The following is a 62,483-nucleotide window of genomic DNA, read 5'->3' on the forward strand; positions in this document are numbered from 1 at the left end:
GGGATTTACGGCTTATGTTCCGGTTGCTCCCTGGGTACGGGAATTCCATTGCCTCAATGGCCTCCCCATAAACCCTCAGTGGTTTCAGGTTCTTCGTCTTCATCAGCATCTCTGGAGAAGGAGGGCAGGTCTGGTCAGACAGCACTAGGCACTGGTGATGCTCAGGCCTGTCCCTCCCTTCCCCTCACTCATCATCCCATCTCCACTGGTCCTCTCCCTGCAGTGCAGGGTTCTCTGTAAGGAACAGCCCCACTTTCTGCCCCTCCACACCACGTGTTCTCCCTCCCACCAATACAAGCCACTTCAGGGGCATAAAAGATGGTAGTTACCAGCAACAACATCAACAGACTTGTTGGATGGGCCACAGTACAAGATGCACTTTCTCCTGTCATGCTTTTCCTCTTCCAAGCATGGTGTTTTGTCCTTCTCAACACTCTCCTCATTCAGTTTATGGAACCAGTAGACAATGTGAGTTCCAACAACCGTCTTCCCTGTGCCTAGAAAAAAACAGAAGCATGCTGAGAACATTTTAACCACAACACTCATGCTCTGGATCAGCATCCAGATGATCAGCTATGAAATAAAATCAAGAGTGGAGGGGACTGCCTTGCACAACTGTGGGTGATGCCAACCCACGTTCCCTTCTCCTGGCTCAGTGAGAGTCCTATGGAAAGCAGCAGATCAGCTCTCACCTGCCATTCATACCACAGAGGTGTGTTCTGCTGTCCCCCCTTACCTGGTGGGCCTTGGATGAGCGTGAAGGGTTTTCTCAAAGCATCCAGAACAGCCTGGGTCTGACTCATGTTAAGTTTCCAGGTGCTGCCAGGGATATCAAAGGATTTTTGCTGCAGGAATCTGGATTTTGTCACTGTTACAGCAAAGAGCCAAAGAAAACAAATGTAAAGAAGGTTACTGAGGGCAGCACAGAAGAAATTCAGCAAGAGGGTGCTGCAGGTACCTAGTGATGGTGGTCCATTACAAGACCACCTAGAAGTAATCCTTGTCCCTTGCCAAGATACTCTGCCCATGAACCCCCTCTGTGAATCCTGGGGATGACAATCTCAGCCATGCCAGCCATCAGCAGGGCATCCCAAATTACACAGCAGCTCCTCTGATCCCCTTGTCAGGGAAACCTCCTGGTGTGGGAGCATCACCCCTAAGGCAAGGGACCACAGAAACTGCCAGGGCACCTGCCTGTCCAGAAGCAAGTAGCCACAAGGTAAGAAAGATTAATATTTGCACCTACCTTTTTGAGGAGGTTCGTGGCCAAGGGCGATGCTTTTAGCAAGCTCAGAGGCATATTTGAGCCTCCAAAGTGCTTTTTCTTTGCGTCTGACAGACAGGGAAAAATAAGAATGAATGGAATGTAGCATAAACCAGCAAAAGTTGTAATACAGCTTTGCACAACTGCCTTACTTATTCTTTCTCTCTACTTTGTTGTTGCATTAACTCCTTCCACAAAAATAACTTAAACTTATTTTGCTCCTCTGGATCTGGGACCATTTCTCAACTGACTGAACAGCTGAGCCTGCAAAGATGTTGAGAGCAAGGAGCACAACTCCTGCCCTAACTCTGTTTTATTACGGCCCACCCCCTTTTACTGGATTAGCTTCCAATTTTTCCTAAAATTCATGATGCAAAAGGAAGCACATTCTGCCCTGAGAATGCTACAGTACTGGGGGTGCATGGCAGCCTGTGCTGTGTACAAGGAAGGGCAAACTAGACAACAGCTCTGATTTTAAAAAGAGCAGAACTTGCTTTGCAGCACAACAAAGGAGAATGATTTGGAAATCAGGGAGCTCTTCTGCTAAGCAAACCCCACTCCAGGGCTTCACTCGACCTTTTATAACACATATTGCAGCAAGCCAGTAACATAACAAGTGGGTGCTCAGGGAAATTTCAGCACTTTCTCCCACCTTCCCATTCTCGGCGACAATCAGAAGAGCATGAGACCCTCTGGAGAACAGACCTGAGGAGTGCTGCCACACCCCCCAAAGACCCACAGCCCAACAGTATGGCAGTCAGAGTAAGGGTAAGGGCAGGTTTTTCAGAGGACCAGCCACAGCAGTGAGGAAGGCCCTTGGGGGTGCAGCAGAAGGGTCCTGTGGGAAGCCAGGTTAATGAGAGCACACTGCTGAGCCCACTTACATGTCTGGCAGCATCTTTGGAATGAGCTCCACCGTGAACCTGGCAGACTCCTGTGAGATCTCTACAGGGATGTTCTCCATAGACATATAGTGGATGTAAAAGTTCATAGTCTGCTGACCAGACCTGTCTGACTTCTCGTCATCGTTGAACTCCTCCGTGACTCCGTGAGCCACCCAGGTGTAGGTATTGGGATCAACCACAAGTTTGTTCTCTGGTTCGCCATTGTCAAGCAAAGACAGGTTCTGGAGGCCATGGCTAAGGCATTCCTCATCACTCTGGAGGCTCTTGGGAAGCTTCAGCCCACCTAAACGAATGCACAGGTAACAGTGGAAGAAGTCCACTTCAATGGAGCACTCCTCCAACCACTTCTTGTTCAGCACAAAGCTCCCTTGCAGCTGTCCTTTGCTTGTCCTTTGCTTTGCCCACTTTATTTTAATATCACAGAGGACAATCGAGTCGTTCTCAGCCACGGCACACACTGCAGACTCCATGGCACTCATGGGCATCCACACCTTGTTGTACTCGGTCGTGCTCTTGTACCTGTCCTTGGACTGCAGCGTGGCGTAGGCCGAGAAGCAGTCGATCGGCTTCTCCGTGTGCTGCAGGCAGACCTCAAACCCCGCTGTCACACACCACAGCTGCACGAAGGGCACCAGGAAGCCCTGGCTGACATCAGTGGTGAGCTGGAACCGCAGCGCGTCACCGGCGCTCAGCTCTAGGGACAGCTCCATGTAGTGGGAGCAGGAGCTCTTCCGCACCCAGCCTATGTGCCGCTGGTACAGCTCCTTGCTCTGCCGCAGCAGGGACGCAGCCCTGTCAAACTCCTCGTTCCTGATGGCCGTGAGCACGTCTTGCCACATCTGGGTGCGGAACAGGGTGACACTCTGGTCACAGAGGGGTCCTTCCCGCAGGCTCTGCTCCTTTGTCTCTGCAGAGTACATCCTTCTCTTCCAGGTCAGCCTGATGCTGTTCCGCTGCTGGATGAACACAGGCTGCTCTATCAGCTGAAGGGACCTGTAGCTAATTCTCTGCGGATCCGGAAGACTCTCGTTGTTCAGGGGAAACAGGGCTTTAAAAAACCTGCTCATCTTTTCAATATCCACCACAAAAGCAATCTTCTGCAGGACTTGGTCCTTCAGCTGGCTGGCCATCTGCAGGGAGTGGGCTCTCTTCTCATATGTCATGGCCTGGGTATTCTTCCTGTTGAAGTCATGACAGAGAAACTCGATGTCATCCACAGAATAGATGAGGGGCTTCTTGTGGAGCACGGAATGAAGGTGCCGCTGGACCACGACATCCATGTACCGGCGGATGGGAGAGGAGGCCCAGGTGTAGGAGTCTACATGCAGGGAGTAGTGGCCTGCCTTCGACTGGACAGTGGAGTTGGAGCGACAGAAGTAGGAGCGGCTGAGCATTCTCCTGAACTCCAGGGTCACGGGGGCCAGCTTTGGGTGGATGTCATCAGTGACAACGAGGTCGAGCATCTTTTGGAAGTCATGGGCATTAGCAGCTAGCTGCAGGTGCTTCCAGATGGGGCCCAGAAGACTGAACTCCACATTTTTAGGGGAGTCTTGTCCAGGAGGCATTTCTCCCAGATGATGCAGGAGATGGATGGACAAAGGAATGATGTGGCTGTACTTGTTTTTCATGTGTGACAGCTGTGTAAGACTTGGCTCACACTGACACCGGAGAGGAGTGACATTTCTGGTCACCTCCTGGTTGGTGAGGAACTCAGCCACAAAACTATTGAACATGATCATTAACTCCTCTATCATCTGATGGGACCCTCTGTTACCTGGGGAACTTTCCTCATCCAGCCGGTCATAGAAACAGTCCTCCTGCAGCCGAAACTTCCGATGGATCCTGGAGAAGTGATAAGCCACAGCTATGCAGTCCTCCAGGGTATCAAAACGAAGGGCCTTTGCTGCTCCCCTGTAGCAGTTCTTAATGCAGAGCTCTGCCTCCTCATAGGACAGCTGCCTGTCCGAGCGGATCACGGAGATGGTGAAGACTCCCTTTAACATCTGATCAGTCTCCTTTTCTATGGTGACCAACAAGGAGATCACCCGTCGATCTTTCTGCGGCAGGAGGCTGCAGACGTCTTGGCTGATTTTGGGTGGGAACATGCACAGAGGCTCCTGCTTGGGAGCATAGTAGGTGACACCCCGCTTCTTTGCTTCCAGGTCCAAGGCACTGCCTTTGGGAATGATGCCAGCCACGTCTGCAATGTGGATCCCAATCTCATAGTGACGCCCCAGATCCCTAACGCTGATAGCATCGTCCAAATCCCTGGCACCTTGGGGGTCAATAGTGAAGGTCATATAACTCCGACAGTCCTTCAGAGTTTCCTTGGTGAGGTTTATTTTGTTGTTGGAGGTGTACTTGGCTGCCTCTCGGGTGACAGCAGCTGGGTATTTGTTCTCCAAACCATACTCCAAGGCAAGGATCTTTAAGCCTTCTTCCAAAGTCAGTGCTGCCTGTAGGATCTCTGTTATTATCCCCAAAGGGTAATAAAACCCTTCCCGCCAGGAGATGACCTGGACACAGAAGAACTGGCACCTCCTTGTCTCCTGGTTGATCTTCTCACAGCTGACCACTCTGTACTTTCCATTGACAAACCTGCGGATGGGAATGACATTGGGTTTCTCCTTCAACCCCGGGACGAATATTTTGGTGACAGTGGGATCAATGGGTATCATCACACGGGGATCAAACTCATCCATCATGCAGATGAAGGTCCGTTCTCTCTCACCACGCTTCAGGATGCCCACCACCCTCCCCTGTGGGCGGTGGCTGCTGCTGTCGCCTGTGCTGTTCTGCAGGATTTCCACCAGCACCTCGTCCCCAGTGAAGGCTGTCCCGCAGTTAACTCTGCCTTTGATCTGGATGTTCATGGCAGGGGAGTCATTGAGGGTGAAGGCAGAAGCTCTGTCGAACCCCTCTTTGATCAGCTCACACCTCTTGTACATTTTGGGGTGCATGTGCAGGTACTGCTGCATCATCTGAGAAGAGAAGCTGACATACTCCCACTTGTCTTTCCACTGGTTTGAAGCCTCGGACTTCACATTCAGCAGCCCTTCCTCAGATACTGTCACCAGCACGTTCTTGCTCTCATCTAAGAGCTCCTGGAGGATGGGATCATCAGCATTCATGCTCTCGCCCTCAGAGCTTGAGGAATCTGTGTCGCTGTCCTCCTCATTACCCTCTGGGCTCCTGCTCCAGCTGTCCTTGTCACATGCAGCCTGTTTGATCTGAGCCATTGTCAGGTTCTCTGGGAAGATGCTCCCCTTGTCGATGCACTGCTGGATGAACCGTTTCCACACTTTGCTGCACTGGCCATGGGAGCACAAGGCCACGGCGTCCCCCACCGCAACCACCAGTGACTGAGCCCGGGTCATGATGGTGTTGAGCACTCTGGCCTCGTTGAAGAACTCGAGGTGGTGGGAGGCTGAAACGCGCAGGCTCTTGCTGGTGTGGACCGTGCTGATGATGATGACCCGAAACTCACGCCCTGCACCAGAGGGGACAAGGGAGAAGTCACTCACAAGAACCCGACAGGGAAGACCCTGCCTGGCTGCCACTGTGTTACATGGCCATGGACTGATGTAACCTCGCTTGGTTGAAACATGGGAGTCACCTGACGTGAGTAAAGCAGCTCTTGGGGATTGTGAGATTCTCTGTGTGTGAACCAGGATGGGCATCCCAAGGCACCACCACCCACACACCAGAGAGGGAAGGACAGCGTGGAGATGGGATAAAGGCAGAGCACTGGAGCAGTGCAGCCATGAGCACCCATGGAGTAGCCCAGCGTGCCCAGTGCCACCAGCAGCCCCTCCTTGCAAACACGGGTAGAGTTTGCTGTGAATCCCAAATTCCCTGAGGAACTGAGGGTCTTGCAGGAACAAGAGCAGTGATCATTTGCAAGGACCCCTCTCCCCCTCAGGAAGAGCTCTGCTGGTCACACAACAAATAACAACCAACAAGAGGCATCCTAGTGATGTCAGAGCTGGGAAGAGGCTGCAAAGAAAGGGTGTGGAGATCACAAACTCCCCCTGGGGTCAGTTATTCTCACCACGAGGAGTCCCAGCTGCGCAATAAAAAAAAAAGATAACGAAAACACGGATGAGTCATAAACTAAGTCCTTGAGGACAAAACCAGCCTTATCCCTCTCTTGTGATCCAGAGCAGGAGACTCCTCCTCTAGTGAGCTGTTCTGTGATTGGTACCCACAGGCCATCCTGGTTTCAATTCCCTTCGGTCACTGCCTCCCTCGCTGGTACTTAGGGCTTCACATGATTCACACATACTCAAGTCTCTGGGATGGCACTTACAGGGTTTTTACCCTCCTACAAAGCAGCAGGCATGTATTTGAAATGAGTTGATGGGTGCAGATTTAATTCAGTGTGAAATCTTATTCACTCAGGAAAAGACAAAATCAAAGAACTACCAACCAGAAGGGGATGGAAATCAGCCAAAGGACTTCCAGGCACTCTCTCCTACTTGGTGTTACATGGACTGCGGTGGTGGCAGAGACACGGAGAGGGCAGGGGAGCTCTGCCTGGCAGCACCTCCCAGAGAGGTATTTTTCCACAATAACAGCCAATATTTTGCATTTTAAAAAGAAGGAAAATGTAAAGATGTTGGAAACTCCTCTGCTAACACCCGAGTGTCTCTTGCCCCTGTCTGTTACGCAGTGGCTGTAGTTGCTATGGACCCTCTTGTCCACCAGCATGACTGCAAAAGCTGTGTATGACTCTCACACAAAAGATCCCAAAATGCAGCCAGGCATGAGGGACTGTGGCACAAGACACAAACCTGGCAAATTTTCGTAGTTTTCCACCACCACATCTTGTAGCTGCTTTTTCCTCAGCTCCTGTCTTGTTGCGGAAACCTGGTAAGAAAGAAGCACAACTGAACTCAGCTCAGAAACACCCCCCACCAAACACCAGGGTTCCTCATCCTGCCCAGCTGCAGGTTGCCCAAATTACTTGACAGCAGCCACACATCCGGGCTGACTTCAGCCAGAGCTCCCAGTGCCCTGTCATTAACCTGCCTAGAAGATGCTGATAGAAGTGTTTAACTAAGCCATTCCACCATCTCTGCTCCAACCACCCAGGACATGCTACCTAAATGGAGACTGCCTCAAAAAAACACTGAAGGCACGTGAGACCCCAGATTTCCTATTTTTAATTGCACGAATAATCATAAATAGATTAAAAGGTCTTTCTTAGGGAGTGTTTAGTCAGCAGTGCAGGCATAGCCCCCTCAGGTGGAATGCAGGATTCCCCATCGCACCTGCATCCCATGGGAGACCACACAGATCTTCTTCAGATCCCGGACACCCCACTCATCTGGCCACCTCTGATAGATCTCCTTCACTTTCTCAATCACTTGTATTATCTCAGAGACATTTTGCCAAGAAATCATGGAAATATCCCTTTCAGCCACGCCAGACACGTGGCAGAACACGAGGGGATACATTTCGGGATGGGGCGGGATGTTCCCGCTGGCTTGGATAGCATTGCCATTGCCGATGTAGAAGTGCTTGGAGACAAACTCAATGATGCCGGCAGTGGAACGATAATTCTCATTGAAGATGATCCTGCTCTTCTTGGCCACCTCATGCTTCTCCCTCTGGTAGAACTGAAAGAGCCGGTTCAAGAGGGTGTGATCAGCAGATTGCCCACCCCCAACAGAGAACAGCTTTGGGGTTATCTGCATGTGGTCCCCAGCCAGGACAATGCGGGTCTCAAAAGTGGCATAGGAGAGCGGAACCAAAGCTTCACACTCCAGCATCTGCGCGGCCTCGTCGATCATGATGTGGGTGAAGTAGCCTGGGGGGACCCTCAGGTTCTTGGATAGCATGGAGGTGGTGATAATGATGTGGTGCTTGTCGATCTCGGCCTGCGTGGGGTGGCGGAACGAGCGCTGGTCCGGTGAGAGGCAGCAGTACATCTGGGTGATGGGGTCCATCATGTTGACGGACCGGTCGGTGGAGATGATCCGCAGGGGAACAGCCCATGGATGCCCCATGGTCACGTAGTTGTGAAAATACTCCCGGATGTAAATGTCAGCAGCGCTGGGAGGGGAAAAAATAGAAAAGCATCAAGGAATTGTTGGTGCTGTTCCTAAATTCTGTGGTACAAAGTTCTCTCTCATCATTCCCCAACACACATCACAAAGGAACCAGTGTCTACGCAGCCACCAATTCCCAGACTCTTTCCAGAGTATGGTTTAAAACAGGAATTGGTACTTGAGACTAGGACATCTCTTGACACTCTTATGGAAAAATGTGATGTGCCCAATAAAACCTGTGGCCCTGATGCTGTCCGGGGCCAAGTGAGAAGGAGCTCTCCTCTGACGGCAAAGCACCCCCATCCCCAGGTGAGACAAGACCTGCAAGAGAAGCTTCTGTGCAAGCAAACAGCCTGGAACAGGCTAGGATTAGCAGTCACCATCTATTATGCATTAAAAACTGAGGCAGTAACAGCCTTCAGGATTGGATGTGGACACTCTTTTCAGCATAACTGCTCTAATTTTAACAGTCTTGGCCTGGTTTCTCTGAAGGCAGGTCCAATGGCATTCAGACCAGATCTGCATTTCCCCCAAACTCTCCCTGGAAAAGTCAATAGATTGGCATGTGCACAGAGCCCAACAGTCTTAAGGGCAACTAGAGCACAGTATTATCCCAGTATGGTCGGGCAGCAGCTGTCTATGTCTTGCAACACACAGTAAAGGCTGGAAAAAACTGTCTCTCCAGCCCCATTCCCATTTTCTAATGGGGCAGGAATATGTTAAGTGTTCAAGGCCACACTGGACAGGGCTTGGAGCAACTTTGTCTAGCAGAAGGGTTTGGAACAAGCTGTAATGTCCTTTCCAACCCATGTCATTCAGGGATTCTATGATTCTGCATTGCCTCTTCCACAAAGACTTCCACCCATGACAGGCTTTTTCCTAGCAGGAACTAGAGCAGTTTAAGACAAATTCAATAAAAACTTATTTATTTAAACAAGCAATTGAAGTGCACACTGAGAAAAGGGCAGCTCAGCTCTGGCTCATACACCTTGGCTCCCCTTCATCCCCTCAGCAAGCAATGCACCAGCTTGCCCACAGTTCTTGTTGCCTCTTCCCTGCTAACCTGTTTGTGTGAGTGCAGATCAGCACCCGTGTGTTGGGCTGCTTGAGGATCTCCAAGGTGGCCATGGCCAAGGTGAACGTTTTCCCTGTGCCAAAAGGCCCATAGATGAGCAGAGGTGGGACCTGCCGCTTGGTGGTCCGCTGGCCCGTGATGAAGGAGATGGCTTGTTTCTGCTTGCTATTTCCTTTCTGTGGGGACCCAGGAGAGTATGGGATGGAGCAACTGGCGACATCTGGCAGGACCAGCTTCTCATCCAACAGGCAGTCCACAGCCTGGTGCCACTGCCGGAACAGCAGCTGGTCGATTTGGAACTGGATCTCCACCTTGTGGGAGGTGTTTGCCTTGAAGTTCAGCTCCGAGCAACACCTCCTTGGTATCTGTAGCCAGAGGGTCTTCTCCGTGGTGGCTTTATGCTCCACAAAAACTTCATAAACCCGATTGTCCACAGGTGGGTCAAGCGCCAGGAAGGCGGTGGGCACAGACCTGCTCAGCAGGTACCCCTCATCCGTGTCCGGCGAGAGATTGTAAGGGGTAGGCACTTCAGCAAACAGCTCCCCAGAGAGAGCAAACTTCACCCCCATGGAGAAGCTCTGCAGCATGGGGGCCAGCGAGATGAGCACACGCAGGTTGAGTCTGAAAGGAGGAAACACCCGAATGAAGAGCAGAGAAAGGATCTGTCAGTTCCTGAGCCCTCCCCCGCGGAGAGGGGATTGCCACCAATACCCAGAGAGGGTCTGCCAGCCCCCCCAAGCACATACAGACAGAAACCACGCTCTAGCTAATCCACAGCCACAGGATGAGACCCAGCAAGCCATCCTTCTTGGCAAGTTTCCAATTTTCTGGGAAGGCACCACAAGACCCAACCCAGAATGGACAGAAGACCCCAGGAGCAGCACGGTCCCAAGGGTTAGCAATAGGCTTGTGGTGCCCAGTGAGGGGGAACCCCAAAAGGGTTCACACCTTGCACTTACTTGGCAATCAGAGCCTGCTCAGCTTCTTCCTCACGGAAGAGGAAGCTGTGCATTCTCTCCCGATAGTTGAGCCGGGTGATGGGAACGACTGCACTACTCTCACTTTGGTAATCCAGTGCCAGAGCAGGAGGTTTGTACTTGGCCAGCAGATCCACATCTTCACCAGTCTTTGGCACACTGGGAACGATGATCCGGTTACCCCGATTCCACCGCACAAAGTTGACGGGGCGGGTGCTCTCCCTGGTGCTGGGGACGTGCAGGGGGGTCTCCTGCCGGCCCACCTTCACCTTGATCTTCTGCATGAGGACGGGGCGCTTGCCGAAGTCGAAGACCACCCACTGCTCGAAGATGCCCAGGGTGCAGCACTCCATGCTGACCTCCACCAGCGCAGTGTGGGGCGAGGAGGACAGGGTGGCCACGTGCTCCCCACAAATGTACTGGAGGCCCCGAGAAAGCCCATTCCCCGAGAAGTAGAAGTTGACTCCAGGCTCCCGCTTCAGCAGGGCCACGTGCTGCAGATGCATCTGCCATTGAGGAGAAGACAGGGACACAGTGAGGGCAACCCATGGGAAGAGCCCAGCAGCTGGTGAGGTGTTCTAGCAGAATTTCCCAGAAAAAGCTGCTAGAGGAACCAAACACTATGTCAGCCTCACCACAGCTTATTCCTCATACAACCCCACAGCAATTACTTTAGGGTCTCAGAGAACCTCAGGTTTCAGTTTAATATCAACCAGTGTGCAGGAAATAGGTAATCTGCTTGGAGAGGACAGGTTTTGCCCCCAACATCCACAAAATCCTGGGCAGGAAAGCAGCTGAATGCTGTTATTTGTGATGATGCAGGGGAGGTGTTGAGAGCAGTTAGGTCTGCCGCAGGACCACTGCACAAGACAGGAGACACAGTGGCTGCACCCCCTACACAGAGCCTCAGTGCAGGAATCACCTGAGCAGCTCCTGAACACCCAACACACGTCCTCATTTAAACATGCCCAAATCCCCATCCTTCTCCCCCTTGCAGAAATAATAACTAAAAAAACCCCAACCAAACAAAAGCCTCCAAGGGACTGAGCTTACCTGAGAGTGGACCTTGAACCTCCATTGGTATTTCTTCTTCCTGTCCTCCAGCTGCACGTGCAGAGGCTGCTCACATGCAACCTGGACACCCTCGATGTGCTCAGCCATCTGTGGGGAGGCATGAGAGGAGAGGGACTGAAAGCAGCGTCCCAGGGACATACCTCAGAGACATCTTGGCCATCTTCCTCCTTGCCATTACGCTACGTCTTCCCAAGAGGGATCCAGAGTACATCCTCATAATCCATCCTCACCCACCGCTGCGCTGGGTCCCCATGCAGCAGCCTTGGGAAGCCAGAGGACCCACGGCACAGCTCGGGTACCCTGAGCAGGGTCTCAGGTTGCTGTCTCCAAAGAGATGAAGGAAGGAGGACGCCACATCCCTTTTTGCATCCCCATTAGGAAGGTGAGCAGTGGGCTCCATTCCCAAGCTCTCACACCAGAGGATCCCTGTGATGTGCTGCACCAAAGTGCTCCCACCCTGTGCCCACCACTCACAATTAACACCTCGTTGGAGCACATCCGATACTCAGCAATGAGCCTGTCCTGGTAGGACAAGAGCCCATCTTTCAGGGCTTGCTTCTTTTTCTTCATGGAAACCTTCACCCTCTGGATCCACTCCTGCAGTTCCTCTTTGGAATGAGCCTTGGTGCAGCTGTTGCCCATTTCACACACATCCGCTCTGTCGGGAGAGAGGTGTTCCAGGTGCCACCTGTGCCCGGTGGCATGGGGATCCTCAGGGAGCCAGCAGCTCCCTGCTGCCCCGGCCCTCTTCCCTGTTGGATGCCTTACCTGCTGCACAGTGAGAACTTGGTCAGCCCGAGCGGCGGTGCGCGGTGGACCCACTGCATGGAGCTGTCGGCCGAGAGCATCTGCACGTGCTCAATGGAGGAGCAGTGGTTCTCAAAGCTCTCCTGCGAGCTGACGGTCACCAGGCAGATGCGGCAGTAGAAGTGCACAGGCGCGGGCACCGCCGGCTCGCCATTGGTGCTGCCGGTGCCCACAGGTGGCAGCAGGTCGGAGCGCTGCAATCCCTGCTCCCTCTCGGCCTCCCAGACGGCCATCTCCACATCACTGTGGGCGTAGTGGCAGCGCTGCAGGCCGTGCCTGCAGTGCCGGCCCTGGGACATGAACCAGCAGTAGCTGAGGGTCTCCATAAACTTGGGGCAGGGCCGGATGGCCGTGTACTGCTGCTTCTTCTGGCTGTCCAGCACCACGTGCACCAGGAGCGGGTCCCAGGTGTGGTGGGATGTGCAGAGCTGCCCGTGGCCGCCCACCGTGATGCGCTGGGGGCAGCCGAAAAAGCAACGCTTGCAGATGTCCTGGAAGCACCCCCCGAACTCGTTGATGATCTCACTGGCAGCACTGGCCATGGTGTGGGGGGCAGTGGCAGGGTGGCCCCCCAGCTGCGCCTGCAGCACCGCCGCCTTCAGCCAGCGCCGCTCCAGCTGGTGCTCCCTCTCGAAGTTCCAGACCATGGCCTCCTCCGCGCTCCAGGCGAAGGTGCACTGGTTCTTGTGCCTGCTGCAGCCCAGCCCCACCACGTAGTACCTGCAGACAGCGTAGCGCGCCGGGTTGGGGAAGCCGGGCCGCCGGGACACTTTCCTCCATGCCGTGCTCCAGCGGCTGCGGCAGCGCGCCAGCAGGATCTCATACATGCAGTTGTGCTCCACCTCCCGCGGGTGGTAGGTGATCTCGTTCTCCTTCACGCTGCACTTGGAGCAGACCAGGAGCAGCTCCAGCTGCTGCTGGAGGCTGCTCAGTGGCACCTTCGGGCCGTTGGCTGTCGGCATCTTTGGCGGCGGCTTGAGCAGAGCAAAATTAACAGTGGGAAGATCTTAGATGGCGATGCCGTGGGGAGGAGGTGCCATGGAGCGAGTGGCCTTGTCCTAGCTCAATGCATACCTGCTGGCCATCGGTGCAAGCTCATGAAGCCTGACAAAGGAACAAGAAACAAGCGACTTAGCAGGAAACATCAGACAATCCCTGGCTGGGTGCACGCGGAGGCACCGGCACAGCCAGGAACCTCACCCAGGCACCCTCAGCCTCGGCACCCAAGTGCCCCCACCCTCTCCCTCTGCTCTGTTGCCCCACCAGCCCAGGACCCAGGGGACTGTGTCACACAGGAATCAGGCTGCTGAGTGGTGCTGGCTCACAGCAGGGCTCAGCCTGATCCCCGATGTCTCCATAGACCATCAGCATTTACCATCTAATGTGCCAAAGCAGTGACTGCTCCAGAGGGCCCAGCACGGTCCCCACAGTGACCACTGAGCTCCACTGGACCACAGCCACATGATCCAACTTCCTCTTCCTGCTGCCAGCACCTCCCCCACCTTGAGTCCCTCCTGCCAACTTTCTCTTTCTTTATCCTGTTTTCTTCCCTGAGTTGGCCAGGCAGCCCCACGCCGAGTGAGAGGAACCCAGCTCCAGCCCCTCAGCCCATCTGCCCCATAGCACAAAAGATTAATTGGAATTAATTAATGAAGCAACCACCCTCTTTGCTCCTGGGATGCAGCACCCAAGGCCAGGAGATGGGCATGCTGCAACAGGGGCCTGCCGGCATCTCTCCAGCTGACATCTCGGTAAACATCCGGCTGGAAGAGCTCGGCCCTGCCGGATGTGGCGAGGAAGGCAACTCACGGCTCACTGCCCTCTCCAGCCACCAGCTCCAGCATTTGCCATCAGTTTCCTGGGTAACCAGGGGCCAGGAGCATCCCTGGGAATGATGCTGCAGGGTTTGGTGGCTGGGCCACATGGTCAGGGTGAAGGGAACATGCCGGGGCATATCTGCGGGCAGGGTGTGCTGCCAAGAAAAGCCACCGGCCGTGTGCCGAGCACCCAACTTGGGCTCCTGGCCAGCAGCCACCACAGACTGGCTCTCTAGCAATACCAGGGAAGAGTGGGACTTACAGCTGAGGTTCAGTGGACAATGGAGTAGGAAGACAAACCTTGCATTGCTTCTGCACTTCTAATTAAGAATCCTTTCCTCTCTTCTGGGATAAACAGGGTGCCGGGCAAAGTGGGCAGGGGCTGATGAGGCTCCTGCTCCAGCTGGAGCTCTGGACAACAAACACCGAGCTGCAAGTGTCCAGAGCATCACCCACATTCCCAGCACATACTAAGAGAGCTCCTCACCTCCCATCCCAGTGTCACAGCACCCACCCACTGCCAAGCCTTGAAGGAATCATCTAATCCTACTTCTCTGTGTGCATCAGGTCAGACACGTGCTCAGTGGATAAACACCCGCTCACTTTATCTCTCAAGGCCTGGCAGCGAGCCTGGCGCTGGGGAGAGCCGCAGGTTTCCATTTCGGGAAGCTGTGGGATTCCGTGGCAGACTCCCACGGCAGCGCTGGATTGATTGGGGTCACTGTGCCACACCACGAGCTCTGCACCCAGAGGTAAATCACCCCGACTCAGCTCTGTGCCTTCACTTCCAAACCTTTACTTGAAGCACTCAGCGCAGGCTCACAGTGAAAGAAGAGCAGTGACCCAGAGCTGGCTGGGACCAGTGGAGAGCCAGGGTATTCCTATCCTCTGGCTGTAACAAGGCCATGGTCATTGGAATAAAACTTTCTGCAGTCCAGGGGTCAGGAGCTCTTTGTTTGTTCTGGTTCTACCACAAAAAAAGAAAAATTGGAGCCACAGCTGAGGTTCTGGCGCTGCCTGATTGCTGACTGATGCAGATAAAATGCTTTGCACTGAAATGAAATAATTTCGTAAAAATTGAAAATAAGCACCTATAAAGAGAGGAGGGGGAATGGAACAATCTGTCTCATGTCCAAGGGCATCAAGGGCTGCTCCTCTGATTCTCAGCAAGACAGGAAAGGCAGCACGGTGCTGGTGGCAGCTGCAGACCCCCTGGAGCTGCTCCCATCAAACTGCTCCAGGCTGTGAGTACCAGAAAAACCCCCATACACTGGGAACCAGGCAGAAGTTTGGGAAGACACAGCCTGCTCCGAGGGCTTGACTGCGGGAGGGAAAAACCCTGCACCTTTTGGGGGTCAAAATCCCTCCTGTGTGAGCCTGGGGAGACTGTTCGCTAGAAAGGAGCATTCCCACTCGGTTTCCCCGGGAGATCTGGGATCGACTGGAGCTAATGGGAACCCCAGGGCAGAGGGAAGGTCCCTCGCGACCGCAGCTTCAGCTTTCCCCGGGACTTTGGCACAGGGCAGGGGGGACATGGAGGGCGACGGCGGCAGAGCGGGGCCGGTGGAGCCAGGCTGTTCCCGAATCTCCACAGTGGGAACGCCCGGAGCGGGACCGAGGTCACGCTCAGCCGCCGAGAGCCCTTTCAGCTCCTTTGAAGCTGCCGAGGGCAGCACGTTGCCAGTGGAACTGACATCTGCAGTTTCGGGAACACTTTGGTATCCCTCCGACAGCAGTTCCACCTTCCTTCCTCTGGAAGTCTCCGCCTCCGGCCGAGCCCTCCTGTGAAAGGCACTCAAGCTCAGGGTTTGTGCGACGTCTGTGCAACACCGCAACTGGTGAAAACTCCAGTATCCCTCAGTTATACCCACGGGAGAGGAAGAAACCTGATCGCTGGCACTCGGCTCGGTGCAGAGGCAGCCGAACTTCCCGCTGCCGGCACCTCCACAGCCGCAGAGCTCATGGGAGACGCGGTCCTGCAGCACCGCCGGCACCGACCCACCCGGTTAAACGCTTAAGAACTGCCCATAAGGACCGTGCAGGACAGCCAGGTTGCCACTGGAATTCACGCCTAGGCAGGGCATCCCAGCTGGAAAAAGCTAAGAGGGAATATTCCACCTTTAAAGGGGTCAATTCCCCTACTGTTTATTTCTTTTTTAAGAAGGCGTTTGATTTTGAGCAAACTGCCAGAACATGCTCTGGGTCTGGAGGTGGGAGGGAAGAGGAAGGGGAAATGCAAACCCCGGTCAAAGTCTCTGCACAGCACTAGTGCTGACGCCAAATTAAAGCTTTTTTCTCTCTACAGCAGCCTTATACTAGAGGAAAAAGGAAAAAAAAAGAAAAAAAAAAGAAAAAACTAAGGGAACCTTTGCAATCCAAGCTTGGGTGGAGAGAAGACGCAAGGCATGAGGTAGCTCGGGGAGGTGTGCCACAAGACAGCTGTCCCACTGGAAATAAAACTGATGTCAACAGGCAAAATCCAAATGCCTCAGGAAAGGTAAGAGTGGATGGGGAGCAGTATTTGCCAGCAAGCCACAGACCATGATTTACAAGCTGAATATTGTATATTTTAAGAAAAACAACCTTTTTTACACCGATCCTGAAAAGCTCAGCCTGGCATTTAAAGCCACTCACATCCTGCTGATGGGTGACAAGCCACTGTGACAGAGGCTGGTTTATTGTACCCCCAGCCCCATCTGGGCGAGTTCTGCTTTCTCCCAGGAACCAACACAGCCCCACACACCTTCTGCTCAGCTCTGGTCCAGCCTTGCCACAAAGCAAACCCAAATAGAGCACACCATGGCTTTGCCGGTGGCATTTCCTCCATGCTCAGGAAGATGCTTTGGGTCAGGGCCAGGCCACGTTGTGTCCAAGCATCGTCCCTGGCAGGCTCCTTGCAGGGCAGTGCTGCTGCCAGAGATAATCACATTTCCCTGGAAATGGCGAGTGGAAGCACGGCTGTGGTAGAGAAATGCTCATCGTGCCCCTGCATCCTGATGCTCTGCACCCATCCTACCCCACCAGGAGGAAGGTGGCCGGTCCCTGAGCTCTTGGCTTGGTTAATTATTGACAGAATATTAGGCAACGCGCTACGCTGGAGTAAGCCAAGTGCCCCTCGATCAGAGCAAGTGACGTGGATCAGAGTGCTGGGAGAAGGATGGGGACAGGGGACCATGTGCCTCGGGGGGCTGCAGCCCCACACCCCGGTCATCGGACCCAGACAAGCACTGGCCCTTGGAAGTTTCTGCCTCAACTACAAGCAGCATTCAGAGCAACAGTGCAAGACCTTCTCAGCATCGCCAGCACCCCACGAGCGATCAGTGCAGCCGGGCTGGCCGGGAGGGTTTGGAAACGGTGTAAGAGGAGCTGCCTGGCAGATGCTGGCCAGTCCCACCCCATCACCCGCAGTCCTCCTGCCTGTACCGAAACCGCACCCCTCTGGAATCTCCCTCCAGTGCAAAAACAGCCTCCAAAGTTCTTGGCGTCCCCCTTTCCGAGCCTTTTTCGAACAGACAGCTCACTCCACATCGCACCCAAAAGCCGGCACTACCAGCCGTGACAGCCGCGACACCACTGCCCGAGCGTGTGTGCAGGCACGGACCCTCCAGTTTGTGCAGAGCCCCGAGACACGTGGACCCCCAGATGCTGCACTTGCTTTCATCCAACTGTAAGAAGTTCACCGGGAGCTCTCGGATCCCATCCCCAGAGTTCAGAGGCGGCAGCAGGGTTAGAAAATCGCTGTCGGGGATCGCTCACCGAAGGCAGCGCTGTGCACCCCCGGGGTTCTCCCCACCCTCCAAACACGGCTTTGCACCTCAAAACCTGCACCCTGGCTATGACCCCCCCTCTCCCGAACACATCCCAGCCCGGGCAGGGACGCTGCGAGCCGGGGCGGTGGCTCAGCGGGATGCGCACCCCGCACGCCCTGCAGAATCCCGCACGCCCTGCCGCACGCCACGGCTCGCTGCGGGGCTACCGGGGGCACTCTCGGTCCTGCAGCCCCCCCAGGGCGCTCCGCTGACCCCCATCCCCGGAGCTCCCCCACACCAGGAACGCCCCCCGCCGCTCTCACCGCCGCCGCCGCCGGGGTGGGGGGACCCGCAGGGACCCGGGGACTCGCTGCCGGCGGCAGTTTCGCTTCTCGGGCCTCCCTGCATTCAAACCGGGGCCGGACTTCGCGGAAATTGCATCACGGCGGCCCCGCCCCGCCCCGCCCGCCGGCACCGGGGGGAGCAGGAGCCGGCACCGGCACCGGGAGGGCACCAGGCGGGGGGGATCGGCACCGGCACCGACGAGAGCCCCAGCCGGCACCGGGACCGGCACCGGACAAGAGGGACAGGCAGCGGGGTGGGGGGATCGGCACCAGGGGAAGGGGCGCCAAGGGAAGCGGGCACCGGCATCCAGGGCAGCAGAAGCCGGTACCGGTAGCGGCACCGGCGGGCAGCACCACCCGCATCTCGCAGCGAACAGGACGGGCGCTCCTGGGGGAACCAGCCTCCCACCCCGGTCCCGTGCTACCCCCGCATCCCCGCGCATCGGAGGCCGAGTCTCCCCCCGGTCCTGTCCCCGCCAAGTGCAGAGGGGCCGCTCCCGGGGGCGCTGCTCACCCGCAGAAGGTCGGGATTCCTCGCGCTCAGATTCGGTCCAGAGCCGGGAGCGGCGGCACCGGAGTCCTAAGTGAATTCTGAGCGGCAGCCCCGGTTCTCAGGCCGGCCCACACGGCAGCCTCTTTTTTAACGGGGCTGGGGGGTGGGGGTGGGGGACAGAGCGCTGCCTTCCTTTCTGTTCTTCATCACTTTCGTTTTCCATTCGGTTCCCCGCCTGGCGCGGTGCACCCGCTGCAGAGCTCAGCCTCGAGCCAAAAACAAACCCAAACTCGAAATCCACCCCCGGCAGCAGCAGACTCTGATTTGCATCGCGTTTCGTGGGGCAGCACCGACAGCCGGAGGGCAAGACCCCGCCTCCCAGTTTGTGGGCACGTGTTGCCACACAAGCACCATCAGTTGATGCTCAGCACCCGAGCAGTGGGGGATCCTCAGCACCCGGGGTGTGGAGACCCCTCTCAGCCCCTTTGCACCTCACCAAACCCATCCCACAACAGCTCAGCATCTCATCCCAGTGCATGGTGATGGGACAAATTTGCGGGTAATACACACATAACCAACAAACCCTGGAACCTGCTATGCCCCCAAAAAACGCACACAAGAAAAATCTCAGGAAGTTCCTCTAAGCTCCTCAGTCCCAGGAACCCACCACAGCAGCCACATCTCACCAGCCTGGACTTTCCTGTCTTCGGAAAGCCCTGACCTGTAAAGCAGGTGCTGTGCCCAGTACTGCGGTCAAGCCCCAGGATTCCCACTTAATGGAATTATCTTCATGCCAGAAGCCAGCTGCCAGCCCTGGAAATAACCAGGAAAAACCAACACACCTCCAGCTACAAGTGGCTGTAAAAATTCGCAGGCACCTGAGGCAAAGTCTCCCCGCTGACAGGGACGCTGTTCAGTCCTTCCATCGATTGATGGTGCTTGGTGGTGCCACCTCAACACAAAGAGAGCCTTCGGACAAAAGAAAACTTTTTCCTCAAAGCAAGTGGGAGGAGCAAACATTGAGAGAGCCAGCCTGTGGGCCATGTCGGCAATGGAGCAGGGAGGAAAGGAGGGGCAGAGACAGGTTTCTGGCACGTTTGTCAACACCAGTGGAAGGAGGAAGAGAAACGATGTTTTTGACCTTCCTGCTTTGTACAGTGGCAGCCATTGGGTAGCTCAGAGGGAGCTGTCACCCTGCTCCCATCCAGCAGCAACCCTGGGGAGCCAAGAAAGGGATTTTCCCATCAAGGAGAGGAGTGGGGCAGCCCAGGCCTGTGGGTGCTGAATGGACCCCACTGGAGCAGAGGGCACTGGATGGATCCCACCAGAGAACTGGGTGGCTGTGGAAACCAGGCATCCCTGGGCATCAAAACCACCAGGTCTGTGCAACAACACCCTGGTCACTGCTGGACCTGTGGCAGGATGACCACCTGCACAGGGCCATGGCTCTTCTGCACTCCATGTTCTGTCAGCGAGGAGCAGTGGGTGGCTCAGCCCCACAGTAGGATCTGACCCCATGGAATCCCCATGCTCAGTGTTCCCATCCACGTAAGTCTTTCCCAGCTTTGTCCTTGCAGCTGCCATGGGAACTGTTACAGTTTGGGGAGCACCAGAGCCCTATCCCTGCCTGGGAAGGAGAGACCAAGCAAGGCCCAGCCCTGGTATCAGAGTCTTCCATAGATGGAGTCCATCCCCATTTGGTATTGCCTGGGGCAGGAATCATCCTCTCTGCAGCCCTGACTAAACCACAGCAAAGATCTCTGTGACAGCATCAGACAGCAGTGAAAAACCAAATACGTGGCACTACTCCCCTGAGGTGCCCGAGCCAGGATGGGCAGTGCCCAGCTCACCCAGGCAGAGCAGCCTTGGCACTGAGGCTTCACTCTGGTTTTACAGGTGGGATATCTGGAGGTTTCACTGATTTTACAGGTGGGATATTTTCCCTCCAGCTCTAGAAGCAAACAGCTTTCACTCTATTATATAAAGCTTCCGGCCCTGCTCAACACACAAGAAGGAGCCAGAAGCAGCGGAGCAGCCCGGGGAGCAGCCGGCTCTGCCGTCCCTCCGTCGCTGGAGGCAGAGCGCAGGAAGCCACTATTGGAGCAGGGAGGAGGCAAAGCTGCGTCACCACATCCACAGCATTAGGGCGGGGGAGAACCGAAACCCGGGATGTGCCGATTTTAGACAAACAAACACCGACCCGAAAGCCGTGAGTTTCGGTTTCCATTCCTTCGGCGACACGGCCGACAGTCACGGAGCGGTTTCCCCAGGAAACCATCGGTGCTGCTCCCCGCCCCAGCGCCAGACGCGCTGCGCTTTGTGCGCTGCACACCCCGCGCCTGAGGAAGTTGCTGGGAGCTGGGAGAGCCTTCCCGCGAGGATGCTGGAACATCTCCTCTCCCGGTAACAGCCCTAACCTGCCCAGAGAGACGCAGAGAGTGAGGAATTGGTGATTTCTCACCGCCCCCACTCCCTGGCACCCCACGGGCAGCTGCCAGGCAGGACCATGGCAGGGTTCTGCCCGCGACGCTGCCGGGGAGATGCTCGGGAAGCGGGAGACTCTGCTCTTTCCCAAACAGCGCAGTCTGCTCCTGTGGATACCTGGAGGAGAAAACGCAAGTGGCTGAGTCTCCATCACCACACAACCCAGGGAGAAACGGACTTGGCATGACTCATCCGCAGCCCTTACGTAATTTTGTCTCTGGGTGCGAGTCCTCCACGCCCGGCTGTGAGCGGAGCAGGGCTCCCCACGGGAGGAAAGGGGAGCAGATCTCAGCCTGTGCACCCAAGGGGAGCCCTGGAAGGCAGTGCCGGCAGTACCAGGCTGGTAAAATGGGTGCTGAGAGCCCCAGCCGTGCCCAGGGACCCCAGGCTCACAGAGCAGGTTGACCCACTGGGGTGGATCCATTGCAGCCCTGGGAGCCCACAGTGATGGGTGCAGCCCCCTGGGGAGGGCTTGGGGGCTCCCCCCTGCAGAGCTCCGGGTCTCAGCGCCGTGGGGAGAGCTGATCCACAGGTTGGATGTGCTCTCCAAGAACAATGCCACCCCTGCTGAAACCAGGCCTGCAAGCCCAGGATCTACTGCCACGCTCGCATGGGACTTCCCCGCGGCCAGGGAATCGTGCCCAATCGCCCACGGCCGCATCCAGCCCAAGGCCACTCATCCAGACACTGATAATTTTTGCATACAGCTTGCTGCAGGCAACTTCCCTTCTTTGCTTACCCTTCTCAGCCCTCATCCTACCACGAGTTGCTGACTCTGCAAGCCCCCAGCAGCCCTCGGCAGGGCGGGGAAGCACCGTAGAGCGCTCGGGAGAAGCGCAGCCATCCCAGGAGCGGAGCACGTCACCGGGGCATCCCTGAACAGCCCAGGCGGTCTCTCGAGGGAGACAGGGCTGCCCCGAGAGCTGCTGCAAAGGGAGGGGAGAATTGCACCAGCCCAAATCTGCCTGCCGAGCTTTTATTGCTTAGGGAGCTGTTTACACCCCGAGGAAGAGCTGCTTTGCAGGGCAAAGTACACCCACGCTGGGAATGCTTTGCCGGTGAGGTGATCTCTAGTCTCTCGGGCAGGTAAAGGTGCACAGAGCCAGAGAAGAGCTGCTGCCTCCTGCTTGCTCTGCTCTGCCCCAGCCCTCGCTGCCCACAGCTGCACCACACCAACACAGAGCTGACACAAATCCTGTCCCACCCCATGCTCCGATGCCACATCGCAGATACCCTTACAGAGGAGCCAGGAGGTCTCTCCAGCTGTCCCCTTTCCACCTGGACATTCCTTCTCCCACATTCCCTGGATAACCCAGATGAGTTTGTCCAAAGCAGAGATGGCTGGAGCAGGATCACCAGCCCACAGCTCTCCAAGGCTGGGCAAAGGCACCACAGCTTTCCAGCCCTGGCACTGCTGGGGAAAGGTGTCCCTGTGGTGCAGAAGGATGCTCACTCACCGTCACAGCACAGGAATGGGGGAATTTGGGTTGGAAATACACCTCAGGTGTGGCTCAGCACTGCTGCTCAGGCTGCAGAGGCAAAAGGCAGCTCAGGGTGACCACAGCCCTTTATATGTCCTCAGTCTGACATGCTACTGCTGTCCCAAGTACAGCGATACGACAGCGATATCTTAGCAGCCACCAGCTGGGAGGGAAAAGCCTCTGATAAGGCAGGACTCCTCCTCATCAACTGCAGCCCCAGCTGAGTCTCTGCCAAAATGAAGCAAAATGTAAAGCTTCAGAGGAATAGATCATTTTTCTTCCTGATTACGTGTCAGAACTCTTCTAAACATAGGTTGGGGACCAGTGGTTATCAGCACTGAGTGCAGCCAGGCTGTCCCAGCTGCGCCACAGACAACCAGACTTTGGAGCCGCATTTCATGCTCCTTGCACGCTCATGGCCAGAGGGAGCACAGAGAACACATACATTTATATTTAATAAAGTGTGTTCCTGTCCTGCCTTAGCCCCACTTCACAAGCCCAGCTGTCACACCTGGATGTAGAAAATGCAATAAACCAGCAATATGCTTTCAAAAAAATATTTATTAACTCAATAAAGTGACTTGTTGTTGCTGCTGTTGCCAGATCAAATTTGGAGAAACCCCAACACTCCAAGCGCCTGACTCCTTCCAGCCGGAGACAGTGTGAGACACACAGGCCCTGGGATGGGACCTGGTGAGAGCTGCAGTGAGTGGGGTGGCTGAAGGAGAACTGGGGGGTCAACCACCCCGTTACAGAACAGCTGCTTGAACCCAGCAGGAAGGGAATGGCAGTGTCCGGCTCCCACGGGATGCTGGCGACTGGGGACAGCAGGGTCCCCCCTCATGAGGAAGTGTGAGCTCCCCAGAGCGTGGCCGTGGGGTTCAGCTCTGCATGCTCCGCAGCACGGCTCTGCCATGCAGAAGAAGCTTCCCAACCAGGGCTTTGCTTAAAAAATCACTGTTGGCTTAAAAAAATCCCAAGAATGGATTTTTTTTTTGAGAAAGCTAGAAAAAGATCCAAAATCCTCAGAAGTCACAGCTTTTCTCAGCCCTCTGGGTTCCTCTCTTCCTGCTCCTTCCCCAGCAGACCTGACAACCACCATGACCACTGTCCCAAAAGCTCCCACTTGTTTCTGCCACCCAAAGCCAGCGTCACACACAAAACCCAACCTCCCAGGGCCTGTGCCCACGCTGCCAGAGCCCTTCCTGGTGTCAATGACTGTACACATCCACGGAATTCCTGCTCCTGGCATCCCTCTCCACTCCTGCAGCCCCTGGGGATGGGGAGCAGCCAGCTCCCTGCACACCAGACTCCTCGGGGCAGCTTCCTTTTGCTACCGCCTTCTCCCTGCTCCTGTCCACTCCTCCGATGGACACTGCTCCAGCTGTGCCTGCCAACGAGGCTCAGCTGATGACCCAGAGCAGGAAAACTATTCCAAGAGAACAGGGGAGGAAAGCTTTATAAAAAAATAAGCTCTTTTTTTCTTCCCTCCTCCAAACAAGGCAGAGCATTTCTGCCTTTCCCTTCTCCGGGCATCCTTCCTCCCCCCTCCTTCCCTCTGACCTGAACCTCCTTGCTCCCGACACGAGCCGCTCTGAGTCTTGTTAGCCCGTGCCCCTCATGACACTGCTCCTCGTCCCACAGCGCAGCCAGAGAAGAGGCAGTTCCCCCCAGAGTGGCACGGCCAGCGTCCCTCCAGGCAAGTCCCCCCCTCACTTCTGCTCCGCCTCATCAGCCACTGCAGTCACCTCGATGGCGGCGGCAGCATGCTCGTCCCCAGCGGCCTCAGTGGCACCGGACGGGACAGTCACGACCGTGCTCCCACTGGGAGCTATTTGTGTCACATTCTGGATGGTCGTGCCAAGTCCTGGCAGCGTCAGGAGCTGGAAGGGGCTCACCACCTTCACCACCGTGCTGCCATCCTGGACTGCAGCCGTGCTCAGCACCGTCAGGTTGGAAGCGTCCGGGTGGATCTCCACCGTGCCAGGGAAGGTGGAGCCAGCAGATGCCAGCACCGTGTACCCCCCCAGCAGAGGGGAGGCCGGGGAGCTGGCGGCGGGGGGCTGGGCTGGGGTCTTCCCCATCACCGAAGGCGGGAGGGCTGAGACCACTTTGCCAAGAGGGAGGTTGGCAATCTGGGAGACTGGCACGCCGGGGGTGACAGCAAGCTGCGCCGGCTGGGACAGGACTTGGGAGGTGATGGCAGCTGGTCCGGAGGTGGCCCTGGTCAGCCTGGGGCGTTTCAGAGGGGTAGGAACGGAGACGGGTGTGAGGGTCATCAGGACATTGTTGAGATGCTGCGATTTGTGCTTCAGCTCCTTCGCTCGCTTGCGGTGCTCATCACACTGCTGCTCCAGAGCTGGAGAGAGAAGAGGTTTTGGCTCAGCCTGGATCCTGGACAAGCTTCCCAGAGGCCTGTGGCAACGCCTGGTGTGGCTGGTTTAACAAACACCAGCTTTAACACAACCCCCACTTTCTCAGCCCAAAGGAAAAGGTGCTGGCAGCGATTCCTGGTGCCACACTGCTGTGTCCAGGACATACCTGCCAAATCCCGTGTGTACTGCTCCCTCGAGCGATCCATCTGGCATTTGTGACTGGCCAGGACCTTCTTGACCAGATCCAGCATCCCAAAGTTCTGGACTACGTTGTTGAGTAAAACAGCATCTTAAAAACAAGAGACAGAATCTTTGAGGAAGCAAAATTCCCTGTGCAAACTATTTGTGGCTTGGCAAAAGCCACACAAGAACAAAACACGTCCAGCTGAGACAGCCAAAATCTGCAGGAGGGTAACTCAAGAGGCTGGAGAAGAGGAGAAGGCAGAAGCCATGAGAAAGGGCAAGAGGTCACTAGCGTGTAAACAGTCCTCTCCTGCCCAGCAGGGGTGATAAGAAATCTGCTGGCACAGTAGCTGCTTGCTGCATCGTTATCCCAATGGCCTGAATTCCACCTCAGTTCCCAAGCCAAGTGCTCCTCCAGACCTAGAGCCAGCAGAGAGGAAGCCCCAGGCATGGGGAATTGGAGACCTGAGGTCACCTAAAGCATCCCCAAGTGCAAGCCTTCCCAAGAATCAGCCAGAAATGAGATTTTTTATGATGAGCTATGTCCCTATCATGCCAACCAGATACCTCTAAGGATAAAAAAATCCACAAGCCCCCCTCCCAAGATGACCCGTGTCCAGGTCCTTACCCCCGAGCTGCAGCGGGGGATCCTGTGCTCGCTGCTGCAAACCCTTCATGGTCTCCACCAGCTCTTGATGGAACTCATGGATCACTTCTTCCAGGAGACCACTGTCCTTCAGACCTTGCCAGAAAGCAAAGGTGTCCTCTGAAGAAAGAGAAAGCAAGGGAGAACCTCAAAATCCTCAGCGGGATTTTATGGTGATCTGCTGTGGGTTCCCTGTGGACACCCCTGTAGGGGTGCAGTCCTGTCAGGTTGGGAGAGACCCCCAAGGTCAGGGGGCTGGGGCAAAGCCCACCCAGAGCATGGACTCAAAGGAAAAGGATATGCTCTCCCCATTCCTCTCCCACACCAACAGGACATTTTGCTACAGCCAGTAGCACCAAGGAGAATGATTTCATGACCCCTCTGATAAGATTTTTTTCCCCTAGAGCCATTTGGCCCTGGCTTTGATATGTTAGTGCTTGGAAACAACTTCATCCCAAGGTTGCTGCAGCCAGCCTGCACACCAGTGGGGTATAACACAGTGCTATTCCTTAAGCAGAGAAGGAATAATCCCAGTAGAGGTTCATGCAAAGCTGCTCTGGTAAGAGGGTCCTTCCTGCTCCTTACCCTGCTGCTTCCCTCTTTCCACACATCTCCTCCACCCAGCGAGCCCTGCAGGATCTCAAGCCATACCTCCAATGCTGGTGCTCCAATCGCTGACATCCTCACATGTTTCTATGGTTATTGTAGCTGGGGATCCGTTCACTGCAACCAATAGCAGAAAAGAAGAGAAAAAATTCCCAGGTCCTGATTTTTCCCTGTATTTTCACAGGCTGTTTCCAAGGCAAGCACTCCCTTGCTGCATTTCTGTGACTTCTCCTTTACATTGCACAGGATCACATCTGTTTGAATGCAGATCTCAATGCTGAACAGAGACGCCCAAGTGGTTGCTGTGCCAGCTGTACTTATTTTTCTACATTGGAGTGCAATCCCCAGGGATTACTCCTGCAACCTTTGCAGCACAAGAACACATGCTTGAGAGTAGCATTTCCCTCCCACTCCCCCCTGCAAACACACCAGCACTGCTCAGGGCAGAAGTCTAACAGATTTAGAGTCTGATTTTTCTGGCAGCCCTTTTTACCGAGCCACTGTTTGTCTGGAGGGTTTCTAAAGCCTCCAAGGGAAGAGCAGCCCCCCACTGCACAGGGATGCAGGGGGATCCCTCCTTCCCTCCAGCTCTGCCAAATCTCAGCAGTTTTGTTACCATAGAGCCAGGGAACAGGCGTCATTCATGCTGTGCGCAGGAGCGGGATGGATGGGAATCTGGCCAGAGCCCCACGGAGCTGTGCAGAGCCTTTGGAATGCTCAGTTGCAGCCATTAAATCCAGTCCCTCTGCTCCTTTACTCTGCAGCTTTCAGGGCTCTGGTTATTCCAGCGCAGCCCAGCAGCATGGGAAATGTGTCCCATTGGTGAGCTCATGTTTAACAGGGGGAGCTTGGAGTGGGCTGGGCTGTGCATCAGCAACAGCCTCCCCAGCACAACACCAGGATGTGGTGGATGGGTGCTCTGCAGAGCCAGCCAAGGGGCTTATCCTGTCTCAGAGGCACCACCAGGAACTCAGGGTGTGGGGCACTTTGGGGGCTGTTCTTAATGCTCAAGAGCAAAAGGAGTTAAATATAGAAGCATTGCAAAATTAGAACTCTTTCCAATGAAACAGTTGCCTCTGCTATTAGAGGTCAAACTCATAAAATCAGAGAATGGGTTGGGTTGGAAGCGACCTCAAAGCTCATTTCATTCCAACCCCCTGCCACAGGCAGGGACACCTTCCACTAGACCAGATTGCTCCAAGTGCTGTCCAACCTGGCCTTGAACACTCTCAGAGACAGGGCAGCCACAGGGAGCTTGGTTACGTGACATTCGTGTGCCTTGATGCGTCACAGCCCCTGCTGAGGCTGAGGAATGGCTGCACATACCATCGGCAGAGGCGGGAGTCAGAGGGATGTACTCTGTCGATGTCTGGCTGGTCAGGGACACCCTGGCTCCAGTCAGGTCAATTTTGGTGCTCCGGCAGGTGTTGGAACAGACCTTTGTGTGCTGGTAGAAATCCAGCTCTCCTGAGTCCATGATCTTCCTGAAAGACAGGGAGCAAGCACAAGGACAGGCACATCAGCAACAGCCAAGAGCTCCAAGATGCAGCTCCTGGCAGCCTTCACCCCAAACTTCTGAGTCCCAAAAAGCCAGGAGAGCAGGCAGATCCAACAAAAGCCCTTACTGGGACTGATTTACTCATTTCTTGAGGGAGAAAAGGCAAGAGAGAGCCCCTATCTGGTCCCACTAGCACATCCCCTCCGAAGCTGCAGCTTCCAAAGGGCCAGCTGGAATCTCAGTTCAGGGTGAGATCACAGGGAGCCTCTTCCTTACCTTTTTAACTCGACAGCTCAAAAGGAGACAGGACGTAACCCAATTTATAAACTAAAATCAGGTCTCTTATCTCATTCAAAGGGGGTGGCAACACTGGAACACAGGATCTTCCCATCCAATAACATTGTCTCCAAAGCATCCCCAGGCCTTGCTGGCCAACAACCACCTAAGCTTCCCAAGATTTGCTCCCATGGGCTGCTGGGTTTGCCTTCAGACATTCCTCCTGAAGGTTTTTTTCCCCCCTCTCAAAGCCCTGCCTTGACAAAGCCTAAACCTATTAGGCAAAATTTACAAGGAGCAAAAGCTGCTTAAAAGGAATACGGGAGATGCCTGCACTGAAGCAGAAGAACACAAGGAAAGGCAATGTCATCCTGTGAAAAGAGCACAAAACCACTGACAATTTCTGGGGAAAGAGGTGATTCTTTTTTATCCTGCCCAAAGGCAGAGAAAGACTTTAATTAAATCATAGTCTCAGGCTGGTGTTCAGGAGGACCATACAAGAATTGAATTACTGTAGTTAAGACTAGAGAAGAGAAATGCTTGCAATAGAGAAGCTTTTTTTTTTTTGCCAACGACTTATTTAGAAGTGATGTCAAGCAGGAGTGCTGCAACCAGAGCATTAGCGATGACCAGACTGATTTCATTTGGTGGGTCATGCTGAGAATCCACAGACAGCATGGCCCAGCCACCAAGAGCCATTAAAATTTCCAGTGTCCTTACACCAGCTGGAAACTCAGTGTGGTTCAAGTCCTGAAAAGACCAGAGAAATATTTCTTGCCCCAAATTATTCCCTAGGCACAAGGACAGAACAAAGCCATTGGACTGACCACATTTGGGGCCAGGCCATCATTAAGACAAATATTTAGTGATTCATTTGCTCCCTCAGCAGCAAAACAGCCATTCCAAAGGCTCTGTTCCAGCCCACCACAGTCCCCCAGAAGGAAGTGTCCAGAGATACAAAGGAAGGGACTAACCGGAGCATGATCCCGTTCATCCGGATCGCCCGCTTCCAATCCTTCAAGGTCGACTTGCCTGCCAGGTGGACAAACTCCTTGGGGCTGATTAGGTGATCATGAAACTGCAAAAGGCAGGAGTGCAACATCAGAGCCACAAGCCATAAACAAGCCAAGGGTGCCCTGTGAGCAGGGTTCAGCTGGAACCCGGCAGCGTTTCCCAGTGCCCAGCAGCGGCTGCAGCCTCCACGTGCCACCAAACACCACCAAAACAGATGGCTGCCAGCCACTCCCCCCCCCCAGGAAACACTGCCCAAGTTAGAAAAATTAAAGCCAAACACTGCTGTCACAGATGGTTAGTTAACAGCTGCTCCAAGTCAAGGGTTGAGGGGTGTGTGAGTTTGGAACTGCCCAGCTCAGCCAGGACAGCTGGGGAAACACCCATAGCTTGTGCAAAGTATCATTAACAGCAGGGAGCTGCTCACACTCCCACTAGCAATGGACACTGTGAAAGCTGGGCTGCACTGGTAACATTTGGGTCCAGGGGCACGTTATGCCCCATAGGAGAGAGGGAAGAAACCCATTTGGTCTTTGATTTTCTGTTCCCAAGCCCAACTATCCGTATCAGGGAACCTCTGGCCTCTCTGGCAGCGCACACCCACTGCTCCTGAAAACCAGCTTCAGGGAGCTGGCACGCACCATGCCAACTCTTCCCTTCCTTTTATTGCCCTACACACCCAGCTGTGCCTGAACCCACACATTGACCTAACAGCAACCTGCAGAATCATAGAATTACTAAGGGTGGAGAAAACCTCCAAGATCCTCGAGTCCAACTGTGAACAAGGCAGTTCTCTAGGGAGTTGCCTTACAGTCCATCCCAAAGGATTTCACAAATCCAGGCCACCTCTTTTCCACGGCCATGTTGACCAACATAGAGTAACTCACTGTTACTGCAAGAGAAACTGCATCTCTGAACAAGGACAAGGGCTTCAGTGCAGAGAGGGTGGATTTTAGGAGGCAGCAGCATTACCTGCAGCAGCATCTATCCTGTTACTCAGGGACAGAGGAGACCAACTCTCCTGGGAAGGACGAGGACTATCCTTTAGGAGCCCAACAAGACTCTCCCTCATCAGGGTATTTTTCAGGCCCTCCCTCATCAGGGTATTGTTTAGCCTGTGTACAAATGCCAGCAATGACTCACTCGTGGCATGTCTCTGAATTCATGCAAATTTTAACCATGAGTTACCCAGGACACAGCAGCAACTCTTCAGTAGGTTCCCAATCAATAAATTCCTCGAACTATCAACTTTCCAACTGAGCAGACACTGCAAGTGCCCAAATTTCTTAAACTTCTCAATAACACATTAAATTGAGGCACCAACTCTCCAGCCAGAACTACACAATTTGGTCAAGACAAATACCAGGTACCCCAGCACCAGGAAAACATCATCCTTTCCCACCATGACATGATTCTGATGCAAAGCAACTGATGAAAATTCATCACAACCAGGACAAGCCAGGAAATCCACTGCTGGCCCTCTGTTCTCACCTGCACACACTTCACATTGATCCCAGGGCACACAAACTTCCTCCAGATGAGGTTGGCTTTGCTGTCCCCGCAGGTGATGGGGTAGACAATCTCTGCCTCCAAACTGTCCTCATCTTCAGCCATCTTCACTTCTCACAGGGATCAGTGGAAGGGACAGATCAAAGAGAAACATGATGCAACGAGAGTTTTGAAACTCAGGAATAAAAAAAAAAAGTAGATGATGCATGGGTGAGGTGTGCTGGGGTTTATGGGCACCACTTGCACTTTGCTATTAAAGCATCCAAACACCCAAATTTGTCAGGCAAAACAGCCCAGGCAGATTTATGCCAATCCAGCTGCAGCTGAGCACAGGGAATATGGGAAGTCAACCATTCTTGATAAAAAAGAATGATGTTATCTGGGTGGAGTCACCCTTGGTTTTAAAGTAAAACTGGTTAAGTCAACTCCAGCTCAGCTGATCAATCTTTGCTTCCTAAACTCACTTTCACTTGCAACCAAAGCCAGCAAGTTGCTGCAAAACTGACATCCCTGTGGCAAGCTGGAATGGCTAGAGCCAGGGATGGCCGGACACAGGGACTCACCACGGACCAGGAGAGGGCAGCAGCAGCCCAGCCAGCTGCTGCCAGCTCCCTGCTGGTCACTGAGCCCCCCTGGATGCTGAGAGAGCATCCCCAAGGCCCATAAGAGAACACCGGAGCCCCAGCAGCTCTGCACAGCAGTGTTTGGACTGTCCCATCTGACACCAGCACAGGGCTGTGGCACACCGGGGTGGTGGAGCTGGCACCAAGGGGCTATGGAAAGAGCTGACCTACCTAGAACCGCTTCCTTCAGGTCTGTGGAGGCTGTGAAGGCGGCAGCAGCTGCAGCAGCTGCATTTTCAGTCTCCAGAGTGTCTTCGTTGATGTCACCGCTGGGAAGAGAGGCAGAGGCATTCTTAAGCCATGTGGCCGTGCCACCCCCCCACCCAATGCCCTGTAGAGACATTGCCTCAGAAGTGCCTCAGATCACATTTTCCCACAAGAGCTGAGAGTCAGCTCTGGGTTTGGGAGGCTCAGCTCCATTTTTTCATGTGGCAATGAAGAACCCCACAGCATGCAGGCCCCTGTCAGCAGCCTGGCCAGCACTCTCTTGCCTCCCCTTTAATCCCAGCCCTGTGGATCTGCCTCCAGCCCAGCCCATGCTGGAGAGCTGTCATGGAGGGATGCTGTCAGCACAGCCCTTTGCTCAGAAGTCACTGCCAGCCATTGGCAGCTTTGCCTGAGATTTCCCCAGGAAAAACACGTGTGAGACATGCTGCTGCTGTCTGGGCAATGGACTGGCTGAAGCTCCCAGTATGCAGGATGCTCCAGGGGAGTAGGGCCTCAAGGAGCCACAGAAACACTATAAAGGAATTGGACAAACCCCAAGAGCAGATCTGTGAGCAGAGATAACATAACAGGAGCTATAGACACTTGCAATCCAATCTCTGAGCCTCTTAAAATTTGATATATCCATGATATTCATTAATAGCTGGCTATCCAACTGCTTCCATTCCCCCTACTGAAATATCTGTCTTCTCTGGGTGCTTTGCACATGGACTCACACAGTGACACAGCGCCCACTCCCTTGCTGTTCTCCCATCCCAGCTCTCACTGTGGCAATATGGAGCCCCAAGCCCCTCCAAGGAGCTTCAGTGCACACTCAGAGGGAAAAGGCACTTCTGGTTGTGATGTGGGACATGCTCCTCACCCCCTCAGCTTTGGAGGTGAGGTCCCGATGGGAGGGAGCCCACATTGGTGCCCTTATGGATCCCAACTGGACATCACAGCCAGCACTCAGCAGGGACCATTCCTAATGGGCGTTCATAGAAACACAGAATGGTTTGGGTTGAAAGGGCCCTTACAGTTCATCTCATTACAAGCCCCTCCCATGGGCAGGGACACCTTCCACTGTCGCAGGTCGCTCCAAGCCCCATCCAACCCGGCCTTGAACACTTCCAGGGATGGGGCAGCCACAGCTTCTCTGAACACCCTGTGCCACGGCCTCACCACCCTCACAGGGAACAATTTCCTAACACCCAATCTAAGTCTACCCTCCCTTTAAGATGTGTGTTTGGTGTTGTTACTGAACCTGACTAATTGCTGCAGAAAGCTTGACCTGCAGGGGCAGGGGAAGAAATACAATTAGCTTTTCACATACTTTGGCATATAAACTCCCTAGGAAGACTCTAGAGAGAAAATTCACCTGTAACCTCCCTCAGTTTGGTACCATGGGTGAATTAAAAGACAGTCCTAGTGACTCACTGGCAACCACATTTCTCACTCACAGTGGTGCCACAGGGACAAGGAAATTCAAGAGCAACTTGTTTTTCATTCTGGGCTCCTAACACACAGCTCCAGGGTGGAACTGCAGCTTCAAAGCATCTCTCCCCTCAGCAGCTGCAGGGCAGGTACCTGTGGGGAGTAGCACAGAGATAAGGAAGGCATGGGCAGCAGCTCAGCCTCACCAGGTGAGTGGCTTGGAGATGCTGCTCCAGAAAGAGGGGAGACAGCTCTGCTGTGACAGAAAGGGGATGGACACAACACTGCCTCTGCAGCTCACAGCCACCACCAGCCCAGAGCCCTGGGAAAGCATGGGGAGGGTAACTTGGAAGGACTTGAAAAGATAAACTCTGAGCTAAGGCATTTGCATACAGGTGATTATTACACAAGTGGCAGCAGTCTTGACAGAAGAATTCTAACCAGGAGTTTTTCATCAGTTTGCTGCTGGGTTCTTGCATTTCTCCCGGCGAAAGGCAGCAGCAGCACTTCAGCCAGGTGCCAGAGGCAGCAGCACCCTCTGGCATGCAAAGTCCTGACCCTGACCTGCCTCCAGATCAAGAACCTCCACCAACTTACCCAGAAGAAACCCCCCAGCAGAAAGTCGGCACCTTTCAGAGCTTCCTCCAGAACTCCACCGCATGTGCTCTGAAAAATGACTGAAAGGCACAACTGGATGGGGAGGAATAACCCAGCCTACGCCTTAAACCTCCAGAGGCAAACAAACAAACCAACTCCCAGCTTGTAGGAAAAATTCAAGCAACTGAAGTTTGTGTCTGCCATGGACATGTGGGGGAGAGAAAACCACAAAAAAAGGCGAGTGTCTCCACACTGTTTCTCCCATCCATTCCAGGGAAACAGACTGAGGCAGATGCAAGAGAAAACACAAACATCTTCCAAGTCCCAGAGTGCAGCCCCCCAGCTGGTCCTGCCTTTGCCAGTTGCCATGACGAAGGCAGGGGAGGATGGTTCTCATCTTCCTCCCCAGGAGGATCCATGAACCAGATGGGAGGAAGAGAAGAAAGCACGTGCAGATAACTCAGCGGGCTGGCGTCTCCTTTCTTTTCTGCTCCTGCCTTGCCTGGAAACTTGAGAGAGAAAAGTCTCCCCCAGAATCCTGTGCTGATCAGAAATACAAGTGCCTCATCAGAGAACCAAGCACAGATCCCTCCCTATCACAGACCAAAGAGAAAAGCTTCTTGCTCATTATTATTTTCCCATTTCCCTCAGCCTTTTCCTTAAGAATACATGAACTAATTAAGCTCTTAACAATTGGCCGTATAGAGGGTTTTTTTAATAGCAAACCCATACCCAGATGAGCACTAGAAAAAACCACCAACCCCCAAGCTGAGTTTGGTTTAAGTGTCACACAAGGCAAGTTGAAAGCTCCCCAAGTGAGTGGTGACCAAGCCAACATGAAGGGACCTCAGCCTGTGCCTGCAGCTGCTCTCCTGACACCAGCTGGGGCTGCAGAGGGAAATCAGAAGGAAAGGGAGCCAGCACCACTGTGCCATTGACCCAGGAGGAGCAGAGCCTGGTGGAGGCAACTGCCCAAGGCCAGAGAGAGACCATGGGTGGCTCGTGCTGCCACCTACCAGCAGCCCCACTGCCCTGCTCAGTGGGAGGGGTCAGGCAGGTTTTACTCTGTGACCCCAAAATTCACATCCTTTCTATTAACCCGCTACCATCCCCAAGAATGGGGGAGCAAAGAACCTGTTCAGAGGCTCTTCTCCAGAGAGGTGCATGGAAAACCCTCAGGGAATCTCTTCATACCTTCCAAGACATCTCTGCTCATAGCTGTGACTAAATGAAAGCGTTCCTCTCTGTGCTGTGTAGAGCTGTCCTGCTCCTGACCATCCAGGGGACACTGGGAGGATGAGAAAAGGTTTCCAAAGAAAAACAGGAAGGGAACTAAGAGTGAAAGGAAACCAAGTGATGGAGCCAGCCTCTGCCATGATCCATTCCCCCAGACAACACCACAGTGTTGCACATGGGTCTGTAGAGGCTCAGAGGCACATTACAACCAGGAACCATTCTGCATCCAAGAGCAGCCACATCCCAAGTGTCACATCTGGCTGCTTCTCCACTGAGGGAGACAAGGGAGTCTCCATGGGACAGAAAATAAGAGGAGTAGAGCCCTTCTTCCCCACCATCACTGCTCTTCTGGGAATTGAAAAGATTCTTGGAATCACTCACAGACCCAGGGTGTGGAGAAAGAGCAGGGCAGATCCTGCCCATCTCGGCACCAACAGCTCTTGCCTCTGCCTGTCCCTGCCCATTCTTCACCAAAAAATCATCTATTAATAGGCTTTATCTCAGTTGGAGTAGCACAAGGGGAATGACACCTGGACTGAAACAAATGCTGTCACCTTCTGCCCTGCCCAAAGCCCCAGGGCACTGACACAAAGACATGTTTGAGAAAAGGAGACAAACATCTTGTTGAGAGAATAAACAGTCACTCAACACCCACTTATTTCAAACAAACCTGCCTGGATGCAGCTCCAGGTGTGAACTTGGATTTTCTGGCCACTCAAAGAGCAAAGCACAAAAACGGCTCTGGGCTGTGTCCCACCCAAAAAACCATAGAGAAATAAAGCAAAGAGCCCATTGCTATGTGGGCCTCCAAGGGCACCAGGCAGGCTCTTTGGCCACGGCCACCCTGCCACTGACCAGACCTGAACAAACAGCAGCCCTGAATCCGTAATGCCAACAAAAAAAGGCAGCAATTGGGCAAAACAGCTGCACTTAAACAATCAGACACGTTCACTCGGGTTTTTTGAGCAGCCTCTCCATTCAGGGCAACAATGTTTCAAGGACACCTCTCTCACTCCTATTGCTGGCAGTGGAGGTTCCGGCAGAGCTCAGCCAAAAACCAGCCAACCCCAAACCTCCCCAACCTTCAGGGAAGGGGAGCTCAGCTGCAGCACTCTCAACCTGGTGCAGACTGACTCGTCTTCTGGAGTCCAGAGCTTAGCAAAGCCATCATGAAATAGCAGAAAAGCACTGATTTACCTACTGGTGTACTGTTCCAACCAGATTTGTGTCCACTCCAACATCCACGTCCACTCAGGAAAAGGTATTTGGGGTTGGGATTTTTTCACCCCCTCAAAAGAGGGAAAGAGCCTGTTCTGCTCAGAGCTGCAGAGCCCTGGGCATGGGAAACCCTAGCAAGGAACTGGACACTCCATGGCCACCACTGAGGTCCCCACAGCGAGCAGTGATGCAGGAGGAAGCAGTGGGGGATCAAATCCCAGCCTACAATCACGTGTGGGAGGGTTTCCAGCACATCCCCTCAGCATGCACTGACCCTGTCTCTTACCCGTGCTGGGACAGGTTGGTGGTGACCAGCACTGTCTTCACCTCCTCCATGCCACCGCCATCCACCGCGCCGTCCGGCGTGGTCACCACCACCACCTCCTCCATGTGGACACTGACGTCCGGCGTCGCCATCGTGGCACGAGCGGGAGAGCCGTCGGTCACCAGCTGCTTGTGGAGAAATGAGGGGAAGCCCCGTGTCAAAAGGTCTCCCTGCTGAACTCGGTCATGCAGGGAACATGCGTGTGGTGGGAGCAAGGAGAAAGGGCTGGAGGGGCTCCACACTTCTAAGGAGAAGAGGATGGGCAAATTCCCAAGTGCTCCATCCCAGGAGGAAGGGTGAGGGGAAGCTCAACCCAACACACGCTGTGCAGGCTGGGTGAGAATGACAGGCATGGGTGGGACCAGGGTGCAGGAGGTGAAGGGCAGAGTGTTACAGAGGTCCAAAAAAAAAATGTTCCTGGCATCCACCACAAACTCTATGAAGATAGTCAGTTTGAAGGTGCATTTCCAAATGTATTTCAAACTATCTCACGATTTCACACTGTTGGAGGAGCTTGTCACTGTCTCCTCCACAGTAAAACAAGGACTCTTCCCTCCTCCAAAGTCACACACAAAAAAAAAAATCAAATTAAAAAAGCACATCAAGCCCGCAGAAACAGTGACATCTGGAAACTATTTCAAAGTGTGCATTTCTAAAAAATCAGCAATAGATGTAAGGCAGCACTCCCTCTCCAGCTCTCTTGGAGCTCCTTTAGGAACTTAAAGAGACTCTAAGGTCTCCTCAGAGTCTTCTTTTCGCTTCTCCAGCTCTCTCAGCCTGTCTCCAGAGCAGAGGTGCTCCAGCCCTCAGAGCATCTCCATGACCTCCTCTGGATTCGCTCCAGCAGCTCCACATCTTTCTGATACTGGGGGCCCCAGAGTTGGATGCAGCACTACAGGTGAGGTCTCACCTGAGGAGAGCAGAGAGGGAGAATCCCCTCCCTCGCCCTGCTGCCCACATTGCTGGGGATCAGCCCCAGGTAAGGAGAAATTGGTAGCTACAAAGCATCTCCTATAGCCCTAGTGCAGTCCGCACAGAGACAAGTAAGGGAACACTTTGCCCAGGGTGTTCAAGTTCAGACCCTCACAGAGTACTCCAAGCAGTGGCACAGAGCACAGCAGAGATGCCACTTGGCTCCCACCACTTCCCCAGGCCACAGCTGGAACAGGGCACTGATCCAGCATCTCCAATGTGACTTAAAACCAAGTTCACGCCCTGCAGAATCACCTGCCTGACCCACAGGGACATCATGAGGTGATCTTTACCTTCACAGAGCTCTCAGGGTTTATCTGAGGTGGACTGGCCCCTCTGTGCCAGCCCACCACAAAAGCCACTAGCAGAAGCACTTCAGTTTTCACAGCAGCATGGATGCTCAGCTGCCTTCGGCTCAACCACTCCAATTTTTGTTGTCACTCTATCCCTAACCTTGTCCTTCATTTTGGGGTAAAACCCCTCCCACAGCATTAGCATCACTCACAATGGCCCTTGAGCTGGTTGCCGGTCAGGATGCTCCGGACATCCTGCCCTGCATCATGGGATTGAACTCCACGTGTGTTGCTCAGATGCCTCTGGGCAGGAACCAGCATTGAATAGAGAAAAAGTGGGCTGAAAACATAAGTAATCTAAAAAGTGGCTAAAAACACACCAGCAGTGGGACAGTGGAGGGGGACGAGGGGCAGCCCAGCACTACCAGGATTCAGGGTATCCATGCATGTCCCTCCTGATGCATCTTTCAAGGTGCTGAGAGCATGTCAAGGGCTGTGGGAAAGATTTGGGGTGAAGTGAGGAAAAAATATAAAAGAAAAAAAAGCACAGCACAATTGGGAGAGGTGAGAGATCTTTTTGGGTGCAGCATCAGGAGGGCAGAGACCAGAGAGATTGCACTGGGGGCAGCCAGCAGGGCTGTGCCCAGAGGAGGGATGCAGTATGGATGCAGAGAGCTACTCAGAGAGAGAGGGGATGCATGGGGAAGCGGCTTCAGGGGGGTTAAACAGAGGTGCACAGGGTGGGGGGGGGGGGGGGGGTCATGAGGGTGCAAGAGGATGCACAAGGGGTACATGCAGGGAGCAGATGGAGAGCAGCACAGGCAGCACGGGTGGGGGGCTACACGGAGAGGGGGGCACAGGGGGGCTGCAGCTGCACGGGGGTGCGAGGGCACATGCAGGGGGGCTGTGCAGAGGGTGCGTGGGTGGGGGGCTGCCCGGAAGAGAGTGGCAGGGAAGCTGCAAGAGGGTGGAGAGCGGCCTCACGAAGCGGGGGAAGAACACGGAGGGCAGCATAGGGGGGGACACGGAGAGGGGGTGCCCGTGGGGGCTGCGGCTGCACGGAGCGGGGGGTGGGAATGTGCAGAGCGGGGTGCACGAGAGTGGAGGGCGCTGCACGTGGAGGCTGCCCGGGGAGGGTCTCACGGGGGACCCCGGCGCCGAGACGAGCGGGGGGCGGGCAGGGGGTGCCCCGAGTGTCTTCGCCGTGTGTCCCCCCGGCCCCTCGCTGCGGGGCGGCGCGAGTGCTCCCGGCGGGCGCGGGAAGGGGGCTGCGGGGGGGTGAGAGGGGCGCGTGGGCGCGCTCCCGCTGGCAGGGAGGAGGAGGAAGAGGAGGAGGAGGAGGAGGAGGAAGAGAAGGAGGAGAAGGAGGAGGAGGAGGCGGGGGGGCCGCGGGGCGGGCGGGCGGCCGGGCGCTGCCGCCGTAACGTCCTGACGCTCCGCAGGGACCCGGGCGGCGCGTGCGGCGGAGGCCCCGCGGCGGGCGAGGCCGCACCCGGCGCTTACCTCGGGCCGGGGTCCGCGGGCCCCGCTCGGGCTGCGGCGGCGGGCGCTGGGGCCGGACGGCGGTGGCCGCGGGCAGGGCGGCTGCGGGGCCGGGGGGGAGCGGGGCTCCGCCGCGCGGCTCTCGGGCCCCGCGCAGGCGCACGGCCCACACCGGCTACCGGGACTTATTTGGCGCGGGCGCCGCGGCCCGCGCTCCCCGTGAAATAGGGACCGGGCGGGCGCTCTGCGCCTGCGCCGCCGCCGGGCGGGGGTGGGAGGGGGCGCGGCGCGCGCCGCCGGGGGTCCCCGCGAGTGGGGTCCTGCGGGGGAGCCCCCCCGTGCCCCGTGTGTGCCCCCCGTGCCCCCCGGCTGTCCCCCGAGCCGTGCCCTGCGTGTTTCTCCTGGTTGCTGCTGCCCCCCGTACTGCCGTGTGTGTCCCCCGTTCCCCGCGTACCCGCCCATGTCTCCTGTCTGCCCCCGCACCGTGTACCCCGCTTGTCTCTCTCTGGCGTCCTGCATGCCCCCCGTGTCCCCTGAATGTCCCCCCCCCGGGCTATGTGCCCCATGCGCGTCTCCCGACCGTGCTTCCCGTGTTCCCCCCACATCCCCTGCGTGTCCGCATCTGGGGTCCTGCACGATACCTTGTCTCCCGCATGTCCCTTTCCCGGCTCCTGCATTCCCCCCATGTCCCATGCATGTCCCCGTGTCCCTTGCATGTCCTTTTCCCAGGTCCTGCATGCCTCCCATGTCCTCTCTGTGTGCCCCCTGTGTCCCCCTCCTTAGTCCTTTGTGCCCCTCGTGTCCCCTGTGTATCCTTTTGCCGCGTTCTGCATCCCCCCCGTGCCGCCTGTATATACCCCTGTGTTCCCTGCATGTTCCCCCTGGGCTGTGTGCTCCCTGTGTGTGTCCCCCAAGCCCTGTGTCCCTCTCTGGCTCTCCAGGGTTTTGTGAAAGCCCTCAGCTGTTCATCGCTGAACACTTTCTTGCACTCCTCCAGGGCTGGTGCAGCCACAGCTTCTCTGGACAGTCTGTGCTGGGGGCTCACCACCCTCACAGGGAAGAGTTTCTTCCAAATATCCCACCTAAATCTGCCTTCTGTCATTGGGAAGGGATTCCCCCTTGTCCTGTCACTCCATGCCCTTGTCCAAAGTCTCTCCAGCTCTCTTGGAGCTCCTTTAAGCACTGGAAGGGGCTCTAATATCTCCCTGGGGCCATTTCCAGCATTTAAAAAGTGCCCTTGTCCAGTTTGATTCAGCGTCTGTTTTCCTGTTTGAGCCCCAATGTGCTGCTGGTCCTTATCAGCACTAAGTCTCAAGCTGTGACTCTGCTCTCTTGTTTCCCTGGCCACGACGAGCTCTCACAGGTTTTGCTGTGAGGCCCAGGGTTTGGGAGACACTGAAGAATTTCTCAGGGAGGACTTTTTGCATGATCTTGCCACATTGCACTTCTTCTGTGAGTAGGTGGTTAACACGTTCTGGAAAGAGATGAGTGAGGCCAGAGGCCCCAAAAGTCATGAGTCCCTTTTGGAAACACTCACTATGTTTCCATTCTGTCAGCTTTTCACAGCTACTGGGTGGGTGGCTTTTCCTGACAGGTGTTCAGGTGGCATTTGGTCTGTTTAGTATTTTTTACACAAATTTCTAATGATCCTGTCTGATACATTTGTGGTGGTTTATTTAATTTTTTTTTCCCAAGTTTCTTCCTTTCCATTTTTTGTCCCCATGCAAACTAACCGCGCCTGATAAGCAGCTGCCACCTCTATTTCCCTCATGTTCCCCCTCACTTACCAGTCTACGCAGGCTAATACCATCAAAATGATATTCCACAAGGAGTTGTATTTCTCCTTCTCCAAGATAACCAGCGGTAACCAGCAAGGTGAAATCACCCACTGGAAATGGTGACTCCCTTTTCCATGGAAGCCTGTCTGTCTCTCTACCAGTGCCATTGCTGGTGTCTTCCCTGGCAGCTGCATCCTCAGGTCTTCAGTGGGGTTGGACAGCACAGATAAAAGGTCCCTTTTTCCACTAAAACCATCTCCCGACAGTGCCCAAGAACAGCAGCCTCATCAACACGGTAAGAAGCAGCAAACCCCCAGTAATGCTGCCCTACTCCAGTTTTCCTGGCAGGCAGTGATCTCTTGGAAAGCAAAACTTGGCTTTTGCTGTCAGATCCCAGGATACAGGAAGGTGCCTGGGCTCTTCCTAGCACAGAGAATGGGATGATTTCACCTCCTGGCACCTGCTCTGCTCCCCGCTCTGCCCCTTTGTCAGTGGGCAGACTTGCCCCAGCCATGGTGCCAGTGAGGCTGCTGAGAAAGGATGAGCTGTTATTTTTCAAACCAAATCACTCCGCAAAATTTCTGGGTTTTGCCTGCCCAGGTGAGCCTCTGCATTTACCTTGGCAGAGTCTCTTCTCTCTTCCCTTCCCTTACTCAGGCACAGTTCAAGCACTTTGTAGGGATCCCTTCAAGAGTTATGTAGAAATTCTGCTTTCTTGACCTGGTTTTGATTTTTGCAGAAGGGATTTTTTGACGTGGGTGTGGAGTGACAGGACAAGGGGCACCGACAGAGGGCAGGGTTAGACTGAATATTGGGAAGAAATTCTTTCCTGTGAGAGTAGTGAGCCCTTGGCACAGGGTGCCCAGAGAAACTGTGGCTGCCCCATCCCTGAAAGTGTTCCAGGCCAGGTTGGGTGGGGTTTGGAGCAACCTGAGGTAGTGGAAGGTGTCCCTGCCTGGGGCAGGGGGTTGGAACAAGATGGGCCTTAAGGTCCCTTCCAACCCAAACCATTCCTTGATTCTGTGATTTTGTGGGTGCTACAGTCTGGTTCAAGCCTTCAGTATTGTGTCTTCAGCACTCAGCCCTGCAGGGCTGCACAGTGGGCTGGGCTGGAAGGCGGTGGGAGCCTCTCCACAATTCCCTCTGATCCTCCTGCCCCATCCTGCCCCAAGAGATTCCATGCCTCTGTGGTTTTCTCCTTCAGATCAAAAAGGATGAAGGATGTGTCTTGAATTAACTGGTTAAAGACCGTGCTCAGTCTCATCAATATATCTTGAATTGTGTGGCAGCAAGGACTGTGCCTGTTTTCCTAAGACAAATGCAGAGGTTTACTTTAGTACATCCATATTTTAGAAGAGCCTGGGTTAGTTTGATGTCTTTTCCTGGTCTTAAAATCAAGAGTCATACACGGTTAGAAGGGGAAAAGGGATTTTACCTTGGTATTTATTTTAAGGATCCTTAGGTGTACACGTCTAGGTCATATGCATCGAGATGCACCCCGCCGAGTCTATCCCTGTGTCTCTCTCTCTGTGTCTCTGTGTCTCCCCCCCAATATTGGGTATAACATTATAGGTTTTACTAATTAGCAGATCTATCAAAGATTCCCCAATGAGAGGCTCAAGTGAGCCCCCCTCCCCAAGGAACCTTCCCCTGGATGGTTCTATCTTGGTTTACAGAATGTGTTCTGGAGAGGACCTTGGGGTCTGGGGCACACTGATCCCTAGCTACGAAGCTTCTAAAATGTTTAGTCTCTTAGCTTGACAAACAAGTCCAAGAATGTAGGCAAAAAGCACCAGGAATACAGAAGTTGTAAAAAGGTATAACAGGGGTATAAAAGAAAAGGCAAAAATCTTCGTGGCATCAAGTTGACTGTATCAAATCTCAGAGGAAAAGCGAGCAATGCTGCGTTTGCAGTCAGGTCATTATCTCCAGAATCAGGAAGGTCACGCTGCAAAAATAGAATTCCTGTTTGTGTGGGCAGCAGCGTCCTGAGGACACATGGGAAAAGCATCGGGCATGGGCTGCTCTGCTATTGCCACCACCATGATAGTGCCTGGCACTGTCCTGGCACTGTCCTGGCACTGTCCTCCCTGCCCTTACAGAACACCACCCTGGGAATGAAATTTTACCCCCCTGCCATCCCCTTGGTTTGTCTCTTTTTGCACTGAGTGCTGCTGAGCTCTGTGGAAAGTCTCCCACACTGGTTATTTTGATGGGATTGCAAGATGTGGGACAGCCCATGAGGATGCTGCTGTCTCAATATCCCTTCAAGGACAGGGAGGACAGTGGCCAGTGACATTGGACACTGCTTGTGGTGGCAAAAGCCCCCCGCAAAAGGCAAGTAGGGGATCCTTTCCCCAGCAGCCGGGAAAGCAGCCAGGCACCATCCCCCCACATGTCCCTGTGGATTACAAACTTTTCAGTTTGTTTTCAGTTGCAGCTTTAGGACATTTTTGTGTACCTGGCCCAGGGCTGGGACTTGGAGCATTGGCTATGCAGGGTCTCATGGGCTGGGGTCCCTCCTCCCTGGGAATTACAGCCCTGCTCCCTCTTGCTCTGTCCAGCCCCAGCTGGATCCTTTCTCAGGAAAAGCTCATGAAGGAAGCGCTGGAGTTTTTAATAAAGAAGCTCATGTGTTTTATAGAACTGCATTTGTTGTATTTGTAACTGCCTTATATCTTTTTTGATCTTCCTGTGTAAGGACTTTGCACACCCTCACTCCCAGCCACAGGGGGTGGCAGCAGGACCCTCATTCAAGCATTTATTACTTTGTCCCACTGAGAATGGTGAAAAACTCTCAATTTCTGCTTCTTTTATGCTGTGTAAAAAAGCACACACTGAGCATTCAGAGTCTTAGTGTCTATTTTGTTAAATCTTTAGGTCAATTTTCTGTTTTATGCTGTTTATGAGTATTCTCACAATACAAAGAGAAGCCTTGGAACTAAAACAATCCATTTATGGAGAGAGATGGACACATACGGTTTCATACCAACTTTATTTCTTTTTTTTTCCTTTATTTTTTTTCATAATCACTTCTTTTGCACAACAACAACCTCAAGTTGACAATGAAATGCACGTGGCAGACCGAAGGGAACCAGACAAGGCTCTGTTAGGGATGGAAAGTCTTTCCATGACTCTGTGCCAGCTCCCCACCCGGCACAGGGGACGGTGACCCCGGCTGTGGCAGGAGGAGCACATCCTGCCCAGAGGACAGCCAGGGTGCTGAGCCCCGGGGTGACAGCTCAGCCCTGTGCCCACACAGTCATCTTCCAACCCTCTCCTGCAGCCATGGGCCAGGGTGTTCCTCCCGGGGCACACAGCTGCATATCCCAACTTTGTACTTTGGTACTTTCCATTTCAGAGCACTTTAGAGACGTGGAGGCATCGGCTCTCCCGTGGTCCCCGTGGGGAGGGAGCGTCTGTGTCCCCTTGTCAAAGGGTGTGGGAAACTGAGGCAGAGGAGATGCCAGAGCAAGGATGCCCAGCTGTCCCCTGCGTCCCTGCAGCCCGGGGACCAGGGAGCACCCACACGTAGGCGTGGGCCAGTGTGCCTCTGCTGCTTTACTTGAAGACAACTGACTACAAAGGTGGAGTTTATTGGTCTTACTATGTCATCTCGTCCCTAGCATGGGGAGTAAGAAATCTCTAGCACCGTAAACAGCCATTCCCTGACTCATTTCAAGTGGTATCAGAGTGTATGTGCATATATCATTTCCACGGATGCGTTTCTGTGCGCGTGTGCACAGCCGGGTGCACAGCCACTGCGAGGAGGACAGGAATGCCATGGGAGGGATATAACGAACCCCATGAGACAGGATTGCAGAGCCAGGGCCAGAGAGTCACGCTGGGCTAAGCTAAAGCAAGCAAGCTGAAGTTTACATTTGAAAGGGAGCAGCAATACTGACCTACCCCCGAGGCAGGATGCATGCAATCGTCAACTCCCACCGGCCCTGGAAGGTCAACTCAAAAACAACCCCACAACTGGGTTAGAGCAAGATTTTTTAATGACTCCAAAATAATAAGACAAGGCTCAGTCCAGAAGCAGTCAGAGGGGCCAGCATCCTTGGAAGTGCCTATTTACAGACAGAGCTGAGCTCTGCTGTACAGGATAATGCAGGCACAGAGCTGTAATTTGGGCTGTGAGGCCGGTTGTCCCAGCTTCCTACAGCTTCACCCATCGCCCGGCTGTTGGTGCCAGCTGGGAGCTCATTTAGCTTCAGCTCCTCAGTCTTGCCTGAATCTGAGGCTCTTCTCCAGAAGGGCTCTTGGAAGGCCTGTGCATGCACATAATGATGTCACCCTCCTGACTTTCCTCCCTCACACCGCTGCCACATTCGAGGTCCAGGCAGGGACACCGTGGGTGCCCTGAGGATGCTCCCCCGACAAGGCACATTCCCATGTCCTTATGCTGCTGCAAAAATGGGGCTGAAAACTGTCAGTTCAGAACTCAATTCATAAACACCTTCAGGAATCAGTGGAGACCTCAAGCCCCACCACAAGGAAGGTGACCCCAAGAACTGTGGGGTTTTGCATGCCGTGTCCACTACCACAGTACGTAGGAATGCTCCAGGAATGACACAGGCTGGGGCAGTAAGGATGTTAATGAGGATACTTAATTAGTCTCAATTGAGGCATGAAGTATGCAGCTGCACACAGCCAATAGCATGAAGGGATATGGAAAGGCATGGAATAACCATGATCCTGGCTCGTGCCACATGCTGCAGGTTGGGCACAGTGCTGCATGAGCTCCTGGCCACGATGGGTTTGGAGCAGTGGGTGGACACTCCTCATCCAGCCAACACCACGCAGCCAAAGCAGTCACACATTTCCCTGATAGTGCTCCATGGCACTGGACAAGCTCCTGAACATCCCTACTCCATCCATCTGCACCAGGCAAACATGGCTCTGCGACACGTAAAGCCTCTGGCCCCACAGGTGAGGCAGTTTCCTTGGCACAACGTGTCTCTGCAGCAGCTACCTGACATTACCAATGTGCACGTCCCTGCTCCTCTGGTGCAGGAGCTTATCCTGCAGTAACACATTTTCCAGCCATATCCACTGTCCCTCACTGCACCAACCTGAGGGAGAGGAGAAAAATTCATTTCCCAGTGCTCACACCTGCACAAGCACCATCTGCCAGGCCATTCAGCACTTGCCAAGGGAATTTTTGCCAGGAAAAGCTATTGCAAGAATAAGTCCCAACTTGAGACCCATCTGGGCTCCAGGGAGGGGGAGGAGAGGGGCGTGGGGCAGCACAAGGGACCGAGAGGGAAGATCCAGGCAGGAATTGAGCCTGGAGACTCAGGAGCTGTTTGGGAGGACGGCTCTGACCAGCACAACCTGTTACTGACCATCTCTCTTCCAGCACATGCTAAACCTGACAGATCCTGCAGCTTCAGCAGGGTTGCAGGGAACCACCTGGAACCTCCACACGGGGAGGTTTGGATCAACACTAATTATATGTGCTAGAATTGAAGCATCACCTCTACTCTTCCTCTCAGCCCTTCCTTCTCCTCCCAGCATGAGGAGCAGCCGTCCCCGCTCTCACCGCCCTGCCTGCAGGACTCGGCTGCCTCCAGCTCCCAATTCCATCGTTTTCCAGCTACTCTCTGTCCAGCATCCCACTGGCACCCTGCCTTCGCCTGGCCCAGCCTCTGACTCCTTCTGAGCCCCCAGGAGAGAGTGAGAATGGCCATTTCTCTTGTTTTCAACTCTTGCTCATGAGTACAACATTTCTGATAATAATAATCATAATAATCATAGTACTAAAAACAGTATTTACAACAAGCTCCAGGTCAGAATTACACACCAAGCAAACACTCAGCACCACAGAGAGTAGGACAGGGTTAATATCTTGCAGATACCTTCTCAGATCCCACCAACGCAGGACACAGACATTTGACGGTTTCAACCATTTCTTACACACAAACATTTCATTTAAAGTACTTTTTAAATTTTTTTTTTAAACTTTTTAAAATTTCTCGTCACTATATGGATGAGGTGATGCTGATGGTGATGCCGCGCTCTACACAGATGCTTATCTAAGACAGCTGCTACTATTAACTGATCATTAGCTACTGTTAAGAAATTCAACCCTCAGTTTCCTTCTTTGCCCTAAATCTAATTTTCTTTTGTCACTGACAGCACAGGAGCTTTTTAACAGCCCTGTCCTCCCCGCAGCCCAGGAGGAGGGGTTCGGGAGTAAGGTAGCCCTTCCTTTTAGGAGCAGAGTCCCCTGACATCAAGCCATGGCCATGGAAGGATCCCTCCCACATCCAGCTGGGAATTCTGTGGAGATCAACAAAGAGCCCTGGGATTTGGTCTCCAGCAATCTGCCCTGTGATGGCCCCAAAGAGCCACATCCATCTCTGGAAAGAGGGAAGGATTATTCTGTTCACTAAAAGGCTGTTTCACAACCACGCCCCGTCTCTGTTGGATTTGCTTTCCTAACCGAGTGGAATCCTGTGTTGTGGGAGCACTGAGGAGCCCACAGAGGACTGAGGGTCCTCTCCCAGGGCTCCCACGGAGCTAGGAATGCAATCACCACCTGTGGCTCTCCCGGGCAGAACGGCCAAGACCTCAGTCCCCGCTTAGCCAGGGAGAGGGCAGCTCAGTGGCCAACCAGGGCATCAGGCAGTGCCCACTGTGACAGGGACTTGCTGTGATGTGGCACCTGGCACCAAGCTTTGGGTGGAGCCCCTCAGCTGCTTCCACACAGGCTCTCAAAAATCGCCCAAAGATGAGGACTGTGGGTCACTGTCTGCCTGGGCTGGCTCTGGAGGCAGCCAAGAGATGGGGGATCTGCACACAGCGGCTCCTGAGCCATCCATCCCTCTCCTTCCTCTCTCCTACCATGGGCAAACAGGGGGCTGCTCCCTATTTTACTTCACACACAGAAATTATCACTTACTTCCCATTTTTCTGAAACTGATATTTGGCTCAGAGCAAACACCAAGAGGAGGAAAAGCCCCAGATAAGAAATCCGTATCTCTGTGACACTGCTGGTTGAATTTATTAATATCTTTGTTTGGTTTTTTTTTTTTTACATGAGTTTAAGAAATATTTTTTTTTAAAAAAAGGACAAAACCTTCCAAAGAAGCTGTTTGATTGACTGGTCAATTGATTTGATTCTCTATTTGATGTGAACTAGTTGCTATTCTGCTTAGAGGTCCCTATGATCTGTGAATCCCCACAAGCACTGACGATTAGGGATGCAGAGAGAAGCGTGTAGCTGGGGACAAACACCGGGGAGGGGGAATGGAGGACCAAATGTCACATCTAGACAAACAAAATAAAATGTGTTGGTTGGTCGATTGGTTGGTTTGTTAACAGGAATCAGGTGCTAGATGTGTAGAAAAGCCCTTTATCCAGAGATCTCCTCCCGCTGTTCCTTGTTCCTGCGGACTTCGGCTGCGTGCAGTTCCTGCAAAGATGGGAGAGATGACACCAGGCTAACACACCCTGCTCTGTGATCAATATTTTCCTCCTGCACACAGGATTTGCATCAGACATAAAAAAAGAGACCAGTTTCCCAACCAACACACCCTGAGGGCAGGGGGTTACACCTGCAAGGAGTGAAGGATCATCTGTGGGAGCCTGGAGGAGATGGAACCTCCAGTGAACGCACTCCTGGCTCCTCTCTCCTGCAAAACCCTTCAGGCCACACAGCCCATGGTGGGCCTGATGCCGTGGCTTTGAACTTGCTCTTGTCAAGATTATCCAGGCTATGTTCTCTACTGACCTTGAAGGCCATAACCCCCCTCCTCACGCTACTCTGGAGCAGAGCTGCTCCTCAGCAACCACCACCAAGAAAATGCCCTGTCCCTTGCACCCATCACACTGGGACCAGACCCCATTTTTCCAGGAGGATCAGCACCCCCAGCCCCCAGCCCTGTCCCGGGGGTGGCACTTGCCTTCTCACGGAGCCGCTCCCTCAAGGCAGCGAGATGTGCCTCACGGATCTCCCTGCTCAGCTCCATCTTGTAGTTGAGCTTCTCCTCGGCCAAGCGGCTGAAGTTGTTGTTCTCCTCCAGCGCCTTGTGCAGCACCTCCCGCTCGTGTTCCCTCTTCTCCGCCAGCTGCTTCAGCACCTGCGCCTCCTGGGTCTGCCGAGGGAGGGGGTGAGGCCACTGGAGAGGCTCTTCCAGACTTCATCTCCCCGGAGAGGCTTTCTGACTCTCTCCTCTGCTCAAACCACTCTGCCACCCCCTTCCACCCCATAACGTAATATTCTTGCTTGGAAGATACTTTTGACACCTTTCTCCTGCTATCATAGAATCATTTAGGTTGGGAAAGCCCTCTGAGATCATTGAGTCCAACAGTTCCCCCAGCACTGGCCAGCCCACCATTAACCCATGTCCTCAAGTGCCATATCTACACAATGATGATGGTGGAGTTGAATTCCCTGCCTAAATCGGGCTGCAGAACCTCACTCCATGATTCCTATGTCTCACCTGACAATTTACAGTGGAATTACAAGTGTCAGAACACTCTTCCCAGCTGTTTTAAATTACGCCTGCTGAGTTTTAGGGTTAGGTGCAATCAGTACCAGAAAAGTCACTCCTTTTACAGGACATCTCCTTACCTTCCTCCTCTCTTCTGCAGCCTCCAGCCTCCTCTGGAGCTCCTCCAGGGACAGATCCTTCTTCTTGGGAGGGGAGGAAAGGATTGGGCTCTCAGGAGATAAATCTGAAGGGGACTTCAGGATCACTTCGAAGCTCTGGCCTGATGCCCTCTTATCCAGCTGCTTCACCTCCATATCTTTGTGGGGGAAAAAAACCAGTGATTCTGTGAACCTTTGCCTCTCAGGAGAGTGTTCACCTCAGGTTATCAAGCTCCTCATACAGGAATTAAGATTTTCCCATGTCCTGACCTGGGTGATTATGTTTTATCTCCAGAATTTCTTGATTAGTGATCACCTTCATCCCCCCATGCAAATGCAATTAATTTAAAGTCATGGCATAATTACAGAAAGGTCACATTGCTGTTAATACCTTGTATGTCACCCCAGCATGAAGCAGAGAGACTCTGACTCTGGCAAGCTCCCATGTTGCCTACAGGACAATAATCCAAACCCTACTGGAGCTCCTGTGGGAGCAGGTTACCTACCTCCATACTGGTAGATGGTGTTGGGATGGGGCTGGGTGTGGAAACAGGAGCAGATGAGGGAGAGCAGAGACAGCTCCTTCATTTTCTCCTTGTAGGCTGAAAAATATGAAATAGTAATGAGAGAGATTCAAATGGCAACAGCATCTCTTTTTTGTGGAGAAATTAAGCAAGTATCACATTTGCAGCTATCAGACTCTGTGGAGGCTTTTCCATGCTGCCAGGAAATCCCATTTGCAGCTACCAGACTCTATGGAAATGTTCTCATGCTGCCATAGCTTGCCAAAAGGTCCCCAAGGAGCGTCTGATCTGGAGCAGCCTAAATTAGCTGCCAGTGTGGCAAATGTCATGGGAACACACACAGTGGGGATTTAACACATCTAGAGGTAAAAGTTTCTGTGCAAGATTTCCCCTCCAAAGGAGCTGGGATGCTGCAGCCCGTTTAGCTAAACATGTTGGGACAGCTACTCACACCCTTTCTCCACTGGAAGTGCAATTTCCAGTCTCTGAGATAAATGATGCCCACTGACACCTGGAAACCTTGCTCAAGCCCTGGCGAGTTGGGAATATTTCACAAGTCAGCATTTCTGAGGTGAGGGTGAAGAGGAAAGAGGAGATCAGCAATGTGGAGAAAAAAGGGGCATTTGAGTGATGAAACTGTTCAGGAGCTCGGCTACCAGGGGAAGAGCTGGACCCCAACTTCACAAGGAACCTCCTGCCCTGCAGCAGCAGATCACGGGAGATGAGAGTGGATTCTGCCACCACCTTAGCCCACACAGGCAGAGGTTGGTACAGTCTGTGACCACAGTAACAATTCTTCTGCAAAGGACAGGAAACACACAATCCTTTCGAGCTCTGCTGCTATGAACCTTCCAGTTTGCTCATTGTTCCTGTGACTGGAGGATGCACCACAGCATCCTCGGTGATCACAAGTGCTGCTCCAACACAGATTGCAGCAATCTGCTTCTGGGGCAATCTTTACCTTCAATTTTTGGAGTTCAGCACATTTAAGACAGTGAACTGTTCACACACTCTTGACAAAGAACCTCAGAACAGAAGGAGTTGAAGTCAGTGAGGTGCTCTGTCAGGCTGTCACATTCTTTATCACACCAGTGAAACCCTCAAAGCATCACTCCTATGTGGCAGGTCAGCAGCTGGGGCTGCACAGTGGGTGCTGCTGCCTCCTGGGTCCTGTGAGGCTCTGTCCTGGGCTGGCTCCTTGGGGGACACCCAGGCTCATGGGGACAGAGTCTTCATGGCTGCATGTCCTGCCAGACCCGTCCTGAGCGTCCTTGTGCTGCCCTTCCTCCTGCCTCTGCCACAGGCACAGGCATCCTGCTGTCCTGCCCTGGCTCTGCCTCTGGATTTCCTACACATCCTGGTGCTTCTGGCCTTGGTTTGTCCCCTCTGTACTGAGCTCATTTTGTGCTCCAGCCAGAGGCAACTCTGCAACTCAGCTGTCAATGCCACCTTCAGAGCAAGACCCTCCCCTGGGCCAGGACAGGGAAATCCCCAGGACTCTGTGATCTGAAGAGGCATTAGACACAGAACAATTCTGAAAAAAGTAATATCCTGTGTACCACATGCTCTTAGGAACATCTTTCAGGTATTCTCCTCGCCTTCCCACAGCTAATTGAGTGGGAAAACCTATGCCTGCTTCCTGCTTGCACTTATTTTTCCTCCTAGGTGCAGAACTTCACTCTAATTAACACCCTTCTATTGCTAAACCACCACCCCTGAAGCTCAGATCTTGAGTGAACACTTTTTTAGCTTGCTCCTCATTCTGATTTGAACCTCCTGCCCATTCCTGCTCTTAAATGTAATCCAAATACAGAACAGTTTACACCAGCAATGGCATCCAGACATCTTTGATTCTGTTCTTAATGAAAAAAACCTCTGGAGAGCCTCTGAGAGGCCCAAAGTCATGGCATGGAGCAGTAAGCTAATGCATCTCCTAATGTGCTGCCAAGAACCCTGAAGATGGTCCCTGGGAATAGATGAGAGACATTATCATTTATTATCATTTAGACATTATCGTTTAATACAAACAAACCAGTCAACAAGGTCGTTGCTCCACCTTTATGTCTGGTCCTGGGTGAAACCAAGGCATGAGGCAGATGTGCCACACCCTTGACCCCGTCATTTAATTCAATTTAATTGTCTGACAGCACTTGTTACAGAGCACAGGGCTTTGTATTCCGTGACTTGAGCTTCAGTACTGGCGCTGTGTGCAGATGATTGCATGCTGCATTCCCTGCCTTTCAGGAGGTTTGCTGTGGGGATTTCACAGCTGGCCCCATTCCATCGGGATCTCCCCTGTCCTGCTTTCCCTCCTGCAGAGCAAGCTGACCGTCCCTCTCTGCCAATTAAAATGAAGAGGAGCAAGAGGACAAAAGGCCCTGGGCTGCGGCAGGGCTGTGGTGAGCGCTGGAAGCGCTTTGCGTCCTTCCCCCGCCCCGGAGCCTGCAGCTGCACCCCGGCGCCAGCGTCAGATGCAATTAGCGGCACACGGGGCCGGGCAGCGGGGCTGGAGCTGCCGCGGCCCCGGGGACCGGCGGGGGACGGTCCCGAAGGGCCCCGAGCGGCCCCCAGTGCCGGGCGGGAGCGGGGGCAGCAGCGGGAAGGGGGCAGCGGACCGAGCCCCCTCCCGGGACCCCGGGAGCTGCCGGCGCTCCGCTACCCGCCCGGAGCTGTCCCTTCAGGACCGTCACCTCCGCCGGACCCCGGCCGGCAGCTGTCCCTTCAGCACCGCCGCGGGGCCGGGCATGAAGAGGGGCAAGGATTGACTCCTGAGGGAATTATAGAATCATAGGAGCACAGAATCGTCACAGATTTGTTCGGCTCGGAAAAGCTCTCCAAGATCATCAGGTCCAAGTGTTCCCCCAGCACAGCCAAGCCCACCACTAAAGCATGTCCCCAGGTGTCCATCTATATGGCTTTAAAATCCATCCAGGGATGGTGACTCCACCTGTTCCCTGGGCAGCCCGTGCCAGGCTTGACAGCCGTTTCAGTGAAAACATTTTCTTTAATGTCCAATCTAAACCTCCCCTGGTGCAATTTGAGCCACGTCCTCTTGTCCTGTCACTTGCTAATTGGGAAAAGAGGCTGAGCCCCACCTGTCTCCCCCCTCCTGTCAGGGAGTTGTAGAGAGTGAGAAGGTCCCCCCTGAACCTCCTTTTCTCCAGGCTGAGCCCTCCCCAGCTCCCTCAGGTGCTCCTGGTGGTCCAGACCCTTCCCCAGCTCTGTTCCCTTTTCTGAACACACTCCAGCCCCCCAATGTCATTCATGTCCTGAGGAGCCCCTGATCCATGCCCTGAGAACTAAATTGATCCCTGAAATCCCCACACCTGTGCTCCAGAGCCACCAGCTGCACCTGCAGGACACAGAAGCATCACAGTGATGGCCTTGTGCCCATGACACATTCCGTGACAAATAATTGTTTTATCAGGCTAAGTCAAGAAAAAGCATCCTGTGAGGAGAGGTACATCCTCTGATTTGGTAACTAAAAGAAAGACCCAAAACATCTGGGTTGCTCTTTAGGAACCCGTGTCAGTGATGAGCAAACCCGAGACCTCTCTAAGCAAAACTTTGTCTCAATCAGAGCTGCATAAAACTCAGGGGTAAAAGATTGCCAGCCTCAGGAGTAAAACTTGTTTCAGAACTATTTGCACTCCCATTTGCAATAGATTTAAGGTTTTGAGGATATATTTATGCCAGTGGACAAAACCCTTGAGCCAGGAAAAGACGAGTGGTTGGCCAGAATATGACATGGCCAAGGAGTTTCTGCCCAGAAAGGCTGGATCTAGTGTACAAATGTACATATTTTAAGAACAATTAGACAGGGAATGCTGAACTTTTTACTTGAGCATCTATTAGCATTTCTGCTTCTGTTAACTTCGTAAAAATAAACTCAGCTTGCACTGAGCAAATATTTCATTTCTGTATAAATTAATCTGGCTCGGGTCCTCAGGGACTGGATACCAAAGCATTGCTTCAGTCTCAGAGGCGCAGCAAGAGCTCTGCCTCGTTGGTGGGCAGAGGATTAGAACAGGCTGCTCACTCAGGTATGAATTACTGACATTTTACTTCTCTTTTTTAGGCAAACACTGCAATAGAAGCATCAGCAGCAAATTCATTCACTCTGGTATGGTCTTCATCCCTGTGTCATAACATTTCACTGCTGTCCTATTAGAACTGGGGTGAAACATTGAAAATAACTGAGTTGTGTAAACCAAGAAGTGAATAAACTGTAAAAGACACAAAAAATGTATCAGTGTCCCAGCCTGTAAAGTGGAGTGAACTTGCATTTTGTTAGCTTTAGAGATCTCTGAGAAGTGATTAAGCTAAAATCCATAAAGGTGCAGTCAGTTCCTCAACATTTCTGAGCATTTATGCCCTGCAATCAGCACAGGCTGATTCTGGTTTGGTTGTATTCCACCCCACACCCCATGAGCCAATCAATCTTCATGAAAATTTTTCATCTAACTTTTCCATGTGTATTATTGTTATTATTATTATTATTATTATTATTACTACTGTTATTATTGTTATTACTTTTTTTTTTTTTTCAATAGAACATACTGCCTGGGAAAAATCACTTTCTCCCTGTTTCAAAGAGAAGAAGGGAGATGCCCTGAGCCTTCACCAAGGCACCAGGAGGCTCAGGGTGGTCCCAGCTCTCTCCAGCGACTCCTTTCCTGTGCTCCCTCTAGTGCTGTAGGCAACATCCTGCATTTCCATATCCCCACCGCTTTGCCTCAGTGCTGTGCTCACCATCGATCCACGTGAAGTGTTTATCTCCAAGTCAACCCCCGGAGACATTATCCAGCTGCTCCCCGAGTGCTTGTGGTGCCAGAGATGGAGGAACAGCTGGGAATGGTGTGGTGCAGGAGCAATGGGATCCATTTTCCTCCTCATGATGTGCCTGGATGGTGGGGCTTAACACCTATTATTCATTAAAAAGTTTTGTTCTCTGCTTCCTAAATACATTAAGCTAAACTGCAGCCAGGTTCTGGGGTGGTATTTAATGGCATCCAGAAAAACAGAGCGAGGCCATCTCGGCACAACACCAACACAGCATCAGTCACAGTGAACCAGAGGCAGAGCAAGGTTAATTTATGTGAAACTTAAATGGATGAGACTGGATGTGCTCTGTCTGATAGCAAGGTCAGAGGAAGGTTGTTACAAGAAAATAATTTGGTTTGTGAAGATAACTTTGGAGAAGTAAGAATTGCTTCCATAATGAGTATTAGCTCATGAAAAAATGGGAACAGGCCAATTATAAATGAAGCCAAAGCTTAAACAGAAGGTAGAGAAGCCAGAAAGACAGAGAACTGAGACCTCCAGCACAGATTGCAACGCCACACACGCAACAAAAGCAATCAGAGTCCTCAATAAGCCTGGAGAGTACAGCAGGTTTTAGATATTCTCCCCTTCTATGGCTCGTACCATAAAAATATTGGCCAGACCTTCAGTCTAGTGCACTTCCACCTTCTTGCTCCCCAGCTTCTACAAACAGGTCAGTAGCAGATCTCACACAACCAGAAAACACTAGTGAGTTTTTTGTTTGGTTTTTGGTTGGCTGGTTGATTGGTTTTTTTGGGAAGGTTTGGGGGTTTTTTGTCAGCTCCATAGCTGTACCCCACACTGATGGCATAGGGACACCCTGAGACTCCAGGCCCAGAAGTTACCATGGGCTCATGTGGAACCATCCATGAGAACAGGCAGATGTGAGGTTTGCTCTGCCTTCTGTCAGACATCTGCTGAGCTACTGCCCAGGAACAGTTTCCAATCACCCGGCTCCTTCCCCCCAGGTTTTATTGGCAGCTCATGAATGTCACAGCAACCCGTGCTGTGCACAGCCAATGCATCAGCAAGTCACTCGAACTGTAGCACTGGAACATGTGGGCTGCTCCCAGGAAAATAACCAGGGAAATCTCCTCTTGTGTGGACTCAGCAAGAGAGAAGGGCCCAAGCTGTGCAGCAGCTGGGAGAGTTACTGTTGGGAAGGAGAGAAGCATGGCCTGGGGTTGCTTGATAAAGCAGAGGAAGGAACCAAATGGAAGCAGCTGACCCAGAGCGTGCATTTGGGGCAAACACAGGTTTGGACAGTCAGGTTTGGGTGAGACAAAGAGCTACGAAGGAGCTGAGGAGCTAGTGAGGTGGCAGTCCATGAGACAGTCAAAAACAGAGCCCAGTGCCGTGATGTGTCAGGTACAGATGTGCTCTGTGACCACAGACAGTCATTTGGTCTCTTTGAATCTTGGTTTCCTTTCCATTAACTGAGGATTATTGTACTTGCCCATTAAACAGTGGTATTATTTGTATAAACAATTTAGAGGGGATAAGATTCTCTAGTAGGGCAATAACCATGTAGAAGTACCTTGAAAGAATAAAAGGATTGTTCAGAAATGTGCTGAGCAGCTCTTCACCATTTGGGAGGTGCCAAAGTGCCACAGCACATGCATGTGGTCTTTGGTTGCTCTCTGGCTCTCTTGTATTTCTAAATCACAGCCCATTGGTTTAACTCCCCTCTGGAGAGGAGACTTTCATTTTTAAAACATAACTCACACCTGCAAGACTAAAGCCCATGTCAGTAAGACAACTGGGAGGGATTAGCCAGGCACATTGTTTCCAGTTAATTTAGGGGTGTAGAAGTTTGAGTGAGCTTCAGGTCCCTCCAAGGATTGCCATGAAGAATCATCAGCCCCATTCAACCCCCTTCTGCCCACACTGCTGTCACAATGGGCTTATCTGCAGCCTTCTGGTTGCCACATCAGATTGCTAAATCTCAGCTTTTACTCAGCAGAAGGAGAATGTGTTCATCTGCTAAACCAGATCTGAACCAACAATGACAGATTCCAAGAAAGGGCTCTTTTGAGATATCTGAAGCATTTTCCCAGAGTCTACATGGTGCCATTAAACAAGGCATTATTTATATTTTAGAAAGAACAAGTACTTTCCAGTTATTTAGATCCCTTGTTTGGAGACACTGGTGAAAAAAAATATACATCTATATAAACGCCTACAATAATACAATAGGCTCTTTTGGCATGTAAAAGTGAATTCCTAATAAAAGAACCATAATTTTTGAAGACCACATAGATCTCTTCAACAGTCAAAGAAAAAGACAATAGTGATTTCTTGAGAACATAGAGAGATGGAGAGCTTGGTAGAAGGGACTCTGACTCTCCAGCCTGGGCAGTAGAAATGTCAGGACAGGGCAACACCATATGGTGTCCCTCAATACCACCCAGAAATGGGATCAGGGGATAACCCAGAGCTATATGAAGTCCCTCAACTATCACATTTCATGGCAGGACGGCAAAACCTTGGGATCTTCCAAGGCCCATTTACCATCCCCAGTCATGAGGCCAGGAATGACAACCTGGTGTTTCCTCTTGGCTCCACCTCCTCAGACACGCCAGCGTCGGAGAAAGCCGGGGGGATGTCACCTTCCGCATCATTTCATAATCTGAGGTCTCTTTATTCAGCCCAGATGCTACAAATGGTGCGGGAGCTCCGTAGCCCTGCAGAGCCCAGCCAGACCCCCGGGCTGCGGTGCACAAAAGCACAAAGCCTTGTGCAGATGCTGCGGGGAGGAGGTGCGAGGGCTCTGCCCCTGCAAGGGCTGCCCGGCAGCAGGGCCGGCTCCGCAGCTGAGCCGGCACTGAGCATGTGCCGCCCACCCCGCGGCTCCTGCACCGACAGCAGCCCCCGGGGCCGGGAGAAAACGCCTGAGGTGACAGGGAGAAAAGAGGGAGGGCAGCCAGGCTCGGGGGAACAAGCCCTGTTTCTTTTCATCCCAAGGATTTGGTTGTTTGTTTAAACAAACCAAGCAAATCTTCCCAAGGGGGATAAGCCCCCGGGCATCAGCCGCAGACGACTGCAGCTGCCCTCCCCTCAGCACGGATCGGCTTTTGCTGAGGATAAAGAAGGAAATAATGAAGAAAGCCAACAAGACCCATTCCTTGATTGAAGGATTCCTTATTCTTTTTCTCCTGCCTTTCCAGGCCGCTCTCCATTGCTGCTGTACGTGCTACAGGCGATGGGGAGCTGCTCCTGCAAAGGCAGCTGGGCGAGGCTCAGCCCCGATCCTCCCTTGGCACGCAGCGCCCTATTCTCTTCCCTCCTGCCACAGCACTGCTTTCCATGACTTCCTACTCCTTGAAATCGCTTCTCTGCTTGATCTGAGTCACAAGGAAGCCCCATTTCACGCTTCTTCATGATCTTAAGTCTCTTTGACAGTGAAACTGCATCTTTGGGAGGATGAAATACGCTGTGGGCATGCAGTGGGTTGGGAGGGTGAGAATGCACCAAGCGGAAATCGCATGTTCTGCCTACATGTGTTTCATCCACCACCTCGTCCATCTCAAGTTCGATGCAACCTTGGTTTAGAGGGCTGGTAAGTCTGAGCCTTTACTCCCACCCCCACTCTGCAAACGAGGTCCAATCCTGCTCGGTGGGGAAGACAGGAGATGGGTGGCACCTCCCAAGAGTGCACTGCTGCAGACGTTCATTGAGACAGGGATACCCACAGGAATATACACAATAGCTGGAGGTTTTCTATCGCAAACACATTTTTACAATGCTGCTTTTTATCTTTAATTGCATGCAAAGCACACTCAGGATCAGCTGCGCCCTTACATTCCCCCCACCCCCCATACACACCCCTCCATCTCTCTGTCCTTCTTCCCCCTGCCTCTACTGATCTTTTAAAAGGAGTAAGGAATAGAAAATGCACAGCAGGAAACCTCGGCAAAGGGCGGTGAAAGAAGCAAGAAGTGTCTCCTGGTCTCCTGCGGGCTGGTTCCCTGCCTGGGGGGCACAAAGCACTGCCTGCTCTTCCTTTTTGTCTGTTGCTCCTGCTCAGGCCTCAAGGATCTCGCTTCCCCCTCCCAAGCCCCTCTTTGTGGGATGCAGAATTCAGAGCCATTCCAAGAAAAAACTTGGTTTTCTAAAAGAAAAAAAAAAACCTCTAAACCCACCCACTGTTCATTGTACCATTTCAAGCTTTTCTTCTCCTTGACCCATGCTCCCAGTTTCAGCCACTTGAATCCCTCCTTCCCAGTCAAAGAGGGCAAGACAGGTCTTTAGGAAGCTGGACCGAAGCAGCACAGCATCCTCGGGCTGCCATCCTGAAGCCAAACCCCACCAGGCTCCCGGGCAGCCGCGCTGTGATTCCCGGCACTGCTGCAGGAGGGAGGAAGGGCTTCCCTTGCAGCATCTCATTTCACCCAACGCCATCAGAGGACCGCTCCCCTGTAGCATCTTCTAACCAAGAAATGTGAGCTGTGCAAGAAATCTGGGGCTGGGAAGCCCTGAGAATACACAAAACCCCATCCAGGTTTTTCTGGTTGGCTTTGGGGGATTTTCTAGGGCATTACTGGCTCTTGCCCATGTCTTCCTCTCCATTACCCATTTAAGCAATACATGATCTTCACAAAACAAAATGTAATTTCTGAATTCCTTACATCCAGCTGCACAGCATGCAATTATTTTCTTAGGGAAAGAAAGAAAAAAAGCTCTACGATGTTACAAAAATAACATTTAATTGGCACATAGCAGCATCTTCTAATGGCACAATGAAATGGCAGCAATACTTTAAATTGGCAAGTTTATCACACGTGTATTCATATTAAAATAAAAAGCCCACCTGCTATCTTGCATCAGAGGGGTGTGTGTATGGGGGAGGAAGGGGAACAATGCTGCCATACCAGCTGCCTCCTCAGCACAGAACTCCCCCGAAACCCACGGGAAAAAAAACCCCCACAAACAAACCAACCCAAACCTTCAGAATAATGATTTTCAAAAAAATATATATAACCTGATGGTTTTAGAAGTGCATTGATGTCAAGCCCCCGAGAAGCCGACAGTCCTACCTGAGACGGTGCTGGCCATGCTGCGGCGGGAGCGGAGCGGTGCTGCAGGAGCAGGAAGGAGCGCAGGAGCTGCGGAGGTGCTGCAATGCTGCGGGGAGGGAGGACTGACTCAGCTGGAGGGGGCTGCAGCCATCCGCGGCGGGGAGAGGCTGGAGCGCCCAGAGAAAGGCGAGGGGTGGAAAGAAAAAGAAGGGTCACTAGTTCGGAATATTAATGAGCATATCAGGCCTCCTTTCCTGGGTGGCTTTGACGGCAGATCCCTCCCAGGCAAGCCTGCCTGCCAGGAACACAGCCCCACGGTGGGGGGGGGGGGGGGGCGAGACACACCCAGCCGGGCGCTGGCAAAAGAGGATTTTTTCCTCCTCTTCCTCCCTTTCTTGTCTGCTCGAGATGGGCTAAACTGCTTTTTCCCTTGCTGACAGTAGAGTTAAGCAAAATAATTGATTTTTTTTTTCTTTTTTTTTTTTAACCATCCATTCCAAGGCAGCCTCACCTGCAGGGCCGGCTCAGGGGTCTGGTTTGACTGGGCTGAGGTGTAAAACCCAAACCCCAAACCTTGCAGCAGCTTTAGGCAAAAAGCAAAGGGAGGAGGGATCCCAGACAGGTTTTTAGGCATGGGATTAGGGGGTTTTTTTTACACCAACACTGAGGCACTAAAGGACCTGCAGTTTGGGGAGGAAACTGCTGTAAAAGTAGTGGAGAAAGAGCAGAATGAAGCCTTTTGATTTCAGTAAGAATTCTCTGGGTTTCTCCCCCACCCCAGGCATCAGGACCTCTTTTCTTGTAATTTTCTGTCTGTTTTCTATAATTTTTATCATTTCCATTTGTGGCTATTGTGAGGGGCCAGTGCTTCTGTGCTTTTAGAGCATCACACACACGCTTGGGAGCAAGGAATCCTCCCAAACCCACACATCTCCCAGCATGCTGCAATGCAGACACTCCCAAACAAATTCCAGCTGCTGCAGGGAACTACAGGTTGTTGGAATACCTGCCAGTGCTCTGGCATGCTCAGGGGCAGAAGCCACAGGCACTGCCTACTAAATTCAGTTAGAATGACAGAGATTTTTCTTTTTTTCCCCCCATCTCCCAGTGTCCTATTCTAACACTGTCATGTAAGAAAAGAAAAATAGAGAAAATGTCTAATTCAGAATAAAATTAACACTATCCACACATTTTCAATGTGTGTTTGCAACAGGAGCTTCTTTATGACCTTTAACTGCTTCCTGTTCTGTCCAAGCCTTGTTTTGTAGTTCCAACTCTCCCTACTTTCTCCCTGGATTGAATCTCCAGGACTTGACAAGTTATCTTGTGTGTGTTTCAAAAGCACCTTTGCCATGATCAAAGGAAGGCAGCCATCCCAGGCACCTGGCTGCTGGAATAATTTCCCCCTTCTGTTCAGGATGAACTCTGGCTTTGATATTCCCAGCAGTCCCAAGAGGGGCTGGCTACCTCTTGCAACATTCTGGATTTTTTTGCATCAATCCAGTACATATTTTATGGGTGTGGAATGCTTTCAAGGTGTCGTGGCCATGTGTCCCACTGGAATAGGCTGTGTGAGAAATGGGGAGAAAATGATTTGGAGGGTCAAGGTGGAAACCTATTTTGTTACTCCCCAACAGTAAATGTTCTGAAAGGCTCCGGACTATCAGGATTCAAAGAAATCAAATAATTTGGGGGGCAAAAAGAGTTTTAGACTCAGAAAGACAACAAATGGCAACTTAACCCTACTCAGTGTGAAAGGGGAAAAATAACCTTCAGGACAACCACATAGATGGCCCTTGAGGCTCTTTTGTCCCAGTCATGAAGATTCCTGCTCCTCTGGCAGCATCTGGATCTCATCTCAGAAGAGAGATCCTGGCTGAGCAGCCTCTGAGCAAATATGGCCATTATTCACTTTGCACTTCTGCACAGCACCAGTGTTCGCTTGCTGGGGTCTCTGGTGTGGTTCAGCCACGTTCCCACAGCGGCTAAGGATCATCTTTCCCAAGGTTTTTATTTTGTACACTGGGGTTTTTTTCTTGAAAATGAAAAATAGTTTATCTAAGATCTTAAAACCCAGTAATGAGCAAGAAGTGGAGACAGGCTGGTTCCTCCTGACAGGGCTGGTGGGGACAGGCTGGTGAGCAGCTGTCACACAACTCTCTGTGCTGCTCTGACAAGAGTCTTGAAATCTCTCCTCCCTCTCCAAACTCCTGCTTTATAAGAATTCAGGGTTTATCCTAGGGAGACAAACACCAAGATGACAATCCAGTGTGAGACCAACACCTTTATTTATTGCGTTTTTATCCCGACCGATGCTGCAGCTTCACTAAAGCTCCACAATTCTTTTGCAACCTTAACAAGGAATACATTTTTCTCTTTAAACTTACAACCCATTTCCTGTGCTCTGTTTTTAGAAGGACAGCAGTGCTGGAGGCAGCCTGCAGTGCTGGTCAGGTGAGGTCACTGGTGCAGAGGAGCAGCCTCCAGGAGCTGCCGAGCGGCCGGTGCTGACTCATGTTTGCTGCTGGACATGGGCACCTGCTGACTCACACCCCACTCCTGCCTTGGGCTGGTCACCTCCCAGCTGCCCTCTCTCAGCAGGTGACACTGCTTCTATCAGCAGCACTGAAATAAGGCAAAATAATCTCCTCTGATAGACTATTGATATTGTTCTTCCATGTAGGAAAGAGGTATTTAGAGGAAATAATAACAACATGTATTTATGA

At 53.0% G+C, this 62,483-nt stretch overlaps 3 protein-coding genes across 3 annotated transcripts in view; all 3 read right to left on the reverse strand.

Moving 5' to 3' along the window:
• The window catches only part of HELZ2 (helicase with zinc finger 2), a gene marked incomplete at its 3' end in the record, with an annotated part of 16,772 nt that extends 4,328 nt beyond the window's left edge, over positions 1-12,444 (reverse strand). Inside the window, exons 1-12 of the mRNA XM_082292619.1 lie at positions 12,117-12,444; positions 11,823-12,006; positions 11,328-11,435; positions 10,257-10,780; positions 9,286-9,918; positions 7,443-8,226; positions 6,963-7,038; positions 2,149-5,659; positions 1,247-1,332; positions 737-868; positions 330-497; positions 1-111 (exon numbers count right to left, since the gene is read on the reverse strand). The exon at positions 1-111 is cut by the window's left edge and continues 31 nt beyond it. Of these exons, the coding sequence (XP_082148745.1) occupies positions 1-111; positions 330-497; positions 737-868; positions 1,247-1,332; positions 2,149-5,659; positions 6,963-7,038; positions 7,443-8,226; positions 9,286-9,918; positions 10,257-10,780; positions 11,328-11,435; positions 11,823-12,006; positions 12,117-12,388 (6,589 nt within the window). The 5' untranslated portion in view covers positions 12,389-12,444. The remainder of the gene's footprint in view (positions 112-329; positions 498-736; positions 869-1,246; positions 1,333-2,148; positions 5,660-6,962; positions 7,039-7,442; positions 8,227-9,285; positions 9,919-10,256; positions 10,781-11,327; positions 11,436-11,822; positions 12,007-12,116) is intronic.
• A 10,665-nt stretch (positions 12,445-23,109) lies between these two features.
• On the reverse strand, positions 23,110-39,138 carry GMEB2 (glucocorticoid modulatory element binding protein 2). Its single transcript, XM_082292735.1, has 10 exons — positions 39,033-39,138; positions 36,226-36,389; positions 31,422-31,519; positions 30,610-30,737; positions 29,082-29,185; positions 27,660-27,817; positions 26,379-26,450; positions 25,710-25,847; positions 25,065-25,187; positions 23,110-24,882 (listed from the first exon to the last, which is right to left on the reverse strand). The coding sequence occupies exons 2-10, from the start codon at positions 36,354-36,356 to the stop codon at positions 24,236-24,238; spliced, it is 1,599 nt and encodes a 532-aa protein (XP_082148861.1). The 5' UTR covers positions 36,357-36,389; positions 39,033-39,138; the 3' UTR covers positions 23,110-24,235.
• Positions 39,139-48,152: 9,014 nt separating this feature from the next.
• Positions 48,153-59,794, reverse strand: STMN3 (stathmin 3; the record flags this gene model as incomplete). Its single annotated transcript, XM_082292577.1, has 5 exons — positions 48,153-48,212; positions 48,703-48,894; positions 49,374-49,549; positions 49,898-49,993; positions 59,776-59,794. The coding sequence occupies 5 exons, from the start codon at positions 59,792-59,794 to the stop codon at positions 48,153-48,155; spliced, it is 543 nt and encodes a 180-aa protein (XP_082148703.1).
• Between the last annotated feature and the right edge of the window lie 2,689 nt (positions 59,795-62,483).

Source organism: Coloeus monedula, assembly GCF_965178545.1.
Source record: "Coloeus monedula genome assembly, chromosome: 17".
Taxonomy (NCBI): Eukaryota; Metazoa; Chordata; class Aves; order Passeriformes; family Corvidae; genus Coloeus; species Coloeus monedula.

Coding starts and splice junctions, on each gene's coding strand:
- GMEB2 (XM_082292735.1), bottom strand. CDS start 36,356: ATGGCGACGCCGGACGTCAGTGTCCACATGGAGGAGGTGGTGGTGGTG. Junction 30,738..31,421: donor CCTGAAGGAAGCGGTTCTAG/GTAGGTCAGCTC, acceptor CCCTGTGAGAAG/TGAAGATGGCTGAAGATGAG. Junction 29,186..30,609: donor TCAATGTGAAGTGTGTGCAG/GTGAGAACAGAG, acceptor TGCCTTTTGCAG/TTTCATGATCACCTAATCAG.